This window comes from Nomascus leucogenys, chromosome 25 (genome assembly GCF_006542625.1).
Source record: "Nomascus leucogenys isolate Asia chromosome 25, Asia_NLE_v1, whole genome shotgun sequence".
NCBI classification, from domain to species: Eukaryota; Metazoa; Chordata; class Mammalia; order Primates; family Hylobatidae; genus Nomascus; species Nomascus leucogenys.
This window is the reverse complement of record NC_044405.1, coordinates 21,285,896-21,357,984: the sequence shown is the minus strand read 5'-3', so window position 1 is coordinate 21,357,984 and position 72,089 is coordinate 21,285,896. Positions and strand designations below refer to the sequence as shown.

Genomic DNA, 72,089 nt, shown 5'->3' with positions numbered 1-72,089 from the left:
CTGCATATTTTCACCTTGATGGTGTCAGTTGTGGAGTGCCTGGTAGAAATGTTGTGAGCTGCCAGAAAGGCTGTGCGCTATACCCTTCAGAAAAATCTATCAGTAGGGATGAGTTAAATCTGTCGTGGGCATGTAGTTTAACACAATTTAGGACAATTTAGTTCCAGGACCTTACCTCTCCCTTAAATGATCACATGTTATAGACTGCCTCTTGGCTACATTAGCCCATTTGCAAAAGAGGTATTTGTCCATCCTCATGGAGTTTTATAGTCATGTACCTTGACGAAGAAAAATATTAAGAACCATGGGCCAATGGCGATTTAGTGCCAGAAACCAGAAATCTCCATCAGCTAGTCACTTTTGATGATTTACACAGATTTTACACATGTTGGATTAAGTGCCTTCTGGATTATGTCTCACTGTTTATAAAACAGTAATTGCTTTTAAGTTTAGCAGCAGCAGATTTTTGGATCATAAGGATGTTGAGTGAAAAGCTCTCATACCTTATTTATTAAATGCTGTATCCACATTTTTTTTCTCCCATCAGAAGCTAAATACAAGTGGTTTCTAAGACATATATTTTGACATACTTTATCATTTGGATATAAAATGAATGTCCAAGCGTTTCTGATTGAATGGAAGTCCCTTTCAATTATATAAAAAAGTAAAGACTAGAAATAGTATCTTCTCCCATGCATATGGGATTTTATTTTATATATAGTTGATTTATTTTAGAGGTATGGTTTAACCCATGGTATTTGTACATTGATATCTTATGGATCAAGTTGTAACAGAGTAATACCTTAAACCCCTCCACCATTCTACAGAGTTTTATTTTATTTTATTTTATTTTATTTATTTATTTATTTATTTTTTTTGAGACAGAGTCTCGCTCTGTCACCCAGGCTGGAGTACAGTGGCCCAATCTCGGCTCACTGCAAGCTCTGCCTCCTGGGTTCACACCATTCTCCTGCCTCAGATTTTATTTTATTTTTGAGGCGGAGTCTTGCCCTGTCACCCAGGCTGGAGTGCAGTGAGTGGTGTGATCACGGCTCACGACAGCCTCCTCCTCCCCAGCTCAAGAAATCCTCCCACCTCAACCTCTTGAGTAGCTGGGCCCACAGATGCATGCCACCATGCCTGGACAATTTGTTTTAGATTTTTAGTAGAGATGAGATCTCACTATGTTGCCCAGGCTGGTCTTGAACTCCGGGGCTCAAGCAGTCTTCCTGCCTTGACCTCCCAAAGTGCTGGGATTACAGGTGTGAGCCGCCACACCGGCCTCTTCAAAGTCTTAATAATTGACTCTGTTAATATTTCTGGGATATACTCTATCATGAACTGAATTGTATTCTCACAGAATTCATGTTGAAGTCCTAACCTCCCAATGTGACTGCATTTGGGAAAAGAGCATTTAAGAAGATAATTAAGATTAAATGTGGTTATAAGGGTAGTGTCCTCATAAGAAGGCAGTGGGCCAGGGGTGGTGGCTCACGCCTGTAATGCCAGCACTTTGGGAGGCCGAGGTGGGTGGATCATGAGGTCAGGAGTTCGAGACCAGCCTGACCAACATGGTGAAACCCTGTCTGTACTAAAAATACAAAGGTTAGCCGGGTGTGGTGGTGCACGCCTGTAATCCCAGCTACTCAGGAGGCTGAGGCAGGAGAATCATTTGAACCTGGGAGGCAGAGGTTGCAGTGAGCTGAGATCACACCATTGCACTCCAGCCTGGGTGACAGAGTGAGACTCTGTCTAAAAAAAAAAAGAAAGGAGTGACACCAGGTGGTACATGCACAAAGGGGTGACCTTGTGAAGACGCAGTGAGAAGGTGGCTATCAGCAAGCCAAGGGTAGAGTCTGCAGGAGAAAACAAACCCGTGGACACCTTGATCTTGGACTTTCAGTCTCCAGAACTGTGAGAAAATTAATGTCTGTTGTTGAAGCCACCTAGTCTGTGGTAGGTTGTTATGGCAGCCTCAGCAAACTAACAGATCCTCTTTCTAAGGAAGTAAGAATTGGGCCAGAGTTGAAAATCCAAGGACTCAGGAAATGCCAACAGATCAAAGCCACTGTGCACTTAATACCTTACCCTGTTGAAAACACCTTTTCCTTCCAGTCATTTGAATAATAAAAAAAAACCCCACTGGAATTGGAATGATCAAAGTGAGTATATGTAAAAGCCGAGAGGTAGAAGAAAGTTTTTCTTCTAAGGTGGGTGAGTGAAACCTAGAACTGTTAGCACTGGCTGGCAGGCTCTGCGGGGTCCCCTTCAGTTGTCCTCAAATAACTAGTTATTGGTTTGGTCAGCAAGTGCTACATATATGACTGACGCAGAGATTCCAAACCTACGGTACGTAAAGGCAAGCATAGAAGAAGCGCAAATGAGAAATTATTATGGAAAAATCGGAGAAAATCCGTAAAGGGTCTTCTTTAGTCTATACCGCTACTCTCAGTGAGCACATCTGTGGTGATAGGAGTGGTCAAGACACAGTTGGAGAGAAGTGTGCTTCCTGGAAGCCTGAAGTCAAATGCACCAGGCCATCCTGCTGACCAGCCCCCTCACAAGTGTTCGCAAGCATTCACTTGTTAGCCTCCCAACACTCCCAAGAAGGCGCTGAGCATCTTTGTCCTCATTTTTCCTACTTTACCACTTCTTGTCTGGTGAACTGCTGAGAGGCTCAGCAAATTGCCCAGTGTTGGCTCCCAATAAGACTCCTCCACGCCCTGCAGCATCGAGCTAGATTCCCCACCCCCACCGAAGTGTCTTCTGGATGCTGCAAATCCCACAGTCAGTCCATTTACCTGTAGCTCTGCAAATCTGGTCCTATTCCCAAAACAACATTACTTGATATTTAAGAAGCAATCGGAATTCTTAGTTATTTTTACTTGCAATTTCAAGGCTTTTTCCTTTCTCCAAATCTCCTTGGGCTATAAATTAATCTTAGTCAAAACATGCTTTTAAGAGAAGGGGACTCAAAGTGGGACAACGACTTGTTCTTTTTGAAATTGCAGATAATTTAACAGGGAATAACCTTTGAAGAGGAAATATGACCTGCGCAGAACATCGCAGTGGGATTTAAGGAGGCTCTATGTCTGAAAGCCTCATCTCAAAGAAGGCAGGTATTTGGTTTCAAATTATCAAAACAGCCTTGTACTCTTCTTGGAGTTATTTTGACATCCAAATAATAGTTCTGGCATTTCTTTCACAGTGTAAATCAATAACATTGACTTAGTGCATTCTTTCCTCTTGTTTTCATTCCTTACTCTTTTATAACCTTAAATCAAGTATTAATAATTATTTTAAGCCTTAGCTTAGGTTTGGTATCTTGCCACTTAGTGATGCAGGAGGCACCTCCCCCCTCTCCCCTTCCTTTTACCAGTTGCCCAGCTCTTCCAGAATATTCTCTTCTTGGGATAAAGACTACATTCATCATCAAAGGCAGATAAGTAGATTTAGTGGTCGTCTTTGACACATCTCTTTTTCTTCTTTTCCAGTTCTCACAATCTTAGAATGCAACACCTTTCTCCTTTTTTTTCTTTAATCACAGCCTCTTATCATGAATTCCTCCCTGTTCTCTCCCCAGGGTTTCTGAAGGTTGACCTCAGAATCAGCTGATGCTTGTTGCAGTGGCACTTCTTGGGCCTCATCCCAGACCCAAATAATTGGAATCTCTGGGGATGAGGACCTAGATGGTGCAGTTTTAACAAGCACACAGAGATGCTTACAGCATGAACATGTGGGAAGCCCTACCTCACACCTTCCTGGCTTTCCAGTTCCCTCCATTCCAGTTAAACTCAAAGTAGTTGTTGAATTCTTACACACGAACTTCTGATATGGATATTACTGCATTTTCAAAAATATTTACACAAGCTCCAAAGTCTGCATGATTGACTTTCAGACTTTGCAGGATGCGGGGGTAGTATAGTGAGGCGGGGGCAGAAAGACATGAAAGGGGGTGGGAGGGGCTTGGAGGTCAGTCAAACCTAGGTTACATTTCCAATCTAGCCGCATAACTAGCTGAATGATATTGGGTGAGTGATTTCACTTTGTGAAACTCAGATTTCTCTAAGTGGGGGTGATAATCTATCATGCAGAGTTGTTGCAGGGCTGTTTAGGAGGATTAAATGAAAGAATGCATGTAGAGTTAGGAGGGGCTACTACATGACAATTTTTTTTTTTTGTGGGATAGAGTCTCGCTCTGTTGCTCAGGCTGGAGTGCTGTGGTGTGATCTTGGCTCACTGCAACCTCTGCCTCCCAGGTTCAAGTGAGTCTCCTGCCTCAGTCTCCTGAGTAGCTGGGATTATAGGCACCTGCCACCTCATCCTGCTAAGTTTTTGTCTTTTTAATAGAGATGGAGTTTCACCAAGTAGGCCAGGTTTGTCTCGAAATCCTGACCTCAGGTGATCCACCAGCCTCAGCCTTCCAAAGTGGTGGGATTACAGGCATGAGCCACCGCGCCCAGCCTATGTGACAACTTTTATTGCTCTTCAGTTTATTTATTTTGTCTTTTTCATTCCTATACTTCTATTTCTTGGTTATCTTAGCTCCTTGTCTTTTTTCCATATTGTCCTCTTGCATAACCTTAAGGTCTTATCTTAGCGTCTTCTTTTTCAGAAACTCCTCTCTAAAGTGATTTCAGCTTATTCATACCTTTTATTCTTGACCTTGTTAGGTTAACCGTGTAGAAATCCCTCAGGCAGGGAGTCCCCAGTAGATACCTCCTGTTTTGGTGTGTTTAGTGCTTCTTCCTCCAGTAGCAGCACCTCTCTTCACCTTTGAGGTCCTGCTGGTCCTCCCCTAACGTGTGGTTGTGGGGGGCTGGCTAGCTGAACAGGCACCTGACGCAGGGTGTGCCACTTATGGTGCCACATCCTTCCCACCATGGTGATTGGTCCTGGAGTTGTCAGGTAATGCAAACAGGGCCAATCAGCGTCATTCCCCGTAGTTTTCTGCATTGGACTTGTTGGTAGAACTTGCTTTTGTTTCTGGAGCTCCAAGTCCCCTTAGAGCTCTAACACTTCTTTGGTCTGCTGATACTTGCTTGGGGTGGTGGGGTGGGGGGTGGGGCGTGGGGGCAGCAGTGAAAGTGGGGATGGAAGGCAGCCTCTGTTGCCTCCTGGACTTTAGGTGTGCTGGGGCTTACCCCCTCTTGCCGCTAGGGAAACACCTTCCAATCTCTGCTTTTCTGGAGGCGCTCCCTCTTCAGAGATGCTGGGTGCTGGCTCCCAAGAATTTACAGCTCTCTTAATTGTTTGTATTGTACATCCTTTTTCTTCCCCAAATCATGTACACACTGTCAATGTGGTTGAGCCTGTGGGCAGCATCCAGGCAGAGTTGTACCTAGAATTACCGTTTCCCTCTATCCCACAGGGTCCTGTTGGTGAATCTGACACATCGGGTTCAACCTTTATCCAGCACAGTAGACTCTGTCCCAGGGACTGTCACAGTCTCCTCTCTTCCCACCTTCTGTGGGCTTCCCCTACTTGGCACTGTTCTACCTGCTCCTTGGCTCAACAGAGATTCCAGTAATTTGGGGGGAGGTTTCTGGACCCCATGATAATTAGTGGATGCCATGCATGTGGGTGGGTCTTTCACCTCTACAAGCTTCATCTACAGCCTAGACAAGATTCCTGCTGCACATATCATTATAACTGCAAAAGTGTGTACACAACATTCAAGTATGGGAATAGTTAATAATCGAGGGATCACTAGTGGGTGCAAGTTCTACAATTTCAATTATATTGAATTAGTGAAAGTTTTAATGGGATGTGGTAGAAATAGAAGGAGGCAGGAATCAAGGTCCACATATAATTCTTTTGTCTCTGACATTGAGTAGCTATGACTTTAAACAAGTCAGGAATGTCCTTCTTTCCACAATTTTGTCAGTGGCAAAATGGCAACTGTAAATTATGAATGATTCCATGACAATGGTTTTAAGTGGAAATTTAGTGACCCATGGCTGGATTTTGAACCATCTACTCAGGTCCCACAGTGCTGAGGGCATGCTCCTTGGTACTCAGGATTTCTGAGACCTCAGTGTCTGCTGCTGACATGTTTGCATTAAAATGGTCCCCCCTCCTTCCATGGTTGTTTGGACCACGGGGGCAAGCTGGGTAAATCAGCTTTCCTGGGCACTTAGAATTGGGTCTCAGAAATCCTGAGTACCAAGGAGCACGCAAAAATCCAGAAGTCATGGAGTGGCCATAGGTATTCCTTAGAGCTGTAAGATGGTCTTTTTCTACCCTATGAAGTGAAGTAAACAATGAAGTTCTGGAGAAAGTAGTTGTACAAAGAGATGTGGAGCTAAGAGGCAGAGAGCTCGTGGATTTCCAAGTCTCCCAGTTGCTCATGAAGTCTCCTTATCCTTGGGTTCCATGAATCACCCCAGCATCCTTCTCACAAATTTCATTTTCTGATCAAGGTAGCCCAAGTTGGTTTTCATTACTTGTTTTGCAAAGAGGCTTGACTAAGATAATCTCTACTGTTCCATACCAGCATCCAGAGTTGGGGTGGTCCTTAGCAAATGCTTATGCTAAGAAGATTCCTAAAATAGGAAAAATCATTCAATCTATGTTGAACACTTATGGAAATAATAAGGATCATAAATAAATATATCCTAAAAGTGCTTGAAGTGGGAAGTAGGATGTTTTCCTGTTCCTTTCCAGCAAGATCTAAAATCATCCCACCAGAAATCAGGAGAGCAGATTCCCAAAATAAACACGAGGCCGTCAACCAATCTTTTGCTAAAAGGGTTGCTCTCAGTTTATTTAAAAATTTATAATAATTACAAAAATAATAAGACATGGTTCGTGTACTGCTACTATCTTTTGATGGAACAACATTGGTTATTTAGTCCTAGAGCCTCATGACAAGTCAACTGAGTGTTTATTGTGCTTGAATGAGGCTCCAGGAAGCTGCAAGAGAGGTATACAGGGGATGCTTAGGTTTCGGACCTCCTTTTTTTTTTTTAAAAAGACATTTTTTTTCTACTCCTTTTCCCTTTTTTAGTAGTTAGTCTTATACTGGAAAATATAACTTTCTATGATGATACAAATGTTCCATATCTGTGCTGTCCAATATGGTAGTCACTAACCACATGTGGCTTTTGAGCTCTTGATGTGTGTGGTTAGCATGACTGCAGAGCTGAATTTTAAATGTTATTTCAGTTTAATGAACTAAAATTTAAATTGAAATAGCCGCATATGGCTAATGACTACTGAGTTAGTGCACATTTTGTCAGTACACCCTAGTTTTTATTGTTGGTGTTGTTAAGACTTCATTTGTGGGAGCGAAGCTACGAGGATGCAAAGACGTAAGAATGATACATTGGACTTTGGGGACTCGGGGGAAAGGCTGGGAGCGGGGTGAGGGATAAAAGACACACATTGGGTACAGTGTACACTGCTTGGCTGACGGGTGCACCAAAATCTCAGAAATCACCCCTTAAGAACTTATTCATGTAACCAAACACCACCTGTTCCTCAAAAACCTATTGAAATAAAAAAATAAATAAAAAAAGACTTCATTTGTGATGTTTGGCAGGGTTTTACAGTGGTTTGAATTACTCATCTGATTTCTCTAATTCTCTCATTTCCCACTTCAAGAAGATCCACGATTGTGAATCTGGCTGTATCACCTTTTAAACACATTCAATTTTCTTTGGATAAAGCTCTGCCGCAGTTCTGGTTTATTTTAGATGGGGATTCTGTGGTTGTGTGTGGGTGAATTGTGGCTTTTTATGATAATGCTGGCATTCACAAAACACACCTGACGCTGAGGGCAGTCAAATGTAACCTGGAAGAAACGGTATTTGTTTGTCTTTCAACTTGTTTGAAGACTAAACCACAGCCATGTCGGGATAAAACAGCCTGGTGAGATAGTACCAGCAAACTCTAGGGAGAACTCATCATGGCTCACCACAAAAACCTCAATGTTGATATGCACTTTTTTTCCTTTATGGACCTTAATGACAGACTTTCCTGGGTCTCGGTTGCTGTGAAGAGGTTACTTGAGGTGGGGAGTAGTATATTTACTACATGTAATTATTCCTGCAGTTGCCCTCTTTATTTAAAAAACAAACTCAGAGCAACCCTTTCCACAAGAGGTGAGTTGACAGCCTCATGCTCTGCCTAGGTAGCCTGTTCTCCTGGTTCCTGATAAAATGGGTTCAAGTTCAAGCCGATTGGATCCAGAGCTGGGAGTCTTTTGAGATACGACTGAATGCATTGGTTCAAAGGCAGTAAGGCCTGTTGCAGAAGACGATGACACATTTGATTGAGATAGTCCAGAAGGTGTCCTTTCTATTGTTTCTGATTGGGTTTCTTCGTTGGAGACTTGAGTGATCTTTCAATTTCCTGCCTTGCGCCCTGCTGAGAAGCAGCCCTGGTCTCTAATGGCTGGATCATTTTGTGCACCTTGTGACATCTGTGACTATAACTGTCCACAGGCCTGGCAAAGCCAGTCAATCTGTGGATGTTATCCACAGGACTTTTCTTCTCCTATCTTCCTGAAAAGGGGAGGGAAAGCATCTTTCTCTGCACTTTGGCCATCCGATGCCTGAACTGCCTGAGGTTGAAGGGAGATTTGTTTATCGGTGTGGTGAGTGGTTAAGTCAACCTCCCAAGGAGGGCTGGGGCCTAGATGCAGGAAAGCAGACAGGTTGAAGTCTGGGGCCGCTTTCTGCTATTGTCACCATGGGTACCCTTATCAGGAGAGTCCGGGAAGACCTTACTGCCCTCCTGATTAACCAGGTCTGTTCAGTGTGCTTATTGCACCACTTGCTTGCTCAATGGTCCATGTGGCTACTGCTTAGGGAAGTGCTGGGTCAGGTCAGTGAGTCAGGTAGATGCTGGCATTCGTGGAATAAGCCAGTCACACAGAGTCCTCTGCCGGTGAATGTTCACCTCAGTCCAAGCAAACTCTTATGGAGAGCCAGGGGAAACAGCCACTGGACTCGACTCCGGGTTGAGTTGGCCTGGAGGCCATCTTTGTGAAGTCCCTGGACATGGCAGGGTTTGTTGGTGGGGCTCAGATATGAGAGTTGTGGTGTGTGAGAGTTGAGGTGTGTGCTAGGGTGTGTGAGAGCTGGGGTGTGTGTGAGTTGGGGCATTTGTGAGTTGGGGTGTGTGAGAGTTGGGGTGTGTGGGAGTTGAGGTGTGTGTGAGTTGGGGTGTGTGTGAATTGGGGTGTGTGTGAGCTGGAGTGTGTGCTAGTTGAGGTGTGAGCTGCGATGGGTGTGAGTGGGGTGTGTGAGAGGTCATCTGTTGAGGTGTGTGCTATGAGAGTTGGGGTGTGTGTGAGAGTTGGGGTGTGTGATTTGAGGTGAGTTGGGGTGTGTGAGAGCTGGGGTGTGTGTGAGTTGGGGTGTATGTAAGTTGCAATGGCGTGAGTTGAGGTGTGAGTTGGAGTGTGTGAGAGTTGAGGTGTGTATCAGTTGGGATGTGTGTGACAGTTGGGGTGTGTGTGAGTTGGGTCGTCTGTTGGGGTGTGTGCTGTGAGAGTTGTGATATGTGTGAGAGTTGGGGTGTGTGAGTTGCAGTGTCTGTGAGAGCTGGGGTGTGTGTGAGTTGGGGTGTGTGAGAGCTGGTGTGTGTGAGTTGGAATGTGTGTGAGAGTTGAGGTGTGTGAGAGTTGGGTCGTCTGATAGTTGGAATGTGTGTTATGAGAGTTTGGGTGTGTGTGAGTTGAGGTGTGAGTTATGTGTGTGAGTTGAGGTATGTGAGAGGGTGTGTGTGAGTTGGGGTGTGAGTTATGTGTGTGAGTTGAGGTATGTGAGAGGGTGTGTGTGAGTTGGGGTGTATATGAGTTGGGGTGTGTGAGAGAGTTGAGGTGTGAGTTTCAATGTGTGAGTTGGGGTATGTGAGAGTTGGGATGTGTGTGAGTTGGGGTGTGTGAGAGAGTTGAGGTGTGAGTTATAGTGTGTGCGAGTTGGGGTATGTGAGAGTTGGGGTGTGTGTGAGTTGGGGTGTATGTGAGTTGAGGTGTGTGTGAGAGTTGAGGTACGAGTTACAGTGTGTGTGAGTTGAGGTATGTGAGAGTTGGGGTGTGTGTGAGTTGGGGTGTGTGAGAGAAGGTGTGAGTTGCAGTGTGTGTGAGCTGGGGTATGTGAGAGTTAGGGTGTGTGTGAGTTGGGGTGTACATGAGTTGGGGTGTGTGAGAGAGTTGAGGTGTGAGTTTCAATGTGTGAGTTGGGGTATGTGAGAGTTGGGGTGTGTGTGAGTTGGGGTGTGTGAGAGAGTTGAGGTGTGAGTTATAGTGTGTGCGAGTTAGGGTATGTGAGAGTTGGGGTGTGCGTGAGTTGGGGTGTATGTGAGTTGAGGTGTGTGTGAGAGTTGAGGTGTGAGTTGGGGTATGTGAGAGTTGGGGTGTGTGTGAGAGTTGGGTTGTGTGTGAGTTGGGGTGTGTGTGAGTTGGGGTATGTGTGAGAGTTGGGGTGTGTGTGAGTTGCAGTGTGTGTGAGTTGGGGTATGTGAGTTGGGGTGTGTGAGTTGGGTGTGGAGTTGGGTGTGTGTGAGTTGGGGTGTGTGAGAGTTGGGGTGTGTGTGAGTTGGGGTGTGTGTGAGAGTTGAGGTGTATGAGAGCTGGGTCATCTGATAGGCGGGGTGTGTGTTGTGAGAGTTGGGGTATATGGGAGAGTTGGGGTGCGTGTTGTGTGAAGCTTGGGCACTGTGGTGTGTGTTGCGTGTGTGTGAGGCATTGAACAGTAAGGGAGCCTTGGCAGCCTCTGAGACAGCCCCCTGAGCCCCAGCTTGAACGGGAAGGGCCCGGCCCATCACCTTCAGGTGGACTTGGGCAGTAACCCCGCAATAGGGAAACAACAGTCTTCTGGGATGCGCCATTCACTTCTATTTGTCTGTTTGGGAAGCTGTGAGAAAGGGCTGCAGACTCCAACAAATGTGTGTACACTTGTGCTAATAGCAGCATTATTCACCACAGCTAAGAGGTGGAAGCAGCCCAGGTGTCCATCGATGGGGGAATAAATACAGAGAATGCTGCATGGCCGTAGATAGACCAGCGCAGCACCCAGCCTGGAAAGGAAGGGAATTCGGACACAGGGACGAACCTCGGGGACATTATACTAAGTGAAAGAAGTCAGTTACAGAAGGACAACTACTGTATGATTCCACTTATATGAGGTCTCTAGAGTAGTCGAATTCGTAGAGACAGAGGTAGAGCGGTGGTTGCCAGGGGCTGGGGCGATGGGGAATGGGGAGTTAGTGTTTAATGGGGCAGAGTTGCAGTTTTGCAAGGTGAAAAGAGTTCTGGAGATGGTGGCGAAGGTGGCTGCACACGCATGTGAATGTACTTAACACTGCCGAACTGTAGACTTAGAAATGGTGAAGATGGTAAATTTTATGTGACGTGTATTTTAGCCATTGCAGGGTGGCTGTTCCAGTCCCTACTACTAAGCCTGGTGGTTTATTTTGGCTGCTAGCACTTGGGGGTGCACTCTTTGCTCTCCTTAGCCTCTGCCCAGGGAGGTGTGCTCCCAAAATCTCTCACAGGAGGAGAAATGAGATCACACTGGCCTAGCATCAGGGAAACATCAGTCTGGTTCAGCACACTGGAAACAATTCAGTACACGAGCCTCCCGAGTGGCTCCGAACTGCACGCCCAGAACGAGGTTAAATAAAACAAAATGGAATCGTAGGCCGAGTTGGAAAACAGTTATTTCCCCCAGGTTACTAGGCTTTACCTTCCTAGATGCAATAGGCGCTGACCCAAGTTGGCTTTTAACTGTGGCTCTGTGAGGTGGTGGGGGCCGAGCTTTTTTTTTTTTTTTCTTTTTTCAGACGGAGTCTCACTCTGTAGCCCAGGCTGGAGTGCAGTGGTGCGATCTCGGCTCACTGCAATCTCCACCTCCCCAGACTTAAGCGATTCTCCTGCCTCAGCCTCCTGAGTAGCTGGGACTACAGCTGCATACCACCATGCCCAGCAAATTTTTGTATTTTTGGTAGTGACGGGGTTTCACCATGTTGGCCAGGTAGTCTTGAACTCCTGACCTCAGGTGATCTGCCTGCCTCAGCCTCCCAAAGCCCTGGGATTACAGGTGTGAACCATGGTGCCTGGCCTGGAGCCAAGCATTTTTATCCCCAGTGGTGAAAAGGAAACTGGCATCAGTGAGGGACAGTGATGCTCCATCTCCTTCCTCACTCTCCTGCTCTGTCACCCAAAGCCACCTCTGTTTGCACTGGGAAAATGCAGATGTGTGAACAGAAGCCTGGACATCAGGGGCTTCTCTCTTCTCATGGCTGCAGTCAGGAGTCTGGCGAGGTCAGCACCTGGGCTCTGGTGGGAGACTCAGCCTCCTGCCTCCTCAGTGGGCCTGGTATTTGAGCCCCTATTTCTCTACCGGGGGCCCAGATCATATTCCAGAGTCCCTTCAAGGCGCTGCTCACCGTCAAATCCTTTGATATTTTGACTTAAACCAGTATCCCATTGGAGTTGCCAATGGAAGCAACAGCTGAGGCCCTTTGTGTACAGTCCTCTCATCTCACATTTCTGGGTGGATTTCTTTTTGGAGACCATGTTCGAGAATCACCTTTGAAATGAGCATTTATCTGCTTAGGGACTATTCTCTTTGGATTGTCAGAATAAGAACAAGCGTACCTCTCTGAAATCCTGTTTCCGTAGTCCTAGGCCTACTCCAAAGGAGGAGAGAAATCTCCCCAACCTCCACCCGGGGAGCTATGCTTTATCTCATTTTTCCCAAAGACTAGCACAGCAGTTCTCACTTGCTTCTTTCACTTCCCTACGGAATGGCTGGCCTCACTCATCGCACTGTTCTCCTGGTTCTGCCCCTTGCTCTCCAAGGCTCAGTTTCCTCTTCTGTAAATTGGGTACAATAGCTCAGGATGGCTGAGAGTTTAACTGAGTTTCTTTCTTTTTTTTTTTTGACAGAGTCTCACTCTGTTGGCCAGGCTGGAGTGCAGTGGCACGATCTTGGCTCACTGCAACCTCCGCCTCCCCGGTTCCAGCAATTCTCCTGCCTCAGCCTCCCAAGTAGCTGGGATTATAGGCATGCGCCACCATGCCTGGCTAATTTTGTATTTTTAGTAGAGACAGGGTTTCTCCATGTTGGTCAGGCTGGTCTCAAACTCCCGACCTCAGGTGATCTGCCCGCCTGGGCCTCCTAAAGTGCTGGGATTACAGGCGTGAGCCAGCGCACCTGTCCGTAAGTGAGTTTTTATAGGTGAAAGTGCTGTATCGATTTGAAACTGTTATGCCAATGGGCATTACTCTCCTGCTAAAAACCCATGAGAAGATGGGTGGTTTGTCTCCCTCTGAACTTGCTGCCTGGCAGGGAGACTGTGTCTTAATCATGCTGCCATATTAAAAACATTAATAACAAAGACCATTTCTCTCTCCTTTTGGCCCTCTTTCCCTCTGCCCCCGTTTCTGTCTTGGTGATAATGCAAATTGATTTTCATTTCTTTTTCTCTCTCCTGGCCTCACTGTCAGGAGAGGTTTGTCGAAGCTGTTTCTCCTTGAATGTCTGTTATTTGCCATTGCCTTCACATGAGTCAGTGGAAGCTCATGCTTTAAGCCTGTGAAGGTGTTGGAGAGCTAGACAGCCTTTGTCTTCTGACCCACAGAGACTGATGTGAATTTAAAGGCAGATTTTTTTGGCTTTGTTGGTTTATTTTTTTGAGACGAAGTTTTGCCCTTGTTGCCCAGGCTGGAATGCAGTGGCGTGATCTCGGCTCACCGTAACCTCTGCCTCCCAGGTTCAAGTGATTCTTCTGCCTCAACCTCCTGAGTAGCTGGGATTATAGGCATGCACCACCACACATACATAATTTTCTGTATTTTTAGTAAAGACGAGGTTTGACCATGTTGGCCAGGCTGGTCTGAAACTCCTGACCTCAGGTGATCCACCTACCTTGGCCTCCCAAAGTGCTGGTATTACAGGCGTGAGCCACCGTGCCTGGCCTTTGGTCTTGTTTTGTTTTTCTTCCAAGGAAGGGCATCATTTGGGAAGACAAAGAGGCCCAGAGAGTGGGCTCAGCTCAGGGCTGGTGAGGGCAGCTGGGAACCACCTTCTGCTGGCTCCCTGCAACCCTGGCTCAGCTCTGCCCCTGGACACTGAACCTCTCTTCGTGCCCAGAACTGCCGACCGTATTCCCAGGCTCACAGGAAAGTTAATATCTGTTCTGTGGTTTGTTGAAAAGTCCAAATCTGACTGTGTGATTCAAGCCAGTAGCGTCAAACTTTGGCCTGGGAGGGGTGGTTTTTGGGGGAAGCTTGGAGAAATGAGAAGTTATCTAAATATTGTGACACGAGAAGTTTTTCTGTTGATTTTAATGCACTTTGCATAGTTTTCCAAGGCTCTTGGCAGCTCGGCGGTGGCCCGATTCATTGTGTAACATGAGGCTGCCATAGATGAGGCTCAATAATACTTGGGTGTGTGGTTTGTCGTCTGGGAACCTGGGTGTGCATGCTCTGTATTTTCTTGCCAACCAGAAATCTTGAGCAAATGACCAGCTCATCAACATAACATTTCTTCCTGACCCTTGATGTGCCAGTGAGTTCTTGAAAATTACTACCATGTGACAGCTTTTTGGTGGTCTCTGTGTGGAGGAGACAGAAAGGAATCAGTTGTATAAAACTTGGCACCACACTTGGCATTTTGGCCGGCCATCTCAGAAAAGTGGCTGTTGTTGTATAAAATGATCTGCTTTGTCAAGGGTGGGCGGGAAGGAACGCTGAGCTTCTAGCTCATATTGGGTTGTTCAAAGTCAACCTCCTGGAAAACATTGCTGAAATCAGGAAGCCAAGTATATTGTGAGTGTGAGAAGATTGAGATGGAAGTTCCTAAGATCTAGGTGAAATCCAAGAAGCTGGTGGCAGGGAGCAAAATCTTTTTTTGTTGTTGTTTTAAATAGAAAAGCTCTTTGTTTTGAAATAATCGTAGATTCACAGGAAGTTGCAAAAAATATACAAGGAGATTCCATGTTTCCTTTACTTCCGTCACATCTTGCATAACTGTAGTATGAGAGGAAGTCATTAAATGAAGCCAAGTGCTTTTGAGGTAGCTAATTGACACTTCTGACAATGCAATCATAGTCCTATTGTGGAGATAGCAGCAGCAAAAAAAAATTTTTTGAGCCCCTGCTATTTGTCAATATACCGAGCATTGGGAAGGTAAACAGATCAGTCCTGGTTCCTCCCTTTGGAGGGGGTTACAGAACGAGCAGGGAGACCGACATTAAACAAATCATTATGCAGCTAATTCGTTAATTACTGTTGTGATAAGTGCTATAAAATGGAAATATAGTCAAAAGAAAAAAATAATTTCATGAAAAGAGACCTTAACAATTTCCATGAAGTTTAATCATCTTAAAATTTTCTAAACATTCTATAGGAGTGGTAACTTGAAAGTTTGCTTCTACTATAAACTTTATAATCATGTCCTTTCCGGGAATAATTTTTCCAAATTTTCTTCTTTTTCTTTTTGAGAACTGTGAAGCCAACTATGGAGCGATGACTGTGCCCACAGATGGACGTTTATGAGGATGTTATTAATATATGTCGAAAATTTAGCTGCAGAAAGAAAATTAGACTTCAGAAATCTGTTCTGCAATATCACCAGCAATTAAAACACGCTCCTGCCAAGGGGCACGATTCTTGAACGTTGGCTGTGTTTGATGAGACGCTAACATCTTTTCGATAGCAAAGCTTCCTGCCTTTAGTTCCAGAGGGTAGCTTTGCAAACCACATTGAGAGGTCAAATGCATAAGGTTCACTCATGTGGTTCAGCAATGTGATCTAATTTGGAATCCTTAGGGTTTAAGTGAAGAGAGGAACAATTAGATTTATGTTCCCTGTTGAACTCAAGATGTGGTATCCGGGCAACTCAAGCTGAACGCACCCAAGATAGCGACCCTGCCCACCTACTTGGTAAACTCTGCACAGGTGGTGGAAATAATACCTGGATAAATATCACTGGTCACTTAGGACATTTTCTTTATATCAACATTTGCTGTGGGAGGTTCTCACGTCTCCTGGCTTTTGCCAAGCAAACAGTGTACTTCAGACAAGAAGCAGGAAACAAAGGTTTGTCAGAAGGTGCTGGGAGTCATTGGCCTTATCAGTGATGTGCCCAGCCAGGTTATTTGACTGATCGCCAGCTCCAGTTTGTGTGAGATGCTGTCTTGAATTAGGATACCTGTACAAGGAGCACATAATATTTAAAAGCTCTGACTTTATGTTTGTTTAAAGGGGAGCATCTTTGTAATGTTTCATTCCTCATTGATGTTTGGAGTCAATGAGCCTTTCAAAATGCGCTTAGTATAGAAGGAAGAGCTCCACTTCCATTGCCTTATTCTAAATAAAATGGGGAAAGAAAGCCCCGCAAAAATCCAAAGAGCCTCAAACGTAGCTTTTCCTCCCCTTGTAGGGAAATCACAGGATCAGTTCTTGTTAATCTTGATGTTAATCCTTTTGTTGAATTTCACTTTTACAATAATTTTTTATTTTTTATTTGTTTTGAGACAGTCTTGCTCTGTTGCCCAGGCTGGAGTTCAGTGTCTCGATCTTGGCTCACTGCAACCTCCACCTCCTGGGCTCAGGTGATTGTCCTGCCTCAGCCTCTCGAATAGCTGGAATTACAGGCATGTGCCAGCACACCCGGCTGATTTTTGTATTTTTAGTAGAGACAGGGTTTTACCATGTTGGCCAGGCTGGTCTCGAACTCCTGACCTCAGGTGATCCACCTGCCTGAGCCTCCCAAAGTGCTGGGATTACAGGCGTGAGCCACCATGCCTGGCCAACTTTTGCTATAATTTTTAAATAATAATTTTTGGTATTTTTTTTCAGAATGTTGGACCTGAGATTGGGAGAATTTATTATTTTCAGTGAATGCCGGTGAGCAGGTGGGTGTCCTGTTAGACACTGGAAGCCTGGTGTCCCCTAGGCAGGCAGATGCTGCACTAACTCTTGGAGGCAGGCCCCAGTCACCTCTGTATTCCCCAGGGCCTGGCACATAAGCTGTCATCAGTGGATGCTGGCTGCATTGCTGTTGAAAACTTGCAGCTGGACGATGTTGGACTTTGGAGGAGATATATCTGATTTTGAATCCTGGTTCTGCCACTCACTCATCTGAGTCCTTGGGCAAACCAGTTAACCTCTGTGAGCCTAGTTTGTTTTTTTTTTCACATGTAAAATGAAAAATAATAGGACCTACCACACAGAGTTGGAAAAATTAAATGAGATGATATTTAGTGCTTTCTACGGAACCTGAGGTATGTTTACTTGTAGATTGCCTATGTCCCCAATTAGAGTGTAAGCCCCATGTGGACAAGGATTTGTCTTATTCACTGCTATATCCCAATGCCTGGCACAGAGCAGGTGCTCAATAACTATTTGTCAGATTAATGAATACAAATGTATTACCAAATTTTCTATGATATTACTGTAAAAAGAAAGAGAACAGTGTAAAGATTGGGAGAATGAAGACATGAGACAATTATATTGAAAAAAATAAAATTATTGGAGAGAGATATTTGTGTCAATATGAGTTATCTGGATATATCAATATTGGACATCAATTCTACTTTTAAGTATAGTTAATATTTTAGTTATGGAGTCATTCATTTTTCTGGATTATGTTTTTCAAGATTCCTGAGAGAAATTGACTTACCCCTTTTAAAATCTTTAATTGATATACATATATATATACACATATATATGTATATATGTGTATATATATATATTTTTTTGAGACAGAGTTTCACTCTGTTGCCCAGGCTGGAGTGGCATGATCTCGGCTCACTACAACCTCTGGCTCCCGGGTTCATGCAATTTTCCTGCCTCAGCCTCCTGAGTAGCTGGGATTTCAGGTGCCTGCCACCACGCCCAGCTAATTTTGTTTTTAGTGGAGATGGGATTTCACCATGTTGGCAAGCTGGTCTCAAACTCCTGACCTCAAGTGAGCCACCCACCTCGGCCTCCTAATGTGCTGGGATTACAGGCGTGAGCCACTGTGCCCAGCCCCATATATTTTAAACATAATTATGTATTCTCATTTTTGGCTCTCCACCGAATATGGCAATGACTGCGACTGCCCCTCTCTTCCACGCCCTCTCTTCCCCTTTCTTATTTTTTGCTATTTTACTCTGCCTCCAAGATAAAATATTATAGTGCATTAAAAATATTTCTGAGAATTAATGATGTAGGGGAATGTCAGCTTCTCAGGGAAAAGTTTAAATAAAGTCAAAATAGTGTTTTTCCTTAGGGGTTACTCACCTTTGTACTAATAATTCTATAGGCAGTCAGTAATTGACCTGCCCTTGAAATTACCAGAATCTAGTGTCAATTAGTAATCAGTTTGGGGGATCAGTATGTGTCTAACTGCTGGGACTCAGGCCAGCACTGATGCTACTACTTTGCAAAGTCACGAGTGGATTTAAAAGTGTTTTAGGGACAATTTTTTAACCCATCACCAGATGGGAAAGGTACTCCGTTGAAGTGGAGTGTAGCATTGGGTTTATTCAAACAGGCTTTGTCACTTTGCTCCTTCCTAGACTGGATGGTTCACATTTTTCTGGATGCAGGAAAGAGAGCTATTCACTTGGGCCTGTATTTTAACATTTTACGTAGGAATTAAAGTACATGTTGTTACAGATTCTGATACTATATGTGCTCTTAAAATATCCAAAGGGTTACACATTTTCAACCTTTAAGAGGATGCTATTGACATGTAAGTTTGATTTTTTTCCCCCTCAAAGTAAACTTTGGTTTCCCATTTCATAACTTCCAATCCCCTCTCTTCCATGTCATCACCCATGTTCTTTGTCAGATCGTTAACAATAGGTTAATAATTAAGAACAAGTGCGACAGAGATCAACAGCTCTGTGTTCAAGTCCAAACTTCCCCTTGGCAAGGCATGTGACCTCCCTGTGCCTCAGGTTCTTGCAGAATGGAAATACCCACTTCACAGAATGGCTGTGGGTGTGGATGAAACGATGCAGTGAACGCTCCTGCCCGGCACCCGTGGGTGCTCACGACGATTGTGTTTACTGTTGGCTGCAATATGTCATGACTTATCACGTGTGATCCTTGAGTGAAAAGGCAGGTGAGTGCAATATTTCTATACCTCTCTGGTACATTAGCATCTCAAACTCCACTAAATGATAATTTAGTTATAACCCCTTGCTTCCTTCTCCCCACCCCACCCCCACTTCTGGATAGGTAAAATAAGTGGTTTTCAGTGGTGAGTGTAGGGGATGATACTGCTCTCCCAGGGAACATTTGGCAATGTCTGGAGACATTTTTGATTGGGGGTGGGTATTACTGACATCTACTGTGTAGAGGCCAGGGATGCTGCTAAATATCCGATCATGCACAGAACAGCCCCCCTACAACAGAGAATTATCTGGTTCCAAATGTCAATAGTGCTGAGGTTAAGAAATACTGGGCCAAAAAAAAAGAAACACTGGGCTAAGTGGTATTCAGTAGAAGGAAAGTTCCCTGTCTTCAGTCTAGTTCATTGAACTTGATTACTTTCTACATATATGCTAATCATTACCTATGCTGGACTCTGGGGCCAGTCCCAAAGAAGAAAAGGCAGACCAGGACCTGCAAAGGGTCTGAGATTTTACTCTACTTAGAAGCTAATAAGTTAGCTTGTTACTGTTTTATGGATGCTAGCAGAAGACACAAGATCCCTGGGTCAGAGACAAAGGACTTTATTATTCATGGCACAGCAAGCTGAATGAGTGTCATGTTGGCACTGGTTCCCCTTGCTCCTCAAGTCCCACAGGGGTAACCTGGATGTGCCAACGTGAATGTAGTGAGTTTACATTTTAGCTGATGAACACTGAACTTGGGAATCTACAGCTCTTATAATAAACAGTAAGTCTGCTCCTTGTCTGTTACTACGTTTGCTCTTAAAGTGACAGAAATTAAGGGGGAGGACTTTACCTCATCCCTCAAGGGCATAAAGAATCCTATACAACATGCAGAGGTCATGGAATAGGGTATTTCAGATTGGTGGTGTCTGAGAAAGCTTTATGGAAATGGAGGTACCTCAACTGGGTTTTATGTAATTTTTTTTTATTTTTAAAATTTCATTAACATACTTTGTTTCCAGAAGCTTTGCCAATGAAGGTAAAAAGCATAGAAATACAGCTCTGAGAAAGAGTTGTACTACGAAAAATCATTAAACATGAAATTAAAGGAAGCTGTACTAAAATCACATGTGCATCCAAGTGGGTTAGGATTGGGGAATAGAGGGAGCACCTGATCTTAGCACAGATCAGGGAGCACAGGAAGAGGGAGGCCTGCTTGGCCTCGGGCCCTGGAGGCATCAAGGATTTGGTTCCTGGCCAGTCACAGTGCCTCACACCTGTAATCCCGGCACTTTGGGAGGCCGAGATGGGAGGATCACTTGAGGTCAGGAGTTTGAGACCAGCCTGGGCCAACATGGTGAAACTCCATCTCTACTAAAATACAAAAATAAGCTGGGCGTGGTGATGCATGCCTGTAATCTCAGCTACTAGGGAGGCTGAGGCACAAGAATTGCTTGAATCCAGGAGGCCAAGGTTGCAATGAGCCAAGGTCACGCCACTGCATTCCAGCCTGGGTGATGAAGGAAAACTCTGTCTAAACAAAAAAAAAAAAAAAAAAAAAAAAAAGGAATGTGGCTTCCATTCTGCAGACTCCTGGAATTGCACTTAGCAATACAGGGCCCCAGCTGCCAGCCCCCGGCCTGTCTCCAGAAAAGGAAGAAACCTAGACAGGGACACGGAGAGGCATGTATCTTGCTTGCTCATGTGACTGACTGGGAAATGCTGCCTGGGGCGCTGTTCTGCTAGAGTTTTTTTTTTTTTGAGACGGAGTCTCACTCTGTCGCCCAGGCTGGAGTGCAGTGGCGCAATCTCGGCTCACTGCAAGCTCCGCCTCCCGGGTTCACGCCATTCTCCTGCCTCAGCCTCTCCGAGTAGCTGGGACTACAGGCGCCCGCCACCACGCCCGGCTAATTTTTTGTATTTTTAGTAGAGACGGGGTTTCACCGTGGTCTCGATCTCCTGACCTCGTGACCCGCCCGCCTCGGCCTCCCAAAGTGCTGGGATTACAAGCGTGAGCCACCGCGCCCGGCCCTCTGCTAGAGTTTTTGAGGCATATCTGGGCCTAACAGGAACATGAGCTGGACTAGGTTAGTGTTGTTTGCCTTGGGAAAAAGAGGGTGAAGTGATGTGTGGTGTCTGCATGGAGGACACTTTCTGATCCTTCCAGAGGTCCAACTCAGAATGAACTGGGTGTTAAAGGGTGAGCAGGGCTTCAACCCAAAGGCAAGGAGAGAAAAAGTGTGCCCAGAAGCAGAAATAGGATAGGCAAAAGGCACAGAAGCACAGACCATCCTGGGATGTTCAGGAACAACATGCCACTTCATGTTGACAGAGTGAAGCACGCCGTCAGAGAGGGCAGATGGTCTGCTCTTGGTGGGGCAGTCAGGGGGTGCATCTTGCCTGTTGGGGTTCCTCAGAAGGAGCAGGAGCATCTCTTACTGTGGTCTATGAGTGCCCTAGAATTGAGGGGTATGAAAATATGTGTCATGGATGTAATTGCAATTCTAGAGCTCTCTGTGAAATATAGAGAGCTGTATCTGCCCTCTTTGAAAGGCTCAGTGACACGAAACATGGAATGAGGAATGAATGATACAAAGGGATACAAAGAGGTAGAGGAGAATTGGGAGTTCTGGTGATGCTAGGAACCCTCTAAAGAGAGACTTCTTTTTGTCCCAGCAACGCACTAACTTCTGTGCTGAGCGTCTCAACATAGATTATGTGGGGAGAGGGAGGACCCTCCGGAGAAGTCCTGGCTGAGCTTAATCAGCTTGTTAGCACAGAGAAACGGTTGCATCTGTGTCCCACAATGATCAACGTAGGTATAACAATGACTTACTGTAAGCAGCTGAGCTACATTTTTCTGAGATGATTTTTTTTTCATGTTGGCAGCTGCGAGCCTGAGCTGACTCCTATGAACCAGTCTTCTCCAGCAATAGACCCTCCTTCAACTCGTGGTAGCCTGTAAGCCAAGGGTGAAAGACTGGAAAGCAGGATCCACTGGTTCATCTATGGGAAAAGGAGGGGGAATGAGATCAAGGATTGAGGACGCTAATGGGTAAGCATGAGAACCATTTGGGTAAACACCGCAGCACGGTCTCTATTAATCTAATCTGAGAACACTGGCTATGAAAAGTATCAGAGGCTGGGCAGGCAGGGTGTAAAATGGAGCCAAGTTAGGGAGAATCCTGTGGGATATGGCCACAAAATGGAACATTATACCACAGTGAAAATGATGAGAGTAGGCAACAAGCATTAACATGAATACATTCTAGCCTTTTAGTCTGAGAACCAGAAACCATTCTATGTATTTCCAGCAGGAAGGGTTTACTTCAGGAAATTAGGTGCCTAGAAAATGGTTGCAAGGCCATCTTGGCCGACGTGGTGAAACCCCATCTCTACTAAAAATACAAAAATTAGCCGAGCGTGGGGGCGGGTGCCTGAATCAGGAGAATCGTTTGAACCTGGGAGGTGGAGGTTGCAGTGAGCAGAGATGGCGCTACTGTACTCCAGCCTGGGCGACAGTGAGATTCCGTCTCAAAAAAAAAAAAAAAGAAAGAAAGAAAGAAAGAAAATGGTTGCAAGGGATGGTCAGGAAGCAAAAGCCAAGGGAGGTGGTGCTCCTCAGAAGTCAGGAGGTATCAGGAAGCCACTATTGCTACTGCAGAAGCCCGGTTATCTGCTGCTGTCGCTGCCCCAGGAAGAGTGAAATCCATGTTTGTCCCACCATGTGCTTCTTGCTGGTGCTCCCAGAACAGAGACCCTAAGGATTGTTCCCAGGCTTCCCCATCCTGTGATACATCAGCTGAGAGCAAAGAAGGGGCAAGGACGATGTTGAGGGTCAAAAGACAAGAGTGACATAATGTGGTATGAGAAAGCAACTCCCAGATTGCATGCAGCATATTACCATTTTCTAAAGTACAAAAACAAAATAACGTATTGTTTGGGCATTTATGTCATGGTGTGTTGAGGCTGGGTTGAACTGGCATGCAAGAACCAACAGTTAACTTTTCAGGAATTTTGCAAGCCAGTTGTTAAACACAGCCATGATTAAAAATTAATTACACTTATTGTTAAATAAATTATATTGAATTTGATGATAACATTCTAAACTCATCATTTCTTAATCATTTTACTGCCTTTTATTATTAGCTGTGCTTTTAAGGTTATTTATAGCTATTGTGTCTGTTTATTTTTATTTTTTTGAGATGGAGTTTTGCTCTTGTTGCCCAGGCTGGAGTGCAATGGCACCATCTCGGCTCACTGCAACTTCCACCTCCTGGGTTCAAGCGATTCTCCTGCCTTAGCTTCCCAAGTAGCTGGGATTACAGGTGTGTACTACCATACCTGGCTAATTTTTGTATTTTTAGTAGAGATGGGATTTCACCATGTTGGCCAGACTGGTCTGGAACTCCTAACCTCAGGTGATCTGCCTGCCTCAGCCTCCCAAAGTGCTAGGATTACAGGCGTGTGCCACCGAAGCCGGCCAGCTATTGCATCTGTGTGGTGAAAATACAATACTCTGGTGTGCTACTGTACATCTCTTTGCAGCTCTGTGTTCAGTGATATCACCTTGGTAGCTTGGAATAGGCCACAGTGGGAGTATTTACACCAAAAAAATTGACAAATGCTGCCAATCAGAGCTTGCTTGTTTTGTTGATTATATAGACACAAGGAAGTGGGGGGAAATGTTAATCATGCAGATTCGACTTAAAAGTTTGCCATGTCTTCAGCTGCCGCATTGTAAATGGCACAAAAATTGAGGAAACAGTCTTCTAGTATTTGACAACTACCTGATTCAACAAAGAGTCGCCCTTATGAATGATGAAAATGTTTTCCACCATGTCTTTATCATTTATTTTGCTTTCTTCTTGCTTGTTAATGTAAATAAAAATATTAACCAGCATTCATATTGGAACTACACTTGTTCATCAGTTGCAACCATATGTTGGCTGCAGTTACAGTGGTTTGGCAAATATCAACAAAACCATTCTGTAAGAATCAACTGACTTTACCAATTTACATAAAATTCAATCTTATTATTTGAAATTGGGTGCTATACATCCTTTATGTCAAAAAATTTATAAGACACAGCATGATGACTATAGTTAATGGATTTGTCTTGGTCTGTTTGGGTTGCTATAACAAAATATCATAAACCGAGTGGCTTATAAACAGCAGAAATTTATTGCTCACAGTTCTGGAAAGTCCTGAACTTTCCAGCTGAGAAAGTCCAAGATCAAGGTGCTAGAAGATTCAGTGTCTAACGAGGGCTTGCTCTCTGCTTCATAGATGGTGCCTTCTAGCTGGGTCCTCACATGGCAGAAGGGAAGAATGAGCTTCCTCAGTCCTCTTTTATAAGGGCACTAATCCCATCTGCCAGGGCTCCACCCCAATGACCTTCTCACCTCTTAAAGGTCCCTTAAGCTATTGCATTGGGGATTAGGCTTCAACATGTGCATTTTGGAGGGACACACAGATTCAGATCATGACAGTATCATATACTTGACAGTTGCTAAGAGAGTAGATCTTAAGTGTTCTTACCACAAACATAAGCTAAGTATGTGTGGTGAGGTGATGGGTATTTTAGCTTGATGTAATCTTTTACAATGTGTACATAGATCAAAACATCACATTATACAGTATAAATATGTATACTTTTGATTTGTCAATTATACCTTAATTAAGCTGGGAAAAATTTTAAAAATTTGTAGTAAACTTATAAAGGAATAGATACACCCACATGCATACATTCAATTTTTTGGAGATGTGGTTGCTAAACATTTACCATCACATCACTGCATATATGTATCATGAACAAAGAGGTGATAACATTTCATATAGTGGTTGCCTGTGTGTGGCAGTTGTGGGTGGAAATCCACCAATACCCGCCTCTATTGTGTCTTCCCTGGTTTGCCATTTACCTAGGCATGCAAGTTCAAAGTCGGGGAGCCATGGAGGAATCCTCCCTCCCACTTCACAGCCCATCACCAGCTATGGTTGGGTTTTCTTTTTCTTTTTTTTTTGGAAAACAGCTTTATTGAAGTATAATTGATGCATTTGAAAAACTGGGCAGGCCACAGGGGCTCATACCTGTAATCCCAGCACTTTGGAGGCTGAGGCAGGAGGATTGCTTGAGCCCAGGAGTTTGAGACCAGCCTAGGCAACAAAGTGAGACTGTCTCTACAAAAAAATAAGAAATATTAGACTGGTGTGGTGGCACGTGCCTGTGGTCCCAGCTACATGAGAGGCTGACATGGGAGGATTGCTTGAGCCCAGGAATTTGAGGCTGCAGTGAGCTATGATTGCACCACTATACTTCATGCAGCCTGGGCAACAGAACAAGACCCTGTGTCAAAACAAAACCAAAACCAAAACTGCACATGTTTGATGTGTACGATTTGAATTTGGACAATAGGCATATACCCATGATACTATCCCAAAAATCAAGGTAATGAACATATTCTCTCCAAAAGTTTCCTTGTGTTCTTAATTTTATCATATGTTTATTTTTTGCGGTAAAAATGTTTAAGATGAGATCTGCCCTCTTAACACATTCTTAAGTGTGTGATACTGTGTGAACTATAGGCATGATATTGTGCAGCAGATCTCTAGAACTCATTCATCTTGTGTATTGGTTCATTTTCACGCTGCTGATAAAGACATATGCGAGACTGAGTAAGTTACAAAAGAAAGAGGTTTAATGAACTCACAGTTCCACGTGGCTAGGGAGGCTTCAAGATCATGGCCGAAGGCGAAAGGCACTTCTTACATGGTGGCGGCAAGAAAGAGAATGAGAGCCAAGCAAAAGGAGTTTCCCCTTACCAAACCATCAGATCTCGTGAAACTTATTTACTACCATGAGAACAGTATGGGAGAAACTGCCCCGTGATTCAATCATCTTCATCAGGTCCCTCCCACAACACATGGGAATTATGGGAGTACAATTTAAGATGAGATTTGGGTGGAGACACATAACTGAAACTTTATACCCACTGAAAACCTCCCCTTTTTCCCCCTCCACAGCCCCTGACACGCACCATTCTATTCTCTGCTTCTTGAGATTTATTGTTGAGTTTTCTTCCTAAGCCTTTCATTGTATTTATGTTTCCACTTGACAGTTTCCAACTTGGAGTCCAGTTGAAAAAATCGTTTTTCCCAGCGAGTCCTCTCCTGTAACTTTCAGAGCACAGACTGCTATGGAGAATGTGGTTGCTAGACAGCATGGAGGGTAGAGAGACACAGACAGTTCTCTGAGTGTCACCCAGCGTCCTCAGCAAAGTGTGCTGTGGGCATTTATTAATCTCCGGGGAAGCAAACCTCTGCAAAAAAGCCTCAGTGAAGAACACATGTAAGGGGACCTTGAGCAGTTCAAAAGGAGAGGCCAAGACTAAGTTCCCTGAAAAAAAGAAAGTGACATCTCAGCATAGCCTCTGCAGAAACAAGAGCAGAACACACGGAAGAGGGTGAGTTGAGCCCACCTAGAGAAATCCAGGCCACAGGATGGGGCTGCTCCTTGAAGCCATTTCTCAGCATGGGGCAACTGGAGGTGGTGGAGCTGGGTGAATGTAGCCCCAGTGTTGTCCTGGCCTGAGGGCGATGCAGGGCCTGCACAGCTGTGTGTGCAACAGAACTCCAGGTACCATGAGCTCAGCTGCTCCTCCTCTTGGTGGAAACTCCTGGGGGAGAAGGTTAGGAAAGTGGGCAGGGCATGGAGGGACATGGTGAAGCAGGCTTGGGGAGGCTCCGTGGGCCTGTGAGTGCTGCCTATGATGCCAGCTGCGTTCTGAGGCTCCTTCAGCACCTGTGTCTGCAGGATGGTCAGTGCCATGCATTGAGGCGGATGCCCACTCAGCTTGCTTGTGCTTTTCTGTTCCAAGAACAAATCCCTGCCTGCCTCCCTCGCTTCCTCCCCAGAACCCTGCACTCAGCATGACTCATTTCCTCTTTTCTAGAAAGAAGGAAGGGGAGCTTTTTGTTGCCCCAACAATGCCCTGGGCCTCATCCCCTTGTTGATATCAGTATCTTGCTAAACATACTTCTTAGATTTGGATGCCCACGTCAATTCCTAGGAGAACAAATAACACACATAGTGTGGTTTTCAGTTCCTAGGGGGTTTAATGTTTCAGCTGTTTTCACCACATCCTGTACTTAACCTCTGGTCAAGGCTCAACATTGAGACTTGGACTGGGTAGACCCAACTGGGTGGACCCATTTGCTTCACTAATGTAGGCAAAACCAGGTAAGCTGTGTACCCCTTTCAGAATGTAGCTCACCCTTCTCTGAGTGTGTTCTAGGCTATATAAAGACAAGGTGCAAATAAAGAAAGTGTGTTTGTAGCTGGCAGTTTGGAATTCAGCATGTAAAGATACTACCCAATCAAGGCAACCACAATATTTCAGGATACAAAAGAGATTGATTGCACTCAACTGGGAAATGCAAATTAAAGATTTGGCTTCATTCCTCCACCAGAGCAAGAAGCCAAACAGTCTTGCCCTTAAAAAGGTGGGCTCTAAGTTCATGTGACCTACCTTGGAGGGTGACTATCCTCACAGTCACATGCTAGGTGGCCTTGGTGTTAAAGACCTTGTTTGCTCTGTCTCTTCCTTTAGCTTCAGTGTCCCATGGTGCATTGAGCTGGAAATACTTGTCCTAACTCCAGCCTCAAGGAACCTCTAGCAAAGACCCCTGGCCAGCCCTTGTTTCCCTAAACATGAGGAGGCTGTGATTCTTCTCACATCTACACCCATGCACATGCTAGAACATTCCTAAAGGGATGATTTCTACCTGGTTATCAACAGTCTGCAATCTTACAGGAGTCATTCATTCATTCATTCATTCTTTTCATTCTATCTCATTCTGCCTCAAACAAGTATATAATGTTGGGTGGGCACAGCTTGTTCAATAGTTGCTGAGACTTCCTAAGAGAGAGAGAGGCAAAGTATGCTTTCTTGGATTCTGAGTTCTGTGTTTCCTGTGTTTAAGATTGCAAACTACTGTGGCTTCCTTCTGGACAAAAGGAAGAAATAAACACGGAAGGCCTTACCCCTGTACAAAGATTATTAGCACAGCATGAAGATGCCGGGCAGGATGGGAAAGGCTGCCGCCGAAATGAGGACTAAAGGGAAACATTTCATTACCCCCGTCCCATGGCTGATGTTTTATCATTTCCTCCTTGCTTGGGTGCTGCACCAGCTCTGTCCAGTTCCCATCCTGGGACAGACACATTCCGATTCCATGATACATGGATGATTTTCAGGTTTGGCGACTAACTGTGAAACTGGATGTAGCATTCTCTTAAGAGATGGATGCATCCTAGCTGGGCACAGTGGCTCACGCCTGTAATCCCAGCACTTTGGGAGGCTGAGGTGGGTGGATCACCTGAGGTCAGGAGTTCAAGACCAGCCTGGCCAACATGGTGAAATCCCGTCCCTACTAAAAATACAAAAAATTAGCCGGGTGTGGTAGCGGGTGCCTGTAATCCCAGCTACTTGGGAGGCCGAGGCAGGAGAATTGCTTGAACTTGGGAGGCAGAGGTTGCAGTGAGCCGAGATCGCGCCACTGCACTCCAGACTGGGTCACAGAGTGAGACTCTGTCTCAAAAAAAAAAAGAAAGAAAGAAAGAAAGAAATGGATGCATCCTACGGTTAGATCAAAAGAATCTGCTCAGTAGCTATTTCTAATTTGGCTGCTGGACTGAGAAGCGACCTGGGTTGCGGGTGCGGCTGCTCTTATCACATTGTGCCGAAATTCTCTGCACTGTTTGCCCAGCTGGTGTCTGTTTAGAGAGCTATTTAGATCCTCCCACAGAAAGGAAAGCTTTCCATCCTCGGAGAAACCACAGTGATTAAGTACATATAAGAGAAAAGCATTATGATGACTAATCAGCACAAAATCAATGATTCCCTTTTTGCATTATAAATGATGAGGTTTATAGTGGACAGCTTTTAGCATGAGTGCCGGTGTGACTTTGGGATGGGGTGGGGAAAGAATCACAAATGCCATTGAGCACCGGACCTGTCAGTTGGGAAAAAGACTAGAAATGATAATGATGTGATCAGGGTGCTCACTGATAATCTGAAGCAGGAAATTCTTTTTAAAAAAATTTTATTTCATTTTATTTTAAGTTCCAGGATACATGTGCAGGACATGCAGGTTTGTTACATAGGTAACAAACATGTGCCACAGTGATTTGCTGCACCTGTCAACCCATCACCTCGGTATTAAGCCGTGCATGCAGGAAATTCTTAGCCTTTGTAGTGGAAGAAAATATTATCAGAGGAAGTAAGAATTTTTGGTTAGCTTGTGAGCAGTCATCTGAGGACACCCAACCTAACCTCTCTGTCCATGTGGAAATTCTCTACAAAACCTGACTTCGAAGGCTGAAGAATCTCGTGATTCCCTGAATTTCCATGCAGCCAAGAAAGTGAAAGGCAGCCTTTGTAGGAATTCGTCAGTGACAGGACGCTCATCACCTCTTGTGGCTCTTCCAGTTTTTGAATGGCTTTAATTACTTGAAAAGTCTCCCTCACATGTAGGTGAAATTTGTCTTCTGGTAACTTTTATCTGTTGGTCTTAGTGCTGCTCTTCGGAACTATGGGGAAAACCTAGCTCTCTTCACGCTACGGCTCTTACAACATTTAAGGATGACACTAGTGTTTTCTTTGTCTTGTTGTCTCCTGACCGTCCTCACTGCTTTCTGATGCTAAAGAACACTCATCACTACTCGGCCACCTTCCAGGTCTGAACATGTGGGGTCCATATGTTGTTCATATATGGAGAAAGAACTGAGGGATTGTTGCCCACCTTTGTTGATAACACTATACGTCTATTAACCAGTCCCTCTTAAGAACTTGTTAGTTTTTTAGCAGCTATTGGGTCCTGCCTACCTTAAAATCTGAATTTGAGCCTTCTATTCCCTCAAATTTCCATGTACCTGAGGAGTTGGAAAGAAGCAGAAACAAAATTTCTGACCTGTCACTATTGACCTGTTTTGCTTTGATCAAGGCCTTTGTGGTATTTGATGTTAGAATCTTATGTAAGTGGATATATGACATACTTTGCATAGTTTTGCATTTTTAATGTTATAGGATCACACAAAAATCCATGTTCTCCTTTGGGAATGGTGGCTGGAGCTTTGCTAGATTTTTGACAAAAATTATATGTGCTGGTCATAGCCACGTAAACAGTTCAACCAGCTGAAGGTGTTATTATCAATAAGGAGCTAACGCCGCCAGAATTAGGAGCTTGATGGCATTTGTGTGCAATATTTACAGAGCAATGGGAATCTCTTACGCTATTTTGGGAATCCTCTTTGTATGACTGGTGCAGATGTTAGGGTCTACCTGAGCAAATTGTGCCAGGCAAAGTCCCAACCTTCAATGTGAAGTGCAACCAGTACATCTACCCTTGAGCAGGCCTTTCAAGAGCATGGGCTAGGTGGGCAAATTCATTCAAAAGTGTACTTGTTATACTTTTCTGAATCATTGGATAGTACCTGTGGACGTATCTGGTTTGAGTGGACTGAGCTGGTCAGAAAATCTCTCTCCATCTCCCTCATTGTTAATTTGATGACCATCTTGGATTAGAAAGAGTGGCCAACTCAGCAGTGGGGAGACTTGGCCTTGGGAAGGAAGGTGGGAAGGGCCTCTGTCTTCCCATTTCCCTGTGCTGAATCCTTAGCCTGAATCCCAGGAGCCCAGCTGTATCTCTTCTTTCTTTGAACTTCTTGAGTACTTGTGGTCTATATTAAACACTTGGGCATTTACACATTTAATTAATAAGCCTGTTAACCTTTCCCCATGAGTACCTATCGCCTCCCCAGCTAGATTGTTCTATCTTTTGCATCCTCTACATTCAAGCATGGAGTTGTACCCATCAAAAGGCCTAGATAGATAGATGTGGAATTAAACCATGAAGATCTGAGAGGTTCAGTTTCTTCCTCAGAAGAAAGGACAAGAGAAAAAGGAATACAGACTTAGGAGGTTCCTATCCTATGCCGGGCGCTGAGCTGGGAATTTTATATTTGTTATTCCCTATAAATCTCCATAGGACCCTTAAGTAGGCATTATCATCCTCATTTTGCAGAAGAAGAAACTAAGTCACAGAGAAGTCAGGGAATGGATCCAAGTTCATGCAAAGTGTAAGAGACCAGGCAAGGCTTGACCTTAGGTTCCTCCACCTGCAGGAGCAGCAGTATTAGGAGACTGTCCTGCCCTGGGAGGGGACAGCAGGGCTGGGTGTGAAGACACGGTTTGTGGCTATAGCTGCTGCATGGCCACCTTTGAGTTACCATCAGGACCACCTCACTGCTGAAGACGGATGGGAGAAGGGCCAGGCCTGAAAGAACAAAGAGGCACATACATCATCAAGGCAAGTGGAACCAAGGAGAATAAAAAGAGAGAGAGGAATATCACAGATTACTTACAGTTCTCTAAGCAGGAGGAATCTCACATCTGCTCAGCAGAGCAATGTGTTCATCAGTGAAGTAGTTGTAACCCCCTGAAAAGGCAAAGCAGTGACATGTTTATCTTAGTTCCTTCTTTCAAAAGGAGGAAGACAATGTTTTTTTGCTAGAGATGACAAGGATTTTTAATGTTGTCTTAGAGCTTTGGAAACTTGGATCCCAATCATTGGATCATGTTTGCAAACTTTATTAGTCAGTTTGCACCTGTTGCAGTAAATAAACCTTGATACCTCAATGGCTTACATGACAAAGATTTCTTTTTGGCTCATGAAAACTCCAGTGTGGGTTGGGTGAGCCTCCAGGGCAGCTGTCCATGTGGTGACATGGGAATCCCGGCTGCTTCCATGCATGGAGGCCACCGTCTCAGCACATGGCTTCCAGATTGCTGTGGCAGCCAGTGTGGAAGGTCAAAAACCAGCTTTAAATTTCCTTATTTTTTTATTTTTGGAGGACAGGGTCTCTGTCACCCAGGGTGGAGTGCAGTGGCACAATGATAGTTCACTGCAGCCTCGAACTCCTGGCCTCAAGTGATTCTCCCACCTAGTCCTTCAAAAGTGTTGGGATTACAGGCGTGAGCCACTGTGCCTGGTCAAGTACCAGTTTTTACAAGCTTCACCATGGAAATGTCACAGATCACTTCTACTCACTGTTCCTTCGCCAGAGCTACTCACACAGCCCTGCCTCACCACAGAGCAAAACTGCAGTGGGAAGGATGGGGTAACATTTGGGTAGTCGATGACTATTAGATATCCTGACACATTTTCCTTACTCTCTTCTGCTCAGCACCCTTTCTAAGGCAGCTCGTTGCTCTTGGAAAGAATACAGGCTCCCTAATACAGCTTGTAGGCCCCTGGCCTTGGCCTCCACCTTCCAGTCGCATTGGACATTTTCCATTGAGTCTCTTGGCTGAGCTTACCTTTTCTTACCTACTACCTTGTTCTTCTGCCTGCCTGAAATATTCTCCCCTTTCTGATTTTCCGGCCAACTCCTTTGCTTATGTGGAGGCTTAGCTCTCACTTCTTAAGGAAACCTTTCCTGAACCTCTAAATCTGGATGGAGTCCTTCCTTTTAGCATCCAGCCATCCTTTATTTCTCCCATTACATTGCACTGGGAAAGTCACTATTTTTTTTCTTTTTCTTTTTTTTTTTTTTTTTTTTTCGAGACAGGGTCTTGCTCTGTCACCCAGGCTGGAGTGCAGTGGTGCAATCTCAGCTCACTATAACCTCCACCTCCTGGGTTCAAGTGATTCTCCTGCCTCAGCCTTCCAAGTAGCTGGGACTACAGGTGCATGCCACCATGCCTGGCTAATTTTTGTATTTTTGGTAGAGACAGGGTTTCACCATGTTGGCCAGGCTAGTCTTGAACCTCTGACCTCAAATGATCCACCCACCTTGGCCTCCGAAAGTGCTGAGATTACAGGCATGAACCACCAAGCCTGGCCAGAAAGTCACTATTAACTAGTCTGTAGTCTATTAGACTGTGGCTGTGTGACACTTGGGATCATTGTGAGGGCAGCCCCTGGGCACAGTGGCCCCCACACAGTAGATGTTTAATTAGTATACCTTGGATAAAGAAAGAAGGGAAAGAACTTCGTTTGAGGCTGAATGTGGATGATGATACTGTTGCAGATTTTATTCTAAAGTTAAAAAGCAAAGGCAGTAGAAAAGGCAAGAAACTTTGAAAAAGAATAATGGAGAGATTTTCACTTTCCCTGAGGTGAACATGAACTATGGAGTTTCACTAATTAAAAGAGAGAGATGCTGGTGTAGGAATAGACCAAGAGACAAATAGAATGAAATAAAGAGTTGACATTGCAGTCTTGATTCTGAATTCTGTAGGCCAGGCCAGGCAGGCTGGAAACTTGGGCAGGGTTTCTGTATCTTGAGGCAGAATTGCTGCTTCTTTGGGAAATCTCAGTCTTTGCTCTTAAGGTATTCAATTGTATGAGGATTATACATGGGAAATTGGCAAGTAATAAAGGAGGCATTTTATTTTGTTTTGTTTTATTTTATTTTATTTTGAGACAGGGTCTCACTCTGTCACCCAGGCTGGAGTGCAGTGGCACAATCATGGCTCCCTACACCCTTGATCTCCAGGGCCGAGCCATCCTCCCACTTCAGCCTCCCGAGTAGTTGGGACTACAGGTGTGTGCCACAATGCCCCACTAATTTCTGTATTTTTTTGTAGAGATGGGGTTTCGCCATGTTGTCCAGGCTGGTCTTGAACTCCTAGACTCAAGTGATCCACTCGCCTCAGCCTCCCAAAATGCTGGGATTACAGGTATGAGCTATTGTACCCTGCCAAAGGAGGCATTTTAAATCAGTGGAGAAAGAATGAATTATTGAACAAATTATTTTTATACAATTGGCCGTTATTTGTAAAATTAAAAAATAATCAATAGTTTAATAATTAATTAAAAAAATAAGGTTTAAGTTAAAAAATTAAAAAATAGTCATATCCCTAGCATATTTTCCTATGTGGTTCTCATCTATGCAAGTTTCTTTCCTACTGTACTGCAGAAAAATGAATAAATTGGAAAGTAGTTAAAGACCTAAAACAATGCATGGTTTTGAGGGAGCCTTTTGTGTGCCTGGCAGTGTACTCCGTGACTGGCCGCCGAGTGTTAATAGCTTGGGTGTCTAAGAAATCCTTCCTCATCCAGTCTGAAAGATTCATGTTGGAGTGCAGGATATTTTTATTAAAAGTCTCTCCCCTCTCCATAGTCGTATTATAGATGAACACTGTGCTGGCTCTCTGTACATCAAGACAATCAGTCTTGCTCCTCCATAGGCCTTTGGCAGAGCAGGGAGTTAAATGGGCATGTTCATGCTATGCATTTCAAAGACAGCTGGTTCCATCAAGTCTCATTATAATGAAAGATGAAAATGAAAGGTGACTGTCTAAACTTCGCCCTGTCTTGGTATTCAAATGCCACATGAATGTTGGTTTACTGAATGCAAATCCAGAAAAATATAGTGACTGTGCATTGTCTTGTGTACATTGTACCCAGGACAAATGGGTACAAAGGAGGTACAAGGAGGACCTTGTTGGCATGACAAAGTTACTCTCATACCATTGAATACATTTCTGTTGTTGCTCCTATTTTTGGTCTGTATTGACTTGTATTGCACTGTACTATTCATTTAATATAAAAGCAAAGCACGCTTTGGACACTAAGTCCTAAACCAAACAAGTGAAATACAGGGATAGCCTCCTGAAAGATTTCTGGATATATGTGAGTATATACAACAGATAAAATCAGTTGCAATTATTCATATCACAAAATGATACTTAGCATGAAAAAGATTCAATGCAGGGTCTTTAAAGAGAATTTTCCTAATTAGATAAAATATAGTATGGTCAATTTCAATGCACCTTTAAGAGCAAAATCTGTAATGAAGCCCGATATAGTACATTTTACAATTAAAATATTTCAAGTCCCCCAAATTCAATTTGGCTCATGGTAAGTGCAAATAGGACTCTTATTCCTCTCTCTCTCTCCTCCCTCCTTTGTCTTGTGTTTTACCAAATTGTAGTTTCGGATATACAAACTTCTGTCCCTTGCACACACTTTGAGTTGCCATATAATTGGGGACGTCTAGCAGCTGAAGGGTAGAAAGCTATGAGAAACGGAAAAGGAGCTTTGGCCATAGTTAAAGTAAAAATAGAATTGCAGAATTTGTGCAATTTGTCTAGCTAATTAAGCAAAAATCCACAGGACAGAATAGCAATAGTGAGCTGAAAGAATGTGCCCAATGGGATAGAATTCATAATTTAAAACAATTCTGGTTTTCTACATCAGCTTTATTGGTTGAACAGGCATAATTCCCTGAAAATCTGTGGTTAATGTCTCAGGTTCAATTAATGCATTAAGGAAATGTCAACATTTTAGCTGTTATGTAGCTTTGTTTCTTACTTTTATTTTTTGAGATGGAGTCTCACTCACTTTGTCACCAAGGCTGGAGAGCAGTGGCGTGATCTCAGCTCACTGCAACCTCCACCCCCCAGGTTCAAGCGATTCTCCTGCTTCAGCCAACTGAGTAGCTGGGATTACAGTTGCATGCCACCATACCTGGCTAATTTTTGTTATTTTTAGTAGAGACAGGGTTTCATCATGTTGGCCTGGCTCGTCTTGATTTCCTGACCTCATGTGATCTACCAGCCTTGGCCTCCCAAAGTGCTGGGATTACAGGTGTGAGCCACCACCGCCTGCCTAATTATTATCATTTTTTTTTTTTAAGTAGAGATGGGTTTTACCATGTTGGCCAAGCTGGTCTCAAACTCCTGACCTTACGTGATTGGCCCGCCTCAGCCTCCCAAAGTGCTGGGATTACAGGTGTGAGCCACCACACCCAGCCTGCTTCGTCTTTTTTTAAAAACAAAATCTCCCGGTGCTTTGGGAGGCCAAGGCAGGAGGACTGCTTGAGGCTAGAAGTTTGAGATCAGCTGGGCAACATAGCAAAATACTGTCTCTAAAAAAAAAAAGCAAAAAAAAAAAAATAAAAAAATAAGCTGGGTGTGTTGGCACGTGCCTATAGTCTCAACTACTTGGGAGGCTGAGGTGGGAGGATCACTTGAGCCCAGGAGCTCAAGGCTGCAGTGAGCTGTGATTGTGCCACTGCCCTCCAGCCTGGGTGACAGAGAGAGACCTTGTGTCTAACAACAAAAACAAACAAACATACCAAAAAACAAACAAACAAAAACAACAACAAAATAGCAACCCATCCAAACCCCAAAAACTAAGGGCATGAGTTTGCAAAGGATCAGAAAGGACTTCACATGACTTTGCCAGTCACTGCATCTTGCACCTGTGCTGAAATGAGCTTATTTATATTCAAATGTGAGGCCTGAGTTTAGGGCTTGTCTCTGACTCAGTTTCTGTACCACCACAGAGCTGCCCACCTCTCTTGCCCACTGGCTGGCTTGGCCCCATCCATGGCTTGTGCTGGTCCTGCAGTCACAAAGTCAATTCATTGCTGCCATTGTTGCTGCCTGTACTACAGGCCAAATTGCTCTCCATGCAGTACTAATTGGCTAGAAGAAGCTTCACCTGAAGAGGCCGGGGGATGCATCTAGAAAGCATGGAGAAACTAAAACCCCCTGTCGCCAACTTTGCCCAGCAGGAGGTGGTGGATAGGAAGGGACTGGCTAATTAGTTATTTTCCTTTCTCCACCTCATGCCCCACCCCACATACTGTTCTGAGATGCAAGCATCCATGTGACCTTCCTGAAGACATTATGTGAGATCAAGCCATCATCCAGGCTGTTATAAAGCAGCTCAGTAGGCTGGGCACGGTAGCTCACACCTGTAATTCCAGCACTTTGGGAGGCCGAGGCAGGTGGATCACCTGAGGTCAGGAGTTCGAGACCATCCTGGCCAACATGGTGAAATCCCGTCTCTACCAAAAATACAAAAATTAGCTGGGTGTGGTGGCCTGCTCCTGTAATCCCAGCTACTTGGGAGGCTGAAGCAGGAGAATCGCTTGAACCTGGGAGGTGGAGGTTGCAGTGAGCTGAGGTTGTGTCAATGCACTCCAGCCTGGGCAATGAGAGCAAAACTCCATCTCAAAAAAAAAAAAAAAAAAAGCAGCTCAGTAACCCGCGCCCTTGTGTTTGGTCTTCCTCTTCCTTGCCTCACTGGTCTCCCTCATACTCCTGCTTCCCCAGGATTGCACTTGTCAGTGAAGTCTTAGCACATAAACATGTGCCCGAGGCTCTACAATCCAGGGAAACTTGGCCCCAGAAAGCAGAGCTTCTGATGGGTTTTGGTAGCAGCAAGTGGGTGGTGACAATCTCTGACATTCTGTAGCGTCACAATTACAAAAGCTTTTATCTGAAGCTAATTAGGATGAGGCAGAGGAGGAAGCCAAAATACTGACTTATCAAGACACTGGAGCACTTGATGCATTTTGGAGCAATAATAACCCTAAGGACTTGGATGTGGGTGGTAACTTTTGAAGGCATTGGAAGCCTTGCAAAAAGAAAATAATAAGTGCAGGGCAGCTATTTGCCACCTTGAGGCCCTGTCTGAAAGCCAGAGTATTCCTGTAGTCACTTTAGAGGAGGTTCTCATCTCTAAAACCCACAGGACAAAAGGTTATTAAACCCAGGATCTGATTACAAGGGTGGCAGAAATGCAAAAGAAGCAAAATGCACAGTCTTAACACCGCCTCAGTGTCAAAGTAAAGACCTGACGGGAGAGTGGACCACCAAGACCTTGGATGGTGATGTTTGCATGGCCAAGGCTGAGAATATTGTAGCCCCCAATTCCCTGAAGCTTCCTGGCTGGCCGAAGCTGTTCCCAACAACCTGGGGAGAGAACAGCCTCCTCCTCCCAGGGCATTACACTATGACCTCACCTGGAGGTGCTCCACACGATGATCATTGTTTTTCTCCAGGTCTGTCCCCACTATCTCTCGTTATTTCCTGGCTAACAACCAGAATCAGGCCTGAGCACAGCTTCAATGAGGAAGTACAATCCCTGCTCCAGGAGGAAACAGTCTATGTGTCAAAGGCTTACAGGAGCTGGCAAGCATGAATTAGCAAACACCTTGTAGTAGCGTATCTTGAGGGTGTTAGATCATCATGGTTACCTGGAGCTGGTCCTAATAGTCTTTTGAGACAGCTCCATGACATTTAGATAGGATGATGGCTGCAACTGATAAGGTGGAGATGCTGGAGCATATTTGGCATTATGTTGAGAAAGGGGCTAAGGCTCAAGGAGTTGGGAATGTTAGAATGAATTTACTATGTAAATCCTGAGAACCTGCCACATCACTGTGTTTCCTGAAAAAGACTGAGAGACACTTTTGCTATGAATGCAGCAGGAGTACACAAGTGAAGGGCTCACTAATATCTTTGAGAAGCTTAGTGTCTGTCTTCTGTAGGCAGGGGTTAATGGGTGTAGACACTTCCATGGAACTGAACTACTTCTTCTTCTTCTTCTTCTTCTTCTTCTTCTTCTTCTTCTTCTTCTTCTTTCTTCTTCTTCTTCTCTTCTTCTTCTTCTTCTTCTTCTCCTTCTTCTCCTTCCTTCTCCTTCCTTCTCCTTCCTTCTCCTTCCTTCTCCTTCCTTCTCCTTCCTTCTCCTTCCTTCTCCTTCCTTCTCCTTCCTTCTCCTTCCTTCTCCTTCCTTCTCCTTCCTTCTCCTTCCTTCTCCTTCCTTCTCCTTCCTTCTCCTTCCTTCTCCTTCCTTCTCCTTCCTTCTCCTTCCTTCTCCTTCCTTCTCCTTCCTTCTCCTTCTCCTTCTTCTTCTCCTTCTTCTTCTTCTTCTTTTTTAATAGGAGTCTCACTCTGTTGCCCAGGCTGATGTGCATTGGTGCAATCTGGGCTCACTTCAATATCCATCTCCTGGGTTCAAGCAATTCTCCTGCCTTGCCTGAGATTACAGGCACCCACCACCATGCCCGGCTAATTTTTGTGTTTTTAGTAGAGATGGGGTTTCACCATGTTGGCCAGGCTGGTCTTGAACTCCTGACCTCAGGCAATCCTCCTGCCTCGGCCTCCCAAAGTGCTGAGATTACAGGAGTGAGCCACTGCACCCGGCTGGAACTGAACTTCTTTATGTCAATGGGGATAGTGAGATTCCAGAATTATAAAACTAGATGGCAGCTCGTAACCACCAGAGGCAAGGTGGCCATAATGATTTTAATTGGAAACACTGCAGAATAGTGCTTAGGGTGCCTCAACCTTCAGAGATTTGTAGCAATGGTTAAGAGACCATGGTGTTCCTAGACATGAGACAGAAGGACAACTAACTAGGGTGTTATTAAGATTGTATAATAATAAAAAGAAAGCTGGAGAATAGAAGGTTGACATCAGTCCTTGCAATAAAAAATTGTGGACCCTCACTCAGTTTTCAAATGTAAGCCAGTTTGAAAACCAGCTTGAAGTAAAGTTTTCAAACTGGCTTATTAGGTTGATGCAAAAGTAATTGTGGTTTTGGCCATGACTTTTAATGGCAAAATTGCAATTATTTTTGCACCAACCAAATACATTTCAAAACTGAGTGAGAGTCTACAGTTTTTTATTGCAATGACTGATGGGTGGATTGAGGGGAAGACTTAGGCCTACTTGAAGAAGGACCCTTCTATTTTCCACAGTATACATGAAAATTTGTTCTTCTAATCTTCCCCTTTAAGGAATTTGCAGCCATTTCCCCAAGTAACTAGTGCCAGAGAATAGGGACCATTCAGACTTTTAGAGGATTAGTAATATACAAGGTTTGAGCTGATACTGATAAGGAGCTAAGAAGAAATTACTTAGGCAGGTAGTGAGGGTACGGAAGTCCTCAGTAAGGTTTTTCCTTTAATGAAAAGCAGTCCCAAACCATTTTCTAACAAACAGCAGCCTGTGAAATCAAGCTGCAGACAGATGCTGCCAGCTGTGTCAATCATGTTCAAGATGGGGACTCCATCTTCCTTTTTCTTTGACAGCCACGTGTACAGTAAGAAGCAGACAAGATGACCCAGCCAAGGGGAAAGTTCATTTGCTAAGTAAGATTAGGGTGGGTGGCCAGCCTTCCCCAGTGGTATGTAAACATCATACCTGACTGAATCAATGTATGAGCCCTACGTAAATCAGACACCCTCTTAAACCAATCTGCGAGTCCTGTGTAAATCAGGCACTGCCTTGAACCAATCTGTGGGCCCTATGTAAATCAGAGACCGCCTCCTCAAGCCTGACTATAAAATCTGGCACGTCTGCCGCCAGCGGGCCTTTTCCTTTTGGAAGTTCCCTCCCTCTCACTAGAGAAATAGAGCTGTTTTCCTTTCTTTTTCTTTTGCCTATTAAACTTCTGCTCCTAAATGCCTCATGTGTGTCTGTGTCCTAAATTTTCCTTGTGTGAGATGGCGAACCCCAGGTATTTACTGCAGACAACATAGCCGCTTCAATACCAAGGGATCTTAAATGATACCAAGGGATCTTAAATGCCTTATGTTGTCCCTCCCCACCTGCCCTGTCCAGTTAGATGGACAGTTTTAGGAAGTTCGGTGAGAAATAGAGTTTTACCCCAAGTCTGTTTCACAATGGGTCCATTTGGTCCACTGGGTCCAAAAACTACCCTGTGGTTATTTATCAGGTCCCCAAATACATAATTGGGATATATATTTAGTGGTTGGCGGAACTCCCACTTGTGGAGTAAGGAACTATGATGGGAAGGGCCAAGTAAAGTATCTGAAACTGTTCTTTCCCTATTATTCAAGATGGCAATCAGGAATAACAAGGCATTCCAGGAGGAAGTGCAGATATGATTGCTATCATCAAGAACATCAAAGCTGCAAGGTGGTGGTCCCCATAATATCTCCATTCAGTTTACCCACTGTATCCCTGTAAAAACCAGATAAATGATGGCAGATGCTATTAGCTGATAGCCCCTTAAAGCTGTTGTGCTGGGTTTGCTATATTTACTGATGAAGAGCAACACGGATTCTCAAACTTCATATGTGACTGCTGATCTGGCAAATGATTTCCTGTCAATCTCCATCAATAGGGGGACTCTGCAGTGGTTGGCCTTTCTGTGGCAAGGATAGCAGTATACATTCACTATCTGCATGTCTGCAGGGATTTGATCATGCTGACATTCTGCAGAACATTGCTCTGGCTCACCTATTAGTGACATCATGCTAATTTGACTTACCGATCTGGGAGTAGCAAGTATCATAGATGCCCTAATACAGGGCATCAACCTGGGATGATTTTAACCCCCAGGGGATATTTGGGAACATCTGCAGATATTTTGGTTGTTATAATTGGTTGACGTGAGCAACTGGCATCTAGTGGGTAGAGTTCAGGGATGCTTCTATACACCCTACAACACAAAGGATAGCCCCCAACCCAAACAAAGAATTATCTGGCCCCAAATGCTGATAGTGTCAAGGTTGGGAAACACTGTCCTAGAAGACACCTGTGTACCAGTGGTGGGAGGTCAACCCTATGCAAATTCACGGGTCTGTTACATCAACGAAGTTTCTAGGAGTTAAGTAGTCTGGGGCATGCCAGACCATCCTTTTTAAAGTTAAAGGATAATTGGCATATATCAGGCTCTTAAAAATATTTGCTGAATGAATGAGTGAATAAACAGCATATAGAAAAGTTCCCTGTGCAAAGAGAAGGAGGCTTGAGAGAGAGAGTTTCCCAGAGGAAGGCAGAAGTTTGCTGTGGCCAGAGGCCAGGAGAGGGGCTGGAGGTGTGGCCTGGGAGAAGGCTGTGGTTTATATGGTTTACATGCTATTCCTTTAGACACCCACCCACAGAAGGTGGAGGGCAAACAAATGAGAAACAAGGCCTGGTTTGTATTCCAGAAAGATCACTTTAGGACTGGTTAGAGAGATTGTCCTGAAAGGTTATGAAACCAGAGTCAGTCAAACTAGTCCGGCCTCCCTTTTTCTGCAATAGTCTGGTTGGGAAACCTTTGGCACCTGTTCTGGGTCAGAATGGAAATAAATGGAAGAAACAGATTCCAGATTTGGGAAAAAAAAATTATCAGGAGTTGGTGACTGAATTGAGAGTGTGGGTAAAGGGAGAAGCGGGGATAGAAGAAAACTCTCAGTTATCTTGGTCTTTGGGTAAATGGGAAATGCAGGAAAATAATACAGTTTTAAATGGCATTTTTGAGAAGGTTTTGTTCTGGATATTTTGTAATTTAAAGATGTGGGGCTGGGTACAGTGGCTCACGCCTGTAATCCCAGCACTTTGGGAGGCCGAGGTGGGTGGATCACTTGAGGCCACCAGCCTGGCCAACATGGTGAAGCACCGTCTCTACTAAAAATACAAAAGCTTGGTTGGGCATGATGGTGTGCGCCTGTAAGCCCAGCTACGCAGGAGGCTGAGGCAGGAGAATCACTTGAACCCAGGAGGTGGAGGTTGCAGCGAGCCGAGATTGCACCACTGCACTCCAGCCTGGGCGACAGAGTGAGACTCTGTCTCAAACAAAACAAAACAAAGATTGGGGGCATACAACACATAAAAGAGGAGGAATCCAGCAGGTACCTGGAAAAACAGGACAAGTTTCAGCTGAAGAAGGAGACTTGGGAGCCTTCCTTGATGGGTGATGTTTGAAGTGATGGATTGCATGAGAGCATGCAAGAGAAGTTACATGCTTCCTGTGTGTTATTCTGTTTCATCCTCAACCATGTCTAGAGGAATATTGTCTCCATTTTATAGATGAGGAAACTGAGGCTCAGAGAGTTTATCTAACTCAAGTTGACATAACTGATGATGGCCAGAACTCATATTCAAACCCAGGCATTTCTGCCTTTAAGGCTTACTCCACCACCTCCTAACTTACCTTTTTTCAACTTTTATGAATCTTTACTTTAAAATGCTGTAGGTCGCAGTGACTCACACTTGTAGTCCCAGCACTTTGGGAGGCTGAGGTGGGTGGATTACTTGAGGTTAGGAGTTCAAGACCAGCCTAGCCAACATGGTGAAACCCTGTCTCTACTAAAAACACAAAAATTAGCCAGGCATGGTGGCGTGTGCCTGTAATCCCAGCTACCTGGGAAGCTGAGGCAGGAGAATTCCTTGAATCTGGGAGGTGGAGGTTGCAGTCAATTGAGATCGTGCCACTGCATTCCAGCCTGGATGACATAGTGAGAACCTGTCTTTTAAAAATATGCTATGGATAGCAATTTTTCAAAACCACCAGTGCATTTACAACCTGGCCCAGCTATCCCATTTCTGTAGGAGATGACCTTATGGTCTGATCCAGACAGGCACAAAATAACATATGCCCAACATCACCCATTGCAACCTTGTTTCAAATAGCAAAAGACTAAACAGCAGGATGGGAAGGGTTAAATAAAGGATAGTGCATCCATACAATGGACTGCCATGGTGCTGTACAAAAGAGTAAGGAAGCTCTTAGGGAATGAATCAGAGAGCTTTGGGGTATGTTGTTACGTTAAACAAAAGCAACAACAAAATCCAATGTGTCAAACACTGTGTATACTATTCTCTCTTTTGTGTAAGAAAGTGAAAATAACATTTACTTGTATCTGTGTAAAGAAACACAACAAATATAAGATACTTACTGAACTAGTTACTTATAAAGGCAGTGAAAAATGGAGTGGAAGGACACAGAACAGGAGCAAATCTTCTCAGTGGATATCTTTTAGATTTAGTATGTGAATATAGTACCTATTCAGCAATTAAAACATTAAAAAAGTGATATATTTACCTGTTAGCCTCTATCTACATTTGATATTTATTTCTGCCCCTGGAAAGATGGCTTATGGATTTATAATATTTCTGGCTTATGGCTTTATAATATTCTGGTACTTAGCAATCAGTCAATCAATGGATCAATTGACCATCCGTCCATCCATCCATCCATCCATCCGTCCGTCCAATTATTCATCTATGTGCCAGGTGCTGGGCTAGCCACGGGCGAAATAATTGAGAAAATTAAAGGCAGGCATAGTTCCTGCATTAAGTCTAGATAGAAAAACAGAGATTAGTCAAACCACCCTACAAATATGCTAAAAATGTCAACCCTGCTACAAAAAGTGTAATATGTGTGTGTGTGTGTGTGTGTGTGTGTGTGTGTGTGTGTGTGTGTGTATATATATATATGTAGACTGAGTTATTCTGGGATGGGGTAGGCAGGGCATGTTAGGAAAGGTTTTCCTGAGGAACTGGCTTCTGTGCTTCAGGAAATGCAGGAAGAAATAGGCAAAGAGAGGGAGGAAAGGTGGAGGGAACAGTATTTGCAAAGGCTCTGAGGCAAGATGGAGCACAATACTTGATGAACCCAAAGAAGGCCCGTGTGGTTGCTGCATAGGGACTGAGGAGATGGGGTGGATATGTTAGAGAGGGAAGGGTTACAAACATGCAGGATCTTGTCAAGCATGAGGGATTTTGTGATGAAAACTGGATTGGAACCCACTGGAGAGGTTTAGACTACAGTGGAACAATATGATCCCATTTATTTATTTATTTATTTATTTGAGAGGAGTCTCACTCTGTTGCCCAGGCTGGAGTGCAGTGGCATGATCTTGGCTCACTGCAACCTCCGCCTCCTGGGTTCAGGCGATTCTCCTGCCTCAGCCTCCCAAGTAGCTGGGATTACAGGTGCATGCCACCACGCACGGCTAATTTTTTGTATTTTTAGTAGAGACAGGGTTTCACCATATTGGGCAGGCTGGTCTCGAACTCTTGATTTCAGATGATCCATCCACCTCGGCCTCCCAAAGTGCTGGGATTACATTTATGTTTTAAGAGGACCACTGAGGTCTCTTTAGAGAATGATGGGGGCGTGGAGCAAGAGTTGACTCAAGAAGACCAGTTGGATGGTCCATCATTAAAGAGTAGGCAAAATGTGACCTTTACTTGGACGAGGGTGGATGTTAGGGTTAAGAGAAGTAGATGGATTCAAGAAAAAATGAAACCAAGAAGGCTGGGTGATGTGGTTGTATAGGAGTGAAGTTGTCAAACACGGATAGGTTTCTGATGAGTACAATGGAAGAAATGGGGTTTCCATTTCCTGAAAACAACAGCGACAACAACAACAACAAACACACACATTAGGGCAGGGTGTTTTCTGGGGAACACATTGAGTATGAGTGTTCCTGGGCTTTTTGGCAGTTGCCTGTTTTCTTCTGGTTCCTCTGAAGGCTTAGCTGTTAATCTTCCTTCATGTTTCATAATTCCTTTGTTTTTAAAAGGCTGCCCTTCTATTGCTACTCTTTTCACTGCTTCCGTATTTACAGGAATCTTTTCTCTTTATTTTCTCTCGGCCTTCAACAGAATGATTTTGGTAACTTGAGACTACCTTGGGGAATGCAGCCATTATATTTTCAGTCTCTGTGTGGCAACACTACCACTGATATTTTCACAGGTCCTCGGTTTGGTAGTGCTTTTTTTTGTTTTTTTTTCCTTCTCAACCTTGAAAATACAACACTAACACATTTTTTTGCATCCATGGAAGAATCAGTGGCATCATTGGAAGTTTCCTAAGGGGAACACTTTTCTGTATGAAAAGGAAAGGATGGGAAATTGCTTTATGATTCCAAAGCTGGCATAAACATTTGTTATTTTTTTTTTAATTGTGGTTTATTCCTGCATAAGTTATCCAACCATGGAGCCACATTCAGTCAAGGGCATTGTGACCTCTGTGGGGAAACAGAACAACCTGAACACCTGATGCAAACTTTCTGGCCTGAAGGCAGCTCCAGTGACTGATTTCCAACAGATCTGTAAGGACAGCTTGTTTGGAAGTTGTGTCTGCTCCTAGCACAGGTCCTGCAAGGTCTGTTTTTGAAGGAATGAATTATTTCCATGTTTCTGAATGGAATGGATAGCTACACTTTCATTTGGTCGGTAGTGAGGTATAGGCATGGAGAGATGACAGTTGGTGAGAGAATGAAGCATGAGAGTTTAACAAGGGCCTAGGCAGGCTCAGCTTGCTGGCCTTCAGATGTATTCTATTAGGCACTATGGAGGAGATGAGAATGGCCTCAGGTCTATGACTGCAGGTGGCATCGTTGACCAACAGCCCCAGCTGCTGTGCTCTGAAATCCATCACTGATTGGCCCGAGACCTTGCTTTTCATGACTGAGCAAAGTGGGATACCCAGACAGGCCTATTTCTGGGAGAGGTGATGCCTCTGACTGTGGCTTGAGTCCTCCCAACTGGCCTTGCAGAACTTCCTGGAGAAATGCACTGTAGTTGAGGAAGCATCTAATTCACCTTGCTTCCTTCCCTCTCTCCTTCATGCAGGTCAGACCTCCACGATGGTCTAACATCTCTAGTAGCCTGCTCCTCATGTTCTCTCTGTTATGGACTAAATGTCTTTGCCCCCCAGATTCATATGTTGAAACTCTAATCTCAGTGTGATGGCCTTTGGGAGGTGATTAGGTCATGAGGGTGGAGCCTCATGAATGGTATTAATTCCCTTTAAAGACCCTCAGAGAGTTCTTTTGTCCTGTCTTGCCATATGAAGATGTAACAAGAAGTCAGCTGCCTGCAACCCAGAAGAGAGCCCTCCCCAGAACCTAACACTGCTGCTGGCATCCTGATGTCCAACTTGCAGCCTCTGGCACTGTGAGAAATCATGTTCAGCTGTTTATAAGCCACCTAGTCTATGATATTTTGTTATAGCAGCCTGAATAAGAGACTCATAGGCACTTCTCTTAATAAATTACTTATACATTGAATCCTGCCCTGGTTTATGCTTTTCAGAAGATCCTGACTTGATTAAAGATTCAGAAGATCCCTTGATTAAAAAAAGTGGCCGGGCATGGTGGCTGACACCTGTAATTCCAGCACTTTGGGAGGCTGAGGTGGGTGGATCACTTGAGGTCAGGAGTTTGAGACCAGCCTGGCCAACATGGTGAAACCACATCTCTACTAAAAATACAAAAATTAGCTGGGTGTGGTGGTGCACGCCTGTAATCCCAGCTACTTGGGAGGCTGAGACAGGAGAATTGCTTGAACCCAGGAGGTGGAGGTTGCAGTGAATTGAGATTGTGTCACTGTGCTCCAGCTTGGGTGACAAAGGAAGATTCTGCCTCAAAAAAAAAAAAAAAAGTTTCAGAGGGTACACATGCAGTCCCACTGTCTTACCCCTTCTGTCATGTATTCAGCCTGGTTCACATGTTTATGTTACATGTCTGACTTCTGTAGGTGTTTGATTTTATTTCCTAGGTCTTGTATTATCTTTTATAGATATATACACAAGATATATATATATATTACACAAGATATAGTAGAGACAGAGAAATAGGGAAGGATTGACAAATTGGGAAAATATGACTCAGTTGGTGTATTAGTCAGGGTTCTCTAGAGGGGCAGAACTAATAGAAGATATATATATATATATATATATATATATATATATATAGTCTGAGTCCTAAAACCGAAGAACTTGGAGTCTGATGTTTGAGGCAGGAAGCATCCAGCACGGGAGAAAGATGTAGGCTGGGAGGCTAGGCCAGTCTTTCCTTTTCACGTTTTTCTGCCTGCTTTATGTTTGCTGGCAGCTGATTAGATTATGTCCTCGGGGTTAAGGGTGAATCCGACTTCCCCATCCTACTGACTCAAATGTTAATCTCTTTCTGCAACACCCTCACAGACACACCCAGGATCAATACTTTGTATCCTTCAATCCAATCAAGTTGACACTCAGTATTAACCATCACAAGTTATATGAAGTTAAACTTTTTGATCCTTTGAAATTTATCAAATTTGGGCATCATTATCATTCAACATATGAATGACCCATCTAACTTTTATATTTTAGCAATTCATTTAAATTTTTTTCTATTTTAATTTAACCTGTGAGTCGATGGAGTTTTCTCAAAATTAGAAAGTTATAGAATTAATGATGCATTTTGCCTTTTGTTAATACACATAATTGTTGAATAGCCAAGTTCTCTTCAGTATTTGTAAAGCCTTGGGTATGTCCACTAATCCTGACTCTTCCCTTGGGAAGAGGTAGATTAAACAATTCCCTTTTGGTACATGGTGCACATGTGGTAGAAATTGTCATATGACTTCAATAAATAACTTTCTGAAGTTTCCAAACAACAAAAATAGCTTCCCAACAACAAAAGTAGTTTCCCAGCTACTCTTATTAGCTGGGAAAATTTATTAAATTAGCTTATTAAAATTTCCAGTAATTATTTTTATAAGAGAATTTTCTCTATTATTTCTTTCCTTCAAAGTAACTCATCAGCTCAATTATTCTCCTTGATTTGGGATTTAATAGAATCTAAGCTTTGTTGTTGCTGTTGTTAGCCAAAAAGAGATGGCCACGCCTCTTTAAAGTTGGGAGAACAGAACCATTAGACAGAGTGGATTTTCTCCACCTTAGAAAGTTTTCCCTCCACAAAGAACGTGAATGCATCCAGGACCAACTACGTAATTTTTAGGGCTCAGTGCAAAGAGAAAATGTGGATCTGCTTGTTGAAAAAGCAGAGAAAAAAATGCTGCTAAAGGTACTAAAATATAAAGTTTTTCTTTTGGTTTTATGAATCTCTTCTGCTCACATGCATGCTCCACTGTCCCAAGTTCAAAGGTAAAATTGGAAAGAATTTCCAGACGGCCACAGCAGAGCATGAAACCAAGCTTGGGACTCTTCTGAGTGTTGGACCCTGGGTGTGACTACAGCAGTTCCCATGGAGCTGGCCCTGGATGTGACTCACCAGCAAGCCACGAGCAAGCGAGAAGCCAGAGGGAACATTACCCCTCTTCCCTCTGGAGTTTCAGGTGGAGGTGTGGGCAGGGATCATGGTAGTTGCCTGAGTCTGGGCTCCCAGTGACATGGAAGTCACGGTGCTTTGTATCTGATGTGGGAGAACAGGAGCAGTTTTTCTCTGTCTTCTTTGTTCTTGGCTCACCTGGGCAGTGGCTTCACCACATTGTCTATCTTTGTGGAGAGAAGGGAAATGACTTGTTCATGACGGGCAGTGCTATTTTGACTTTCCATTGTAAATACTTTATGTATACGTCTCATTATATTTATTGAGTGCTGGCTGTATGTTGGCTTCTGTTCTAGGTGTTGCTGGGATCTTCCTGTCCTCATGGAGCTTACATTCTCATAGTGGGGAGGCATGCACTAATCAAAAGGGAGGAGTGGACACAATGTAAAGAGTGTCAAGCATGGGAGTGCTATAGAGGAAAGCAGGGTGGAGAAGGGATGCGGATGTCAGGGCTGCTGGTTGATAATTGTCAGTAGGGTGGTGAGGGAAGGTCTCACCAAAAGGTGACACTTGATGACGAACTGAAGATAAGGGAGGGAACCATGCTGACCTCTGGGAAAGAGTGTCTGGGACAGTGACAGTCAATGCAAAGATTCTGTGGTGGGAGCAGAGAACTTTGTTCTTCATTGACCTTGCATGAGTTTTCGGTGTGATTTTAGCATGCGAAGATCTAGGTGAAAACATTCTTTCCCTCTTTTTTAAGTAGAAAAGCAGTACTTCTGGTACTGGCTGGGTGTGGTGGCTCACACCTGTAATCTCAGCACTTTGGGAGGCCAAGACAGGCGAATTGCTTGAGTCCAGGAGTTTGAGACCAGCCTGGGCAACCTAGGGAGACTCCCTCTCTACCAAAAAAAAAAAAAAAAAGAAAAAAGAAAAAAAAGGAAAAATAGTATGCCTGTGTCCTTACAGTTAAAGATGAACAAGGAAGAGTTCCAAAGCCTTGATTGAATGCGGCTTCATCTCCTCCAGCAGCTGCACAGCTGGGCTCTGACATCGAGGAACTTCTACAGACAGAGCTCTTTTATAAAAGGACATTTCTTATTAATGGCTGATTTCAAAGCAAACTTAAAAAAATTCCAATCGATTTCTCATTTATTACATTTTGTTTTGTAAAAGATTTTATGTCAGTGATTGCAGAATGAAGGTGCCAATAGTAAAATAATTGGTTTATAAATGGAAAGTTAATTAGGGGTTCCTCTTTACATCGTCCTCTCCAAGGTCAGGGCATGACTGAAATGCAAAGAAAACACATTTATACAGCAGGCAGATGAGAGGCTCACGTGGAGGGCTGTTAACCTTGGGGCTTGCCTCCTCAAGTGTTGAAGCAAATGGCTTGATGAGCTTCAAAGGAATGGGACATTATTGTACCTGGGAATATAAGAATGGTGTCTGCAGTTACATTAATTGAGATAACAATTATGAAAGCTTGAGAAGCCTCAAATTTCAGAGCCCACTCTAATCCCCAGGAAGACTTTTCCCTGGGTGGATATAATATTGCTGTTTTCCAGGTGCATTCCTAAGATGTATTACATTTCTCAGACTTACTTTGTATAGGCCACTGCCAGGGGCAGGTTTGGGGGTGGCCAGAAGATTCTTTGGTTTCAGCCAGGCAGCTCTCTGCCTCTCTGGAGTGTTCATGTACTTGGGGAAAGTCAGGGTCAAAGTAGACTTGACATTTGTCTGGAAGCATGAGCTCTATGTCCCGGTTTCAGTGAAACAAAAGGCAGGAATGCAAAGATCTGTTTCCTGGAACTGTTCGTATTTACACAGTGATAACGTATTTCTTCATGTTGTTGACCCAGATGTAGTCGTATCTTGCCTGGTGACAGAGTCTGCTTTGTTGATTGTCCTCTTTGGAATTTACTGGGCTTCTGTTGAACATGGGACTATGTTTTCCTGGAAAATAGAATATTAAAATAGTTGACAATTCTCCCATAAGTGGAGCTGTGTTCCAAGAACAGCAATGTAGGTAATCCTACCTGATTCACCTCTAGATCTCTACTTTGAGTTTCTGTTGGTGGCAACAAAGGTATCATGAGAAACAACATCCTTCACCTTTGAAAAAGAAAACTTCCATTAAAAAAGAGGCAGACAGCTTTAAAAAAAATTATCATTGAAGGCTCTTGTCTGATCCTTACTTTAGGGGAAAAACCTTGCAATGTAACAAAAATATTAATGGGTTTACATGAGCAATTCCAAACTCCTTGCAGAAAAACTCTTAAATAGTGTTTGGAAGTGTCATTGTGGCAGAAGTATATTGATCGAACCATGAGATAACCATGGTCATCTCAATCAGTGATGTTTCTGTATTCACATGGGCCTTGACTTTTGAAGCCTTTAGAGAAGGAAGAGTTGGCATATGTTAGACACTAAAGTTTTTGCCAGCTGAATGTGTCATTCTTTCCTTTTTCTCTTTACAGGACATGTTAAGTTATTAAATTCATTGATATTTCCTGAAATGATATTGCTATTTCCCATCTGAAGGACCACAGAGGTGGGCCTCTAGAACATTGTCCCTAAAGGTGTTCATGTGATGATTCTAGCACTTATGTCCTCCACAATCTTTCTTTTCTGTCGGGCAGTGGCACAGAGGCGTTGGGTCTGACATGAAATGCAAAAGCATGCATAGCCTTCGCCCTGATCCTTCCTACTAGGAAGCCATTTCTTTCCCTCCAGAAACCACTGCCGGTTTTGGACAATCTCCTGCTGATGTTGGTATCATGGGGGATAGGGAGGAAATGGGACAGGAATGTGCTAGAGCTTCTAGCCCCTGCATTTCTGCTTGATTGGCCAAAAGTGATGGGCAGACACAGCATTTCAGCTGATTTTGGCACAGAAAATGAAGGGAAGCTGGGCAGGACACCCAGCACAGACCCATGCACTTCATCCATAAAGAAAAATGTATTTCTTTAAGTTGAATTAACTTGAGAAGCATGAGCCAGGATGACTCAGTTGGAGTTATGAGGTTCCCAGTTGTTGGCTCTAGTGCTACAAACTGGCCCTTACCTCTGTCCTTTCACATCGTGTCCTCCTTCCCTATTTCAATGTACGTGGGTCTGGAAATGACTTCATATCTCGTCTGAGAATTTCTACAACTGCCGGAGGCTCACAGGTTTGTTGGAAGCTCACAGATGAAAGCACCCAGAAGCTTTTATCTCTCCGCTGAAATGTCTTCCCTGAGGACACACACATAGTGTTATTGTGACCTTTAATTTTAATTCCTAATCCTTTTTTTTTTTTTTTTTTTTTGAGACAAGGTCTCGTTCTTTTGCCCAGGCTGGAGTGCAGTGGCATAATCTCGGCTCACTGCAACCTCTACCTCCTGGGTTCAAGTAATTCTCCTGCCTCAGTTTCCTGAGTAGCTGGGATTACAGGCATGTGCCACCTCACCTGTCTAGTTTTTGTGTTTTTAGTAGAGACGGGGTTTCACCATGTTGGCCAGGCTAGTCTCAAGCTCCTGACCTCAAGTGATCCATCTGCCTTGGCCTCCCAAAGTGCTGGGATTACAAATGTGAACCACTGTGCCCGGCCAATCCTTTTCTTATCACAGAGAATAGTTTTAATCACTGGAAAACTGCCAGCTTCTCCAGGAAGCCAGATCTTTTGGAGATCACGCAAAAACACCAACAGCAATTACAAAACGGGTTAAAAAGTCTTAATGTAGATCTAGTCCTATTGGCTTTTTTGACAGCAGCTGAGAGAGGCTTAGAAAGTATGATTTCAGTTTCAACGACACTTGGCAGTGTGTATTTGGGGAGGAGAGGCTGCAGGTGAAATTCCAGGGCAGAGGGCTCTTACTTTTCAGGCAGCAGCTACCTGGCCATGGGTTGGTCACACTTGTGTTTGAATAGTGGGTTTCACTCAGTCTGAGACAGTTCATGAGGAGTCAGGATGGTCTTTAAGGTTCTTCTTTATCTCTTCTTCTGCCTTTTGACTGGCTCCACTCTTCATCTTCCAAAAGGATAATCCAAGGGGTCACATCATTAGTGCACACTACTGTGCACCCCACTCATCAGCACAGACATAGGGTGGAAGGATCTGAGGTGACTACTGGCTCATTGAGGAGCTCTAGTTTGCTCTGATTCTCGGTCCTTACTTGGCCATGCATAGCAGAGGGTCTTTTGCAGACAGGCAGTGTCTCAAGGGACCTCCCAGGATGGCTTACCTTGGAGAATTTGCCAGGCTTGGTTTGGCCCCAGGCTGGCAGGCTCAGAGAGGATTGGCTCAACACATTAAGAGATGGTTTTATTTCTCTTTCTAGCACAGACACACACTTCTCTCATGAGACTCAAGTGTAAAACCAGATCTCCAATCCATTGATTTTTCACAAGGAATATAACTGCAGAGAGCCTGGATTCTCAAAAATGCCAGGCAGGTCTGACTGCCTGGGGAATGAAATCACAATCAGAAAGAAGTGTGATCAGCTTGGATTCAGAACTGGGGGTGTCAGCGGCAAAGGTTCAATCAGAATAATGCGTGCTTTCTGCAGTGGGTGGAATGTTGAGCCACTCAAAAGTTGTGTCCACCTGAACCCTATAAATGTGACCCTATTTGGAAAAACAGTCTTTGCACATGTAATTATGTTAAGGATTTCAAGATGAAATTGCCCTGGATTAGGTGAGCCCTAAATCCAATGACAATTTACAAATTCTATGTCCTTATAAGAAAAGAAAAGAAGGCCATGTAAAGACAGAGGCAGAGACTGGAGTTCTGAAGCTACAAGCCAAGGAGTGTCAAGGATTCCTGACAGCCCTCAGAAGCTAGAAAGAGGCATGGAATGCATTGTCCCTCAGAGCCTGTAGAAGTAGCCAACCCTGATGACACCTTGATATCAGATTTCTGGCTTCCAAAACCGTGAAACCATACAATTCTGTTGTTTTTAACCACTCGGTTTGTGCTAATTTGTTATGGCAGCTCTAGGAAATTAATACACTCTTTCATTTAGATAGAGCTGCCCCCCGGGCCAGGCAGCTGGAGTCCTTGGGCCAGCCCCTTCCCTGCACAGTGTTTAGATGGGGCCTGCCAACATTTGCCCACAGGCTGGGCAGCTTCCATGGCTGGCCACTCTAGTTTACAAGGAGCACATTTTGTCTTTCAACATGGTAATCCATCCCCATGGGAGGATTGCTGGACTGGGAGCTATTCTTTCTCTTAAACCTGCCATTTACATGTATCGTCTGGTGGTTTTGCAGCTTAACTCTCCGAGTGGCCACCTTATTCCCCAAATGTTCTTGGGGACAGTGATGAAAGTGGAAGATATACTTCTGCAGAAGTATAGTTCACAAGGACTCAAAATACCTTGTTTGCATGTTTTACTTCTATGCACATTTTCCCATGAAGTCTTGCCGGCCCTGAGTGGTTCCAGGACTTGTCTATTCTCCTGGAGCTTTAGTAGTGAAATCAATGTGTGGTACAGAGTCCACCTCATCAGTAGTTACTGGGTACTGAATAAAAGAAAAAGCAGAGGTAAGATTCTCTAAGGTTGGGTATAATTTTCTCTTCAGAGCCAAGCCCATCCTTCCAGTCTTCTTCAAAGAAGATACTGATTTAAATTTCTTTCCTAATTAAACATTTTTCTAAGAAACATGTTTCATGGAAGATGGGATGCTTGTGCAGATAGGAGTTGCTCTTCTGGTGATGAGATGGGATGAGGATGGTGTGGGTTTGAGGAATGCATGTGCACAGGTGTGGGGCTGTCACATTGGCTGCAGGAGTGGGGAGGGAGCCAGCAGGGATGACCAGAAAGGCCTGGAATATGCATGAGCAGTTCTGACTGTCCTTGGTAAGTGACATGGAACCATTGGAAAGGATTAGGCCGGGTAATATCATTATCAGGTTTGACTGTTTTTTTTAATTAATCCATTTATTTATTTATTTATTTATTTATTCAGTCATTCATTCATTCATTTTAGAGATAGGGTCTCTGTCACCCAGGCTGGAGTGCAGTTGTGCAATCATAGCTCAATATAACCTCAAACTCCTGGGCTCAAGTAATACTCTTGCCTCAGCCTCCCAAGTAGCTGGGACTGTAGGCACCCACCACCATGCTCAGCTAATTTAAAATTTTTATTTATTTATATTTTTTGTAGAGACAGGGTCTTACTGTGTTGCCTGGGCTGGTCTTGAACTCCTGGCCTCAAGTGATCTCCTGACATGGCCTCTGAAAGCATTGGGATTACTGGTATAAGCTACCATGCCCTGCTGGACTTGAATTTTTGAAGTCCATGTGAATTGGTTGGGGTGGAATAGGGAGGAGGAGGCAGAGAAAGCAGCAAGCAGACTATGGAAGTGAATAGGAAGTATCAATGTGGAATTTGGTCTTGAGTTGCAAAGCTTCAGCATAGTCCACATTTCAGCTCATGCCGCATTGCCTTTTCCATTCATCTTGCAAAGATGTCGTGAAGCATCTTTCAAAGATGAGATAAAAGAAAGGAACATGCAAAAAGCAGTAAAAATAGTTAGTGTTATAGCAGCTCATTCAGTGACATTTCATTATCCTGGGCAAACCAGTACAACTGACCTTTTCACACAAGGCAGCTGGGAGTAGGAGCAGGAGGAATGGATAGGGATGGGAAAGGCAGTGTCCCATGGACTGTATCACTCGGGGCCTGACTTTGCAACCTTTATAGGAATCTGTGATCCAGATGCCTTGTTAAAGCCAAAATAAATTTTATACATAATTAAACGAGTGTTGGTTACCAAGTATTTTTGGAAGGACAATTATGCTTCCATAACATGTATTAAAACCAAAAATAGACATAAAAAGATTCAACAATTGGGGAAGAAGTGGCCCCATTCTTCCAAGGATCTAGGGCCACATTCACCCATCATGACATCTTATATTTCTAGCAGTATGCATGGCACATGGTGGCTGCCCATTACATTAAAAATACAATGAATATAGGGAGCTCTCAAAGCCCATTAAGGATTTCTTAGCTGATTGCCAGGGTACAATTTTTTCTCTTTTTCTTATATCACACAACTAGAATTATTCAAGCTGAAGAGAACTAATCAAACATTTGCCTTTACAAATACAAGGGACTTCTACCCTGTACTCTGTCTGGTTGTGCCTGCATATGCCTTTCTTTTTCTCGGTCATTTGAAAACACAGGCTGAACCATGGGCTTGGAACCCATTTTGCCCCTTTCTCCTTTTTTTTTTTTTTTTTTTGTTAGCTGAGATTGGGAAGTAGAATGCTGAATAAATAGAAACTCACTCTGGGGTTCAGGGCTCTTTAGGAGGTAATTCTGACCTCCAGCCACTTACAGAATATTGGTAATTTGACCTCGACTTGATTTCCGCATAAGCTGTCATTTTATACACTCAGAGAAAGCAAGAGAGGACATAAACGAAGAGGATATATTTCTAGTGGCACACTGAAACAGAATCAATTACCAAAAACTATCCTTGCTGAAGTGATAACACCTCATATATTTTCTTGAATTTTTGTTTGCAGTTGTATATCTTGATCTTCTATAGGTTCCAGTACACAGTTTGTAATAACTTTTGGGGTTGGTTATAAAATTTTACCTAATGGGCTAGCGGCCTGGTATGTAAAATTAATTGGATATTCGTATACTTATAAAGTAGATATATAATTGTTAAATGGTTAAGATACAATGTAACATTTTTTCTCTGATTGAAAAAGTAATGTGAGCTTATTTTAATAAATTGGGAAAATACAGAAAAATGCCGGAATCGCCTGGAACTCATCACTCAGCTATGACCATTATTTAAAGTATTTCATTTTTTTGTGCCTGTACAGAGTAATTGTGTGATTATACATATATTATGTAATATATAATTCTGAATTCTACCATTTACCCCTTAACATTGTTGTACAAATATTTTCCCCAAGTTATTGAATATTCTTGGACTACAGTAGGAATGGTTAAGGCTTTAATTGGTCAATTAATAAAGTTTTTGATCCTTGGCATGGCAAGATGTTTGGTGCTTCCACGTGAACACCGCATAAAGGATTCTTTTCTTGTTGTTTATTAAAAATAAAGATATCTCTATGTCATCCACAGGGTGATAGCTGTTTGAAGGCAATTAGGATCTATATGTTCTGTATTAAGAAAAATATTGTCAGATATCTGGAGCTCCCTTTTCTGTTTTTTAAATTTATATCTTGTACATTTTCTTTTTTCTCCTGGTAGATCAAAATCATAGAAGTAATTAAACCTCAGTAAGAAAGGTAATTCCTACAAATCTGGAGGGTTGAATTCAAGCTGGTGTGGAATATAAATGCAATATTTTACAGAGGGCAAATCATCCTTGATCCTCGTATATATCCCTTCTTTCCATGGCACCAGCCCCAGAATGGCGATCACTGAGCATATAGAGGAGTGAGATTTAAGGGGGCAGAGTGGAGTGTTCATAGGTAAGTGACCAGAGGTCGCACAGAGGTTTGGGGTACATAGGCCTATAGTTACTTGCAAGGGAAGGCTTGAGGTCAAGGACAAAGATAAGAGTATACAGGGAAGGCTGGGCGTGGTGGCTCACACCTGTATCACAGCTACTTGGGAGGCTGAGACAGGAGGATCTCTTGTGGCTAGGAATTCAAGACCAGCCTGGGCAACATAGTGAGACCCTGTCTTTAAAGATAATAATAATAAAAGAATATATAGGGAAGGACTTCTGCTTTTTCAGGGTAGCACCCTCAGGTTCAACTGCCTTCATTTGCTACACGTCTGCCAATTAGGCAAAGGGTTAATCTAAGTGGAAGGGAACCTGTGGAAGGGGAACATACCCCTGTCCCAGGTTTTAATAAAATAGGCCTCAGTGGTGATGATTGTCAACTTCAAGGGGGTGGGGGTTAGAAATAGAAGTGCTAGAGCAAGGGGCTTGCTTGCCTGGGCAGGGCTGGCCAGGGGAGCTGAGCTGGATGGGACTTTTCTTAGCTTCAATGGGCAGGTGACCCCATTGGGAGAGTGGGGACTCTCTCAGGGTCTCCTCAGTCAGCAGCAAGTCAGATGGGAGGAAGGAGAAGGGAAATGGATGTTTGCTGAGCTGTGTGGCTTGGCCCTTCCTCTGTGGGAAGCAGGGAGTTTAGGCACCACTCACCCTGGGCTTGAAGTGGCTGCTCTGTTGATGAACCACATCAGGCCTCCACTCAGAGCATGTGGACCCTCTTATGCCAAGAGTGGGGTTCTGCTGGTCTTGCCTGGGGGCATTGAGCTCCCTGTCTCTGCCCACCGTCTAGCCTCTGCTCACTGTCCAGCTCATATGAGTTCTTTACAGGGTCATTTCCTGCTGAGGGCTGTGAGAATCTGTTCTGGGTCTCTGTACTTGACTTGTAAATGGTCATCTTCTCTCTCTCTCTCTCTCTCCCCACCTCTTCTCTCTCTCTCTCTCTCTCTCCCTCTTTTTTTCTCTCTCTCTCCCTCTCTCTCTCTCTTTTTTGAGACAGGGTCTCATTCTGTCACCCAGGCTGGAGTGTACTGGCATGAACATGGCTCACTGCAGCCTTGACCTCATGGGCTTAAGTGATCCTCCTGCCTCAGCCTCCTGAGTAGCTGGGGCCACAGGCACACGCCACCATACCTAGCTGATTTTTTAATATATTGTAGAGATGGGGGTCTCCCTATGCAGCCCAGGCTGGTCTTGAACTCCTAGGCTCAAGCAATCCTCCTGCCTTGGCCTCCCAAAGTGCTGGGATTACAAGTGCGAGCCACTGCAACTGGCCCCTGTGTCTTTTCAAATTATCTTCCCTCTATGTGTGTCTGTTTCTGTGTCCAAATTTCCTCTTTTTTTGTAAGGACAGCAGTAGCATTAGATTAGAACCCACACTAATGACATTATTTTAACTTGATTACTCCATAAAGATCCTATTTCAAATTAAGTACTAGAAGTTAGAATGCCAACATGTATTTTTTGAGGGGACACAAACCCGTAACAGAGCCCCATCCCCCACCTACTCTTACCCTAGTGAGTTCAGGAAGTCCTTCAAGCTATCACTAAATTATGATTTTCCACTGAATGTATCTCTGAAATCAAGGTTGAATTAAGCAGCAAGTTCTTTGAACCACTTTCACGTTGAGGGAATGACTCAGTATTGCTTCTTTATCTGGAGATGTGGTGGTGTTGGATGCATCATCTTCCATGTCTGTTCGTATCAGTGCAAAAGGGAAAATGAAGATAAGTAGTTTTTTGTTTTTTTTTTAAGTAATAGAAGATAATTCAGGATCCATCTGGGATTAAGATGGAATGAGCTGGCTGCTGGTTATCTCTATGGATCACTGTGCTGGGGGTCACGGTAGCAGTAAGTGTGCTGCTCAAGTCTGTGTGCCAGATACTACCTGTGGAGCTTCTCACTCAGCTCCTGGGCTTTTGGCCTCCATGAGCTCTAGTAATTCTCCATGTGGGCTCCAGCAATGTTGAAAAATGGAATAGCAGCTATCTTAGTCCATGTTGTACTGCTAAAACAGAGTGCCCGAGACTGGGCAATTTATGAAGAACGGCAATTTATTTCCTCACAGTTCTAGAGGCTGGGAAGTCCAAGATCAAGGCGCTGGTGGGTTGGATTTTCTGGTGAGGGCTGCACTCTCTGTTGGGGAGGAAAGTTGTGTCCTCACTTGGTGGAAGGTAGAAGAGCAAGTTACAAACACTGCTGTGTGAAGTCTCTGGGGCCTTAAACTCATTCATGAAAAAGGAGTTCTCATGGCTTAATCACCTCTTAAAGGCCCCCACCTCCAAATATCATTTTACTGGCCGTTAACTTTCAACACCTGAATTTTGGAGAGAACACGTTCAAACCATAGTGGCAGCCTAGTGCAGCATGAAGAGAGGAGAGTCTGGAGCCAGGCTAACTGGGTGGTAACCAGCTGTGGGACTGTGAACAGGGACTTACCCTCTGTGTGTGTCAGCTCTGCATCTGTAAAATGGGAACAATACTAATATCTATATTTATATCATGGGGTTGGCCAGGCACAGTGGCTTATGCCTGTAATCCTAGCACTTTGGGAGGCTGAGGTGGGCAGATCACCTGAGGCTGGGAGTTCGAGACCAGCCTGGCCAACATGGTGAAACCCTCTCTCTACTAAAAATACAAAAATTATCTGAGTATGGTGGCGTGCACCTGTAATCCCAGCTACTCAGGAGGCTGAGGCAGGAGAATCGTGTGAACCCAGGAGGCAGAAGTTGCAGTGAGCTGAGATTATGGCACTGCACTCTAGCCTGGGCAACAGAATGAGACTCTGTCTCAAAAAAAAAATTATACCATGGGGTTGTTAACAGGATGAAATGAATTGATACACGCTAAGTGCTTAAAACAGGGCCTGGCACATAATAAGCACAATATGAATTTTTTAGGTAAAAATAAAGACTGAAAGCTTTCTCAGTGCCAGGCACTGTGATAAGGACTTTAAATGCAGTACTATGATGATGCTGAGGGATTGGTTGCTATTATCCCTACTCAAAGGTAGGAAACAAACTCAGAGAGGTGAAGAGACTATTCAAAGTCCAGAGCTAATAAGGCAGAGCCAGGCTTTAAGAGAGGTGTGTCTGATCCCCACCTGACCTTGTCACCACCTGCGATGCTGCCTGCAAATGGAGCCTGAGAAATGGTTTTGTTCTGCAAATAAATGAGCCAACAAATACTCGCTGAGTGTCTGTCACCAGGTGACAGGTTCATGACACACTTGAACAGAATACTGATGACATTTATAAATAAAAGGCTTATTTACACTTGAATGTCAGTTCTAATAATTCATGTGAACTATGCTCTGCCACCTTCTCTACATTTACTAGTATTAAGAGTAAATAAAGAGGTTTGTGGATTTCACCCCATTTGAATTTTGAATTGAGCTTCTTTAAAAGGTTTCAATGATTACTTACTACTGAGTAGCTGAATATCTTCCTTAACCTTACAGATAATTATTTTTATTATGGATCTATTAATAGGCTTCAATACATTAGAGTTCTTCTCTCTTGTTGAGTATTCACTCACCTGTGTATCTGACGCAGATTCGAGTTCAACATGATCGAAGGTGGAAGATAAAAGGCAGAAGGCACGTGTGATCCATTTACCGTGGACGACAAGTACATGGCCTACAAGGTGTCCACACTGGCCTCTGGGAACCATGGACAGGGCCAACATATAATCACAGGGCTATGCAAGGATCCGCGTCCCATGCTTACACTGACGCTGCAACTGAACAGGTAGGAAAGGTGTGTTGGTGGAGAAAACATTCCAACAGGTAAATTGCCATGTAACGTATTATCCAGACCAAAGTTCTTTTCAGAATAAAAAGAGAGTGCTAATAACAATTATGCCAGGGCAATAGGAGTAACCGGGATTGTCCTGGCCAATGGGGTGATGGCCACCCCACCTACAGTCTACCAGGATGACAGAGCACTGGGTGCAGACCCAGGAGAGGTGGGGAGGAGTGGCATGAGATCCTTGCTGGGGCCTGTGACAAGAGGACAGGCTGGAGCTGTCTGGATGGAGGTCTTGCTGGGCCACTGTTCTGTCCCGATGTGTACATTCTTATGCTGTTGTGAATAGAGGCATGAGGGAAATCCTGTTTGAAGGTAAATTCTAAGTCTTCCAATTGCATTAATCACCATAACTCTCTTTGTAATTTCTCTGGCTATTTTTCATTTAGAAGCACACTGTCCTTTCTGCTGACACAGCAGCATTGACCTGGCCACCTTTCTGGGGAGCCGACACTGTTGAAATCAGGGGTGAGCAAGCTTGGTTTAATGACATTGGCCACCAGTTGTTCATTTATTTCATAAAATTGTTCTTATCAAAGGCTTTGTGTGTGTGAGTGTGTAGATGTATGATGTGTAATGAGGTACACAGGTAGGGATGTGTGTGTGTGTGTGTGTGTATGATGTGTAATGAGGAAGTATGTGGGAAGGTGTGTGTGTGGTGTGGATGTGTATGGGGGGGGGGGGGGGGGGGGTGGGGGGGTGGGGTGGTGTGTGTGCAGATGTGTGATGTGTAATGAGGAGGAGTGGGGGGTGTGGTGGGTGGGGGGGGTGTGGTGTGGAGTGGTGGTAATGAGGAGGTAAGTAGTGGTGTGTGTGTGGTGTGTGCATGCCAGTATATGATGTGTAATGAAGAGGTAAGTAGTGGTATGTGTGTGTGTGCAGATGTGTGATGTGTAATGAGGAGGTAAGTAAGGGTGTGTGTGTGTGTGCGTGCAGGTGTATAATGTGTAATGAGGAGGTAAGTAGTGGTATGTGTGTGTGTGCAGATGTGTGATGTGTAATGAGGAGGTAAGTAAGGGTGTGTGTGTGTGTGCGTGCAGGTGTATAATGTGTAATGAGGAGGTAAGTAGGAGTGTGTGTGTGTTCATGCTTGCTCATGCTGTGTGTGTGTGCGGACACCAATATGTATGCAGCATGCATGGATCCAATAGGTCTGACCCCAGCCCCGTCTCAGTGGCCTATCTGGTTGGTGCCCTTTGTGGGCTCAGCCTGGCCTGGTACTTGTATTCAAAGCCATCTGGAAGACACTGTCGGAAGGAGATGGTGACAGGTGAGCTATTTGAGAGCCATGACTATAGAAAAGGCCAGAAAGGAAGAGGCAGAGCTGAGACAGGCATGAAGTTTCATGGGCTGAGCCCCCTTGCCTTCCTCTGGCCAGCATGGGACTGTGGGGCTTGCTGCAGGGCTGCTGGGGTGAGAGAGGCCGATGCAGGTTAGAGAGGGCTGCAGGAATAACCCTAAAGGTTGGGAAGAAAATGAATGAGGACAAAAAGTCATCAATGGCCATAGCTAAACACATTTAATTTAAAAATCCTGGAAATATTCATTCACCCTTTTAATCTAAAGAGTTGAGATTTTCCCAAAGATAGCCAATCTGCCTTCAGGGCATGTGGCTCACGGTAAGGTCCACATTGGTCTCGTGGTCTGTTTTATCCTGATTACCACCCTCATCGTAGCGTCTTTTTTTGAAATGTACCTAATGTAGAACTGGGGCTTATTTTTACTTACCGCGTTTACTGAATAATTTAATGTTTCTTAGTCTTCACTTTGAAGACAATGGCAATATCCTGTATTTCTTATTCATCAAAAACCCCAATAAAATAAACTCTGAGTTGAATTGCTTTTACTTTTATGAGTCTTACATGATCCGGTGATTTGGGTTGTCACTGGCTCTTCCCAGAAGAAAGGCACTCAACCCCCTCTAGGATTGCTCACAAACTTCTTGACGCTCTCCATGTACAGCGATATTTAATTGTTTTCCTCCTCTTATAACAGAAAAGAAGTGCATGACGGTGTGGTTTGCAATGTGCCATTTTACATATGCAAAACATTATGACATTCAAAATAAAATGCATTCCAAAACTTTCACATATTAATATTTTTTAGTGGTGGTGGGGAGTAAAGGATTAACACACACACACACACACATACACACACACACACGCAGATTCCTTTGGATGTTAGGTTAGAAAAGTTCCTGCTTTCATGTCTTTGATAGTAGTTTTGGGGCTTGAATTCAGCATTTTCCAGTTTTGTATTTACTTTTGGTTAGTTTGTGAGCCTAATGTTGGGACTGATTAACTTAAGGAATAGGATAAAGTTAATTTCTAAAATTATCAGGACTAAGTTTGTTTTAATTCATTTTAAGAGCACTGTTTCTATAATACTCAGCCCTTTGGGTTGGGGAAGAAATATGGGAAATCGTCACACAAATCAAAGAAAAAACCTGTTGCATGTATTGCAAGTTTGGAATTGCTGACGTAGAATATTACTTTATTTCTAGTGCTTTTGGAAAATTATCTTACAATAGGAAAGCAAATAATTTGGGTTTCCTTTGAGGGATGTTCTGTTTTGAGTGTGAAATTTCGTTTTGCCTTTCATAAATAGAGACAACAGAAAAATTACTTTCTAATGAGATGTTTTTCCATCAGGTTTAAATTACGGAAAATTCTGTCTCTCATGGCAGGATTTTTGTCTTGTTCCTTGTAACCCCTAAATTTAGTGCAGTGCCTTGGACATAATAGATGTTCAATACTTATTTATCAAATAAAGCACAACTTTAGGTGAAGGATCCATGGCTGCCTCCATGTAGTTTGCAGGCTGCACTGTGTTTTTTACTTAGCTGGTCACTAGATGTCCCTCTGTATCCACGCTAATTTTCCATTACGATGCATGCTCATTAATGCACGCAGACACAACCGCTCAGGCTGTGAAGCGTTTGAACGGCTCAGTTTTCCCCTTTCACTGGGCATCAGTTACAAGTACTCTAGACTGTTGTAGACCTAAGACAAAGCTGGTGATAGTAATGTTAAGTCATTGAAAGAAGAAACAGAGAACAAAGGAGCTGTTTTAATTAGAGAGGTGCTCTTCCCCATACTGGCAATACTGGGAAAATTTTATAGTTAGCACATTTTAAAATTAGCCAGGCACAAACTTTAGCCATTCGCGTGAATACGCATCGCACAGAGTGCTAGAACCCTGCAAGTATTGTTTGGGTTGATGGTGCATTTGCTGAATGGCTTATCTGTGATAATTGGGAGGCAGGATCATCTGTTGTTGAATAGACAGAACCCACTCTGCTAATGCTGCTTTGTGGTCAAACTTTGAGCCATCAGTGTAACTGAAAAGTCACTGTTAGCCTGGTTCTCTAGAGTGTCTGTAATAGTATTCCCCCTACGGGTGTAGCCACTGCCTTTAGCAAGAGGATACCTTGCTGAGGAGGCACGGAGAGAGAATGTTTTAGAGGTTGGGATCATGGTAACCTTTATTGCAGTTTCTCTTATCCATGTGCTGGCCTATTGTAACCATACTGTCACTGAAAAGGGGGAGTTTTCTTTGGGACAAATCCATTTCTTTGAATAATAATTTTCCCCCTGATTATAAAAGTCATGCATTTCCATTGTAGAAAATTTGGAAAATACAGAAAAGTATTATGAGAACAAGAATTCTTACCATTTTAGAGATCAAACTGAAATCATGTTGAATGTATAACTTTACATCCTCCTTTTAACGTTATATTATGTAATGAACATACTGTATTCCAGATCATTACTCTTCAAAAACTGATTTTTGACAGCAACATACTATTCCACCTTTTGCCTATGCTGCATTTTTAATAATATTTAATCATTTAATATTAATATTTAATCATTTCCCTATCAATGGACACTTAGGTATTGTTTCAAATTTTCTACTTTCAGAAATGATGCTGAAATAAACACTGTTACAGATGCATTGTTCTCACATCTCTGATTCATTTCTTAGCATGAATTTCTGTAATTGGAATTAAAGGAGGGCTAATGGCTTCTTGACATAGAAGCAAAATGCAACCTTTCTCAGGAAGAGTTCTTCACCCTTCTGGTTATAAACTCATGGCTGGATCAAGGGTCTCTGAAATTAGGATACTATCAGAATTCTCGGAAGTATTTCTCATGTAGCATCTTTTTATATAAGTCCATGTCAGAGGTAGAAAACTCAGGTTGTTCTGTTTTGCAAACAAGTTCTCCTTGCCTTATACCAGTATCATTTATTTTCTGACAGCTTAACCCTGAGGGTTTCTGTCAGCAAAGGCTGCTTTTTCATACCCTCGTGTATATTTATAGCATCTTCTATCACTTGGAGACATCTGTGAGAGGCCACCTGTGTGTTTCTAAAGACATCCATTGCTCACTGTGACACTCTCCTCCAATCACTGGTGGGTTTAATGCAGGTGACACATGTGAGGTTTACCTGATTTGCAATTGGGGATCTCAAGGAAGTGTTTTTGGCATGGCCCTTGTAACTACATTCTTTCACCAGGAAGGACACATTTTATTCCCATTCTAATAAAATGATCACAGTGTAGTGGTTTGAAAGTGTTTCTGTGACCATGCCATTGAGAAAGGAAAAGCCAGTGTTTCCATTCAACACTGAAGACAATAGTTTAAAGGCTGTCAGGCAGGAGGAGTCCTTTCTTCCTTGGGAGAGGGTTGGCATTTTTGTCTTTTCAGGGCATTGACTGATTGGATGAGGCCCACCTACATGAGGGAGGGAAATCTGCTTTACTTAGTCTACTAATTTCAGTGTTAAACTCCTCCAAAAACACCTTCATGGAAACACCCAGAATCATATTTAACCAAATGTCTGGGCACCCTCTGGCCCAGTCAAGTTGACACATAAAATTAGCTATTATGGTTAAGTAATATATCCTTTGAGTTTCATCATTCTTATTTATTTTTATTGTCTTCTATGGTTGTGCTAAATATTTTTAAATAACACAGCAAACACATGTTACAGCTGTCATGTTCCCAAAGTGCTGATAGCATATCCTTTCTGTGAACAATATTCACATTTGGAAATAGAGGGCTCTGACCACAGTGCTCCTCCTGCATGATCCCAGCTATGGCACTGGGTGAATTCTGTGGCATATGGAAGTTATTAATTTCTTCCTTCTTCTTCTTACTCCCCAGCTACTTTCTTCTTTAAGGCCCAGGCCACATGTTCACACATCGTCAATGGCTTCTTCTGAGCTATAACACCAGAGTTACATGGCTGGGACAGAGACTGTCTGATCTACAAAGCCTAAATTATTTCCTAACTCACAGAAAAAGTTGATTGACCCCCTAATCCAGAGTTTCATAAAATAAACCTTACCACTTCAGTTTTAAATTTGAAGAAACCAAGACTCTAGAAGATTATTTACTTTCCTAAGGTTCCTAACCAACAGGAAATTGGCAGTTGTGTGACTCAATTTCAGAACCAGGATATTTCCAACATACCATGCCACCTTGGGGGGACTTGTCTTTAGTTTGCGTGATCTACTTTTTCTGCTTAGAGAGCATGATTTTGACCTGTCGTATGGACCTAATTTTGTTGTCGTCAATCTCTTTTCAGCTCAGCAAACTCACACTCAATACGTAATCTCTGTTTCTGGGTCTTAGCTATCTTCTAATTTATTGTGAACTCAATAAATACTTCTTTTATTTTGTAATTTAAGGTTGTTGATGAAAGGGTTAAGGTTGTGTTGGATAAAGGTGTGATTGTCTGTGAAATGCCACTAGTTATGCATCCAGAGTGAATCATTAAAAACAAAACCCACCTTTTAATGTCAAAGTCATTTTAGATTTATGGAAGAGTTGCAAAGGCAGTACAGAGAGCTTTTTGTGTACTCTTCACCTGTTTTCCTTAATGTTAACCTCTTACATAACACTGGCATATTTATAAAAAGTAAGAACTCAACATTGATACAATACTATTAATTAGACGATAGACTTTATTCTGATTTGTTTTTCTACTAATGAATTTTTTCTTTCCCAGAATCTAATCCAGGATGTGATGCTGCATTTAGTCATTACACCCCCTTAGTCTTCTCCAATCTGTGACAGATTCTCAGTCTTTTGTTGTTTTTTACGACCTTGACATTTCTGAAGAGGACTGGTTAGACATTTTGTAGACTGTTCCCCATTTGCATGTGTCTGATGTTTTCTCATGATTCGACAAGGGTTTTGGGTTTCTGGGAAGAATACCATGAAGATGAAGTGCCCTTTTCATTGCGTCATGGCAGGTGCATGTGATATCAACATGACTTCATACTGCTGATGTTAACCTTGATCATTTGGTTGGGTGAATGATTTTAAATGATTGATCATCAATATTAGGTCACACTAATTTTGTATTCAGCGCCATGGTAGGTACTTACTGGGTGAGATAATTGAGAAACAGCATAGAAAATCATTCCAAAAAAAAGATGAAAAAGAATATTCTTTATATAATGTGCAAGGAAATTGATGAGTAGGCAAAGAATAGACAATTCACAAGGGAAAACTTTTTTTTTCTTTTCACAAGGGAAAACATTTTGAAAAATAATGTGAAAAAGTTTCTCCTTATGGATAAATAGTAATTGTCATATCATTATAATATTAATTTAAAAATGGTACACAAACTTGAGAATATTAATTGAAAAGCTGGTGTAACCAATTTGTATTTCCAGTCTAATTACAATTATTTAAAAATATGTGACGTTAAAGAAGACCAGATCATAGAATAAATATTAATAGTGATTGCTTTTGGATGATGAGTTTGTGGGTGATTGTTTTTCTCTTTTTGGCTTTTCTATAACTTTGGAAAAATTTAACAATGGGCTTGCATTAGTCTTCTAGGGTTGTCCTAACAGAATATCACAGACTGGGTGGTTAAACGACAGACATTTATTTTTTCACAGTTCTGGAGGTTAGAAGTCCAAAATCACGGTGTTGGCAGGGCTGGTTTCTTCTGGGGCCTATCCCTGTGGCTCTCAGGTGGCTGCCTTTTCTCTGTACACACACATTCCTGGTGTCTCTTTCTCTTCTTGCAAAGATACTAGTCCTGTTGGATCAAGGGCCCACCCTATGACTTCATGTGACCTTGAGGGTTAAAAGGTTAACATTATCTCCACAAAGGCCCCATCTAACAGTCATATTGTGGCTTAGGGCTTCAACATATAAATTTTGCAGGGACACGATTCAATCCCTAACAGAACTTTTTTTTTTTTTTTTTTTTTCTTGAGAGTTTCACTCACGTTGTTCAGGCCGGAGTGCAGTGGTGTGACCTTGGCTCACTGCAACCTGTGCCTCCAGGGTTCAAGCGATTCTCCTGCCTCAGCCTCCCGAGTAGCTGGGATTACAGGCCCCCACTACCACACGCAGGTAATTTATGTATCTTTAGTAGAGACAGGGTTTCACAATGTTGGCCAGGCTGGTCTCAAACTCCTGACCTCAAGTGATCCACCCACCTTGGCCTCCCAGAGTGCTGGGATTACAGGCGTGAGCCACCGCACCCAGCCAGAGCTAAATTAACAGATGCAGTGTGAGGTACTGGAAAGAACATAAAAGTTAGAGTCAAAGCCAATTTGAATAGCTACTTAAAGGCCATGTAAGTTTGGGTAGATCTGCACCTCTGTTAGTTTATTTGTCAAACTGGAATACTAAAATAATTTTGCAGGATGTTTGGGAAAAAAACTTAAGTGATCCAATAAGCATGGAAGTGCCTAGCACTGGTTATACTTAATATTGACTTTCTTAAAAGACGTGGCACCTGTCCTTGGGATTTTTATAATCTCCTTAGAAAGACAAGATTAAAATACATTAGTGGATGAAATGCCAAGTATTGTGGAACCTCATGTAGTCATGGTAGGAATTCAGAGGAGGTAGAGGGAGAATTGGAGGAATACTGAGAAAAATTCTAGGTACTTGTATGTTGAACGTGTTAGACACTGTTCTAAGTCATTTTGGATCCATGTTCATTCAAAAATGTATTAAGTGCCTATCATGTGCCAGGCATTATTTAGGGCATTGGTGCTACAGAGGAGAGCAGAATAGACAAAAATACCTGCTTTCATGTAGTTCATATTCCAGTGGAGGGAGACAGGTAATAAACAAGTAAACATGCAAATATATGGTAGCGCTAGGGAGAAAAACATAGCAGGAAGCATGTTTCCTTTAGGTAAGGTGACCAAGGTGCTTAGTGCTCACATGCAAAGATGAAGGCAATATCTTCTTGCTTTCCACTCGGGAAGAGAGTCTTAAAAACAGATCAATTACCGGAAACAGGGGAAGCACTATTACATTAACCCAAGGTGATAGAGGGATAAAAGAGAGACGTACAGACTATGCCTGGGGAGTTAGGGAGGTCTTCACAGAGAGGTGGTGTTTCAGCTGAGTCTTGGAGTGGATAGCATTTCCCTGGGCAAAGACCTGGAGGGCACCCCAGATGAAGGGAATGTGATTGGATTTGGGGGGCTTGGAGGATAATTGGGTGTGTTGGGAGCATAGGGTAAGGAGCGGAGACAGGTTTGAAAGGTAGATGGGCACTTATATGTGAAGAACTTTTCTCTATTATGCTGGGGGAGTTTGGATTTTATTCTGTAAGTGAAGGAAGTGACATTTATTTTAAGCAGGGGTTTTTCAAAATATTTCTTGCATTGGAGGTTGGATGGATGCCAACTTCATTAACTGAGATCTAGGAAAGAGTGCAAGAGGGTTGAGAGGAGAAGGAGAGATGAAAATGGAAGAGGAGATAGAGTGAAGGAAGGGGAAGTACTGAGTTCAGTCTGGGAAGGTGGAGGGTCCAATGGCAGTTGGATGAGGAGGCTGAGCTGGGGGAAAGTCAGGAGGAAACATCTAGATTTGAGTTGCACATCAAGACTCTAATTCTATCTGCCTTCCTAAGGTAGTTGATTCCACTCGCACCAAAATCTTGATTAGATTAAATCAAAATCTTAAAAAATTAAAACAAATGATACTCCTTTCATTCTTCTGTAACGTGAAGTTCAATGCTTTTTTTAAAAAATAAAAAACTGAGAAAGTTGCATAAATACAGACGCATTTGTACTCTGCCTCTTTGTGCTGATTATTTCTCAGCTAGGTTTCTGCCTATGGGTTTAAAAAGTATCATTTACACAAAAGTACTTTGCCAGTTAAGGAATTACAATAGGAACATTTATTCACAGAAGCAGGCCATCCCTTTCTCCCACTCTCTCCACTCCCACTTTTGAAACAGCATGTGTTTTCTGTACATTTTTCTAGCCTTCAGAAATAACTTTTGGTCATTTTCTTCAAGTTACAAATCCCCAGGGCATGCGAATTTGAAGACTTGTGGTGTATTTAAGTGCTCTCCTTCTTGCTTTATTATTCCTGTGGGTCCTCCTTCCTTCTCCTTCTAAGTCAGCTCTTGGCTCCTTACGTCAAGTGCCTGAGGACATTTGGGCTCATTTACTCTTTCTCTCAAGATCCCTGGGTCCAAGAACTGGTCAACCCTCTCCCAACATTATTTTGAGCTAAGTTATCTATTGCCTTTTTTTTTTCTTCATTCCTTTCCTTCTTGAAAGATGTCTACAGTCTGCCTTGGTCCTTTAGGGGTCAGTATACCCTCTCTCTTTCTCACTCTCTGGCTGGCTATTGTTGTGTGTGTGTGTGCACACACAGATGTGATTCAGTGACTTTCTCCAGAGGCGCCTGGCTTGAGTGAGTTGGTTCTGTGCCATTGGGAGGAGGGGCAGCGCTGCTCTGACTTAGGGAGTTTAATGTCTTGTCAGATGTTGATGCTTTTACTTCCCTTCCTGTTTCAATTGGAGTAAGTCACATCTGAAAATATTTTCATCCTTTTAGTGACTACATTGAATAACACACATTTTTCATTATTATTTACTGCAATTAACTTTAACCTCATTCTTTTTTTCTTTTAAACATTAGCACAGTTATTTCTATTATTATCTAGGTTCCCTCTGTCTCCATACTTAGCTTCATTAAAATGGATTGCAGCTTAGATAGGTTGAGAAACAGTCTTTTTTAATTTCTGGAGACTCAGCTTTCATTAATGCAATAGTGAAAACTATGGTGGGAGAGGGTAGATAGTTGGCTAATAGATTGTCCCAAACTATTTTAGATCGGCTTTCTCCTCATTTGTCCTTCCCTAAACCAAGCTACTTATAAATGTTCTCCAATTCTGAGCTCTTTTTTTTTTTTTTGAGGTGGAGTCTCACCCTGTCACCCAGGCTGGAGTGCAGTGGCATGATCTCGGCTCACTGCAATCTCCACCTCCCAGGTTCAAGCAATTCTCCTGCTTCAGCCTCCCCAGTAGCTGGGATTACAGGCATGTGCCACCATGTCCAGCTAATTTTTTTTTTTTTTAAGTAGAGATGGGATTTTGCCATGTTGGCCAGGCTGGTCTCGAACTCCTGACCTTAGGTGATCCGCTTGCCTTGGCCTCCCAAAGGGCCGGGATTACAGGTGTGAGCTACCACACCTGGCTGCATTAATTAAACTTTCTTTACTGCCCTGAGCTATTCTTATGACATTTCTTTGAGACAGGACAAGTGACTCAGTCTTTTTGTAATTTATTGAGTTCTTTGATTAAAAGAGACCATTACCAGCTAAAAATTCTACCCTCTCTGCCCTCGCTTTCACATCCTTTGAATGGATACAGGGAAGATCTGTACACCACAGCCAGATATCAATACTGCTGCATCGTGTGCCTGGCTTCCTGGTGGTAGCCACCTGCTGCTTAGAAACTGTTTCAAAGGGGAACTGGCGTACTTCCCTTTTAAGCAAGAGTTACAGCACAAAAGCTGCCTCAGTCATAATTTCTAACATAGTCATCTCCTCTTTATGAGTGCACTTCCTCAGAGACCTGTGGACATAAACTGAATGTGTTAGGCAGAGACCTTTCAAAATTTAGACTTGTTTTCTGGACAGATGCCAGATTTCCTGGATGGTTGGTTACAATCCCCTCGTCCACCCGCATAGTGCATCTAAGATTGTCTGTCTGAATCATCATCCTTTTTTAGTGTGTACTTAAAGTGGAAGTGATGTTTTCCAGACCCTGTGTAGGAATGAGCTCATGTCATGAGGTTTCGCTCTGATGTTGGTTTCCCCCAGTTAGTTTAGTGACATTAGGA

At 43.4% G+C, this 72,089-nt stretch overlaps 1 long non-coding RNA gene across 1 annotated transcript; it reads left to right on the top strand.

Annotated features, from left to right (window-relative positions):
- The first annotated feature begins 18,893 nt into the window (after positions 1-18,893).
- Positions 18,894-49,603, top strand: LOC105738731. The gene is made up of 4 exons (XR_001114581.2): positions 18,894-19,076; positions 21,961-22,126; positions 33,723-33,815; positions 49,443-49,603. It is a non-coding gene; the product is annotated as an uncharacterized LOC105738731 (long non-coding RNA).
- Positions 49,604-72,089: the final 22,486 nt, after the last annotated feature.